General features: G+C 37.0%; 2 protein-coding genes and 1 pseudogene across 3 annotated transcripts; 1 reads left to right on the forward strand and 2 right to left on the reverse strand.

Annotated features, from left to right (window-relative positions):
- The first annotated feature begins 24,121 nt into the window (after positions 1-24,121).
- On the forward strand, positions 24,122-24,222 carry LOC116157017 (U6 spliceosomal RNA; annotated as a pseudogene).
- A 4,542-nt stretch (positions 24,223-28,764) lies between these two features.
- IFI44 (interferon induced protein 44) lies at positions 28,765-42,460 on the reverse strand. 2 transcript variants are annotated; one of them, XM_010989071.3, is made up of 8 exons: positions 42,304-42,460; positions 41,615-42,051; positions 37,621-37,657; positions 36,701-36,896; positions 36,395-36,544; positions 32,931-33,102; positions 31,734-31,834; positions 28,765-30,017 (listed from the first exon to the last, which is right to left on the reverse strand). In XM_010989071.3, the coding sequence occupies exons 2-8, from the start codon at positions 42,039-42,041 to the stop codon at positions 29,826-29,828; spliced, it is 1,275 nt and encodes a 424-aa protein (XP_010987373.1). In that variant the 5' UTR covers positions 42,042-42,051; positions 42,304-42,460; the 3' UTR covers positions 28,765-29,825. The 2 variants fall into 2 exon arrangements, with proteins under 2 accessions (XP_010987373.1, XP_031321312.1); XM_031465452.2 differs by having other exon boundaries at positions 29,909-30,046.
- A 6,945-nt stretch (positions 42,461-49,405) lies between these two features.
- IFI44L (interferon induced protein 44 like) lies at positions 49,406-70,296 on the reverse strand. Its single transcript, XM_010989070.3, has 9 exons — positions 70,165-70,296; positions 62,005-62,492; positions 61,439-61,487; positions 60,516-60,711; positions 57,121-57,273; positions 55,411-55,582; positions 50,825-50,925; positions 50,298-50,472; positions 49,406-50,134 (listed from the first exon to the last, which is right to left on the reverse strand). The coding sequence occupies exons 2-8, from the start codon at positions 62,480-62,482 to the stop codon at positions 50,302-50,304; spliced, it is 1,320 nt and encodes a 439-aa protein (XP_010987372.1). The 5' UTR covers positions 62,483-62,492; positions 70,165-70,296; the 3' UTR covers positions 49,406-50,134; positions 50,298-50,301.
- Positions 70,297-72,089: the final 1,793 nt, after the last annotated feature.

Below are 72,089 nucleotides of genomic sequence, written 5' to 3' on the forward strand. Positions count from 1 at the left end.
ATCTTATCATTAACAGAGCTATTTTTCTTCCCTGCCCCACCTCAGGAAAAGCCACACAGCCTGCTTTGACCAACAGGATATTAGCAGCTGTGACAGAAGAGGAGGCTGGGCAGGCAGTCAGGAAATTGGTTTCACTCTGTCGTGCCTCTGACACCAGCATGAGAAGAGCTTCCCCAGAGCAGCTGCTGCCCCTTCAGCCTGGGCCCAGAGTAAACACACAGGGAGCAGATCTGGTCTCTCCAAGAGGAGCCAGCTCCAGCGGGGTCCACAGTTTGAAGCAGAGTCGCCCTGTTACAGTCACCCTAGATCCGTCCACCCCAAGCTGCCCAAGGGCACGTGGGCAGGAATAAATCGGTTGTCGCCTTGGCACCCACATTTCGGATTGGTTTGTTGAGCAGCAAGAACTAATGACATGAGACCTTAATGTTACTGGATTCTCAACCCTTAACTTGTACTAATAGTAACTTTGCCCAGAGTGGTTGGGGAACTTGTCCACATTCACCTGTCACGATAGTGGCAGAGCTAAATTCTTTGCACACACAGACCGATGTGTGCTCACGAAGTCACATTTCCCTGAACTGCTTGGACATGTTTTGCTTTAGAAAATCATAAGCAATGGAGAATCATGTTTCATTTCCCCCCAACACTGTGCATGGGCCTGGAGCCAGCGCCCCTCCTAAAGATGGAATCCACAGCCAACCACAATCCCTAGGGTCTTCTTATATGATGCTCAGCAACTGCCAGAGATGGGATGCTTTCTCCTACAATGAAGACTATTCATGCCTTTGCTTTAACTAACAAGATGAGAGTGTCCAATCCTCTCAATAGTGAGCACTGAGCCCTTACCAGGGGAATAAGGAAAGAGAGAAAGAGAAAGAGAAAGGAAGGAGGGAAAGAAAAGGGAAGGGGAAAAAAGAAAGGAAAAGAAAAGAAAAAAAGAAAGGAAAGGAAAGGAAGGAGGGAAGACACATAAGGGATGCTGACAAGACATCTGGTAAGTTACCATTCTCCAGCTCTACTGCTTTGATGGCAAATGAAATAGACCAAACCCAGGATGGTCATTATGGTATCTTGGCACCGTGCATGTGGTTGTGCCCATGTAACAGGAGCCATCTAGTTGCAAGGGTTTGTTAAGAGGAGTCAGGAGGTGGGGATGTGGAAGGACGGGTGGCTGGAACAGTGAGTGGGTAGCTGGGAGGAGAAGGGAATTCACCTCCTTTCTAACATGTCTCATATCCCAGAGCCAAATGTGTCATGAAATGTGGGGAAAGAAATCTGTACATTCTGTGAAGATTATTCCCTTGAACTTAAATCTATCTTCAAACAGGCACAACTTATAATTCTCTTGGGAATATGATTCTACACTGACCTTTTTTCAAAAATAATAAACGTTCTAAGCAGAGCTGTAGTAACTTTACGTATGCTTTCTAACAGGAAATAGAATATTAAGAATAGGAAGAAAATGTGTGTGATGCAGCATCCAGTCACGCTATAAAGGATGGAAATTTTAGAAACATTCAAGAAAATAGCAATTTTCCCTTTGCTATAGATAAGGAATTCCCATGGGTATCAGTGGAATTTTACATAAAAATCGATGGCAAATTACAGTCCTTAATGAAAGAGGAAATTATAATTACAGCGCTGCTGGTAGCATCACCAGAGTTAAGGCTGAGCGGTCTTCTCCATTATCACTTATCAGGATTTAATAGCTCAGCTGTTCCGAGTTTTACTTGGCTAAAATGTGATATACAACTCACCAGGCTGGGTGGTGTAATTAGTTATTATTATTGTTACTAAACAAATATTTTAGTTAGTAAAGCATTTTTTTTAAATTATGAAGCTTAAAGAGAGTATTTTTTCCTAGTGACAGGTGCAGGGGTGGGGAAGGAGAGAGAAAAGAGGAAACATGCTTAAGAGGAGGTAAATCGAACGTTGGCAGGTCCCTCACCTGGAATAACTCACTTTCTGTGGCCTGTGGCATCCGTGGGACCTGCTATGAAACTGAATCCCTGGGGGAAGCAGCTCTATAGAAAACTCGGGGAAGGCCATTCCCTGGCTCCTCTCAACCCATCTTTCTACCGTGGGGATAAGCCCCTGTGCAATGCAGTTAAATAGCGACATACTACGGGCTTCTCAGATTCCCACTGGCCGATGCCAGTCTTACACTTCTGGGTCAAAGGGCATCATCTTTGGCTTGTACATGCTCTCTTGTCACTCATTGTGGGAATGTGCATCTTAGATATGCATAAACCTTAGATCAGAACATTTTGATAGGTCCCAAGGAGTGTATTCAGGATATGATGCAAATATCCTCCCATTTAGGTGGGTGGCCCCCGGAGATCAATAAAGAAACCTTTGTGCTTATTGCCCATCACGCGCAGGTGAGGAAACTAGAGCAGCAAAGTCCTTTATTTTTTTATTTTTTTATTTTTTTATTTTCTGCAGTTTCTGTACTCACAGCCCCAGAGGTTCCTGGAACTTGCAAAGGCCACATGTGGTTCTTTACATCAGAAACTTTCATTCCCTGAGGAAGGGGTGGATCAAGGGAACAGAATGTGAGAGGGAAAAGTAAATGACACTTGTGTCTATTACATACGTAATGCACTCTGCATACATTGCTTCGTTCAATCCTCATAACTACCCTCATGTGCAGCATTTTATCCCCGATTTACAGGAAAAAAAAATGAAATTCACAGAAATGATTTCTCCCAGGTGGTTCAGTGGTACATGGCAGGGATCAACTTCAGTCTCAGGCCTTCTGAGGCAAGTGCAGTGCTCATCCTATGTTCCATACCTTCATTCTCTTCTCAATACTGTCCTTGGGGACTTCCAGCCTCTTCTGTTAGACAAACTGCTCTTGGCAGGCCCATGGACCACCCCTGTTGCCAAATCCAGTGACCATCGTCTATCTTCATTCTGCACGTCTTCTTGTCAGCATCCAAAGCAATCAGCCTCATTCCTTCTGGACATCGTCTCCGACCTCCACTTCCAAAATGACTGCTATCCTGAGCCAAGTGTTCTTCCTACCTCCCTAGAAACTTCTTCTTGGTGCACTTTGATGGATCCTCATCCTCTGCTCAGCCTCTAAATGTCCCAAGGCTGAATCCTGGGCCCTCTTCTCTCTTCTCTTGCTCACTCTTACCCTAATAGCTTCTATTCAGCCCCATGGTTTTTGTTCCACCTCTATGCTGACGAAAGCACACCAACCTACATTCTCTACTGAGATGTGGGCTTGTGTCTATAACCACTTACTCAGTAATCCCATGCATTTCTAATAAGCATCTTGAATGCCTCAGTCCCAAAACAAACTCTTGCATCCCTGCCCTCAGACAAAGACTCCATGCTTTCTCTATTTTTCCCACCTAAGTGAATCACACCACGCCCTTGTTTTTATTGAAATGGAAAAATTATGTGTCATCCTGTCTTTCTCTTGCCATGTATTTATAATCTATCTACAAATCCTGATGATTCTGTGCCTAAATCACGTCTGAAATCTACTCACACTTTCCAGCATCGATATTCCTGCTCTGCAATTGCCTACTGACTAGGTTTCCAGCTTCCACTCCATTTAGTAGCAATGTGATTGTTTTAAAACATAAATCAGATCAAGTTACTTTCAGGCTTTAAGGTGTTCCAAAGAAATACAAAGTTACACACACACACACACAAACACACACACACACACTCCAAAATCTTCCCACAACCCTTAGGATAAAATCCAAGTTCCTTTCCATATTCTCGCCATGACCTTACCTGCCTCATTATCCTTCCTGATTTCCTACATCTCACACTCCCACACCAGATTCTGAACCAAACACACTGGGCTGTTGTTGTCCTGGGCGCCCCCCGTCCCCCGCAAGCTGGATCCCACCTCCACCACCTTGAGGACTTTGCACTTACTGTTTACTCTGCCAGGAACACCTTGAGTTTTGCATAATTGGATCTTGCTCATGATTGATTTCTCCGCCAACTGTCACCTTAGAAAGGCATTCCAGAATAAGCCTTGTAATGCTGGCCTGGCACACAAGCCTAAAATATTTATTATCTGCGTCTTTGCATTAGTCAGCTTGGGCTGCCATAACGAAGTATCGTGGACTGAATGCCTTAAACAACAGCAATTTGTTTTCTCACAGTTCTGAAGGCTGGCAGTCTGAGATCAGGGTGCCAGGAGGTCAGGCTCCGGTGGGGGCCCTCCTCCTGGCTTGCAGAAGGCTGCCTTCCTGCTGGGTCCTCACCTGCTGGAGAGTGCCCTCAGCTGTCTCCTCCTCTTCCAATAAGATCACCAGTTCTAAAGCATCAGGATTCCACCTTTATGCTCTCTTTTAACTTTAACTATCTCCTTAAATCTCCTGTGTCCATCACAGCCATGTGGAGGGCTAGGGCTTCAACACAAATCTGGAGGAGACACAATTCAGTTCATAGCAGCCTTTATACCGAAGAATACAGTCTTTCCCCTCCACCATATTGCCCATCTGTCTGGCAAAGCTACTTCACCAGTGTTTAATGCCGCAGAGCGCATACGCATTTCCACTAAAAATTGTTATATATTTAGAGCGGAGTAAGATTAGGCATAGCCGTAATGTTGGTTATAAAACACCACCCAGTTATGTTAATTCTGTAACATTTTCATTTTTGTTCTGTCTTCAAAATACATTGTTAGAACAAGAGAAAATAAATCTGAGTGGAATGAATGTAAATATCTCCTTGGTTTTTATACCTACACTTGGTAAAAATAGAAAAATTAGTCATCGTGAGAATCAGAAAGCCCTTCTCGAAGCCTTAAAGAAACAGAGCTGATCTGCAGCGGAGGACCGAGAATGCTTTTCCCAACACCTTGTTGCCTCAGTTTTATTCACTGCTTATCCCATTTTTAGAAGCTATTGTACAAAAATGTATGTTTTCTAAAGTCTGACCATGTCCTAAGGAAAAGAAAGAGAAAGTAGATTCCCCCCAGATAAGCAAGGTTTAGCTTTGTCCATCACTAGAGGAATAGCCTGTCAAAATACAGCAGGTGCATGCCAAGGAATAATGACAGATAGCAGTTAGAAGTAACAGCAACTTGCACGTTTCTTAGGAACATGGTATTGAGTGGAAAAAAATAAGAGACAAAAATCAACAGTGTAATACTATGCATAAAAATTAAAAATATGCACATGCACAAAACATACATATTTTACAAGTGTACATACACTGTCAAGGTAGACATCAAATACACGGGCCTGAGTACCTATGGAGAGACTGACTTGGAAGTCCAGGAAAAGAGGAAAGCATTCCGAAAAAAAGAACAAGAGAGGAGTTTGCAACCTGTGATGATGGTGAGCGGAGTGTGAGTGGCTCAGATACTCGTACTTGAGGTGCGGAAGGAGGGAGGAGGGGAGGGAAGGAGGGAGGGAGGAAAGAATAAAGATGGGGGAAAGGAGGGAGGGAGAGGGGGAAATGAGCATGGGGTGGAAGCAGGAAAAAAATAATGGTGAATAGAACTCTCTTCGGATCACGTCCGTTCATTGCGTTTTTGGTCCCAAGCCCCTCGGGGTGTACTCATGGACCGTTGCTGATTGTGGACCAAAGTTGAAGTCGTAGTTCAGAGTGTCAAAGAGCATCAGAGAAGCAAATAATGCAAGCTCGGATAGAAGGGTTAGATGTGAAAGGCACTGCCAAATGGCCCTTTTTCTTTCCTTGAGCCTCCGAGTCTATCCTGACTTATGGATGCCATCTACTGGTCCTTTCAATTAATCGCCTCTCCAAAACTCACTGCTTGACTTGGACTTTACAGTTATTTGGAAGCCAGTACTGAGAGCCTTTTTCACTCAGATACTCCATTTCTTGCTACAGGTGTCATCTCTGAGGCAACCTCTTCCCCCCATACTGGTAGGTTCCATCTTAAGCTTTTTCTTTGTTAGCAAACCTCTGCAGAATTAATTCCTCTGTTAAAAGTACTTTTTCAGGGGGAAAACAGAATGTAGCTTCTGACAGAGGCAAGGAAACTATTTCCCAGTTTTCTCTAAACATCAGCTTTGATTTTCCTTTTCCAAAGCCAGAAACATGCCTTGGACCTGAGGTCCTTACATACACCTAAACTGCACTTGTAACACTTTCCCATTTGAATTAAAAAGATTTCCATAAACTGATTTGCATACAATCCTGGAGAGAGATTTCTAAGGTTTTTTTTTTTAACTTTAGTGTAGATTTCCCAACTATCTTACTCACCGTTGGACGTGTATTATCAAATGCCCTTATTATCTTACTGTCATTTCCCATCTTTCTGTTTTAATTTTCTCATTTATCAGACTCTGGCTCGATTCAGAAACAGGATAAATGTCAGCATGTGTAATGCTGTTCCAGCCACACAGCCGGTCACTCACTTCATTACTGATGGTCTCTCTGAACATGTGGACGAACCTAGTCAAGTCTTGTACTTGCTCATAAGCAGAAGTCGTTCGTTAACAATTGCAACATTTCGACAACAACCCCCCAAAATCCTGTCTCATTCCACATTCCCTTCTTGACAGAACAGTGCATCATGTTGAATCACTTCTCATTCATGTTTAGTCTTTGTTACTTGAAAAAGGAGGAAAAAACTCAAGCAAGTTATTTCTGGAGCAAACACCGAGAACAACCATGAAACTGACACGCCATCTTCCCTCCCTTGATGGTGTGGCTATTAAGCAGCAGAAGTTGATTCTAGGAACAGATTGTCCTCAGACTATTTCCCCCAAATCCCATATGACTATAATGCTGTTGTTATGGGGAAAGAAGAGGGAATCTCCTGAGGATCTTGAACACCAGGGAGGACATGAGGCCCTGAGACAGGTATCAGGACACAACAGCCATGGGCCAAACCCACCCACCACTGTGCTCATACGGCCTGTAAGTGAAGAACGTTCTTCACATTTTACATGGTGGAAGAAAATGTCAAAAGAAGAATGATATTTCATGATGCATGAAAACTGTATGAAATTTAAATTTCAGTATCCATAAATAAAATGCTATTGGAGCACAGCCATTCTCATTTATGTACTTCTTTTGTGCTGCTTTTGTAATACAACAGTAGAGTTCTGTAGTTGAAACAGAGACCACATGATCCATTAAGCTGAGCATATTTACTAACTAGTCTCTCCAGGAAAAGGTCACCAATTCTGCCTTAAGGTCAAAATTGGTGAATGAGAGTTGAGGGCTACAATGTCCTCTGTAGAGTCTCCAGCCAGAGACCCCAGTGAATGGGTTTCCAGGGAAAACATGGGAGCCAGTGCAGCCAGCCCCTTACTCGCAGAATCTATTTCTCTTCTTTCCTCATCCATTTAGTCCTTTTATCGTCCGACACTGGTCTCAAGAATCTTGAGGTTACCCTGCCAAATTCAAAAGGTTCTAAACTCATTTGGCAAAAAGGGGTCCTTTTTTTTTTTTTTTTTTTTTTTTCCTAGAGCCACTCCATTCCCATCCCCAGGGTTAGTCAAAATTCTCAAGTCTTTGTATATCCAACCAGAAGTGTCCCATGCATCTAAAAGCAAGTGTGCACTTTTTCAGAAATGCACTGAAGATCGCTAACTACAAAAAAAAAAAAAAAAAGAGAGAGAGAGAGAATATTGAGGCTCCCTGATCGCTGTGTCCAAGGTGTGCTAGTTCACCTTGGACTACACACACACACAAAGGAAGGGCTTGTACTGGGCAATTCCCTTAGAAACCTCAATTTCTGGTGGCCTGTGGAGACTAGGTATAAATAAAGAGTTAAAAAGCTCCAGGTATCTACACCAAAAACAGGTTCAGTTTCTCCAGAGTAGGGTCCTTCTCCATTTTATACTATAAAATGAGGGCAGAAGCCGAGCAGACAGATGGTCCACTTCCTTGTGGTTTGTTTCTTTCAGGACCATGCCCGTGAAATGATGAGTTCTTCCGTATCGCTGAATTCCTATTTTATATCACTAGCCCAGTGAGACTAAAGCAAGTTTTAAGCCTCCGCTTTTGTTAGCTTTCAACCTTCAAGGCTGTGCCTTAAAGGGTAAAAGTTTCAAAGAAGAGCTCACCTTGGTATATATATTTTTTTCTTGTTTATGGTTATCTTGGTTTCTCTCTAGTGCCCTTAAGTAGCTGTTATTACTGACTTACTCTTTTTTTTTTCAATTGAATCCTGTTTTTATTGTTTGTTCCAAGATAGGAAGTTTGTTCTGATGCAAGATACTCTCTTAAAACCAGAGATAGAACTATTTTTTTCCCTCTCTTCTTATAGTAAATAGGGATCGCAAATCTTTTTCTACTAGGATTGTCAGATGATAAAGTTGTCTGCTTCCTTCCAACAAAGAGTGACTTTAGGCTGGAAATCCTGGGAGATGCCTTTAGAGAATAAAGTATATTTTCACTGAGTGTCCAAGGGATGCACTTTACAACAGGAGAGATAATGTAACTGTGCGTCACGGAAGAGTCCACACGATGACCTACAGAACAGAATTTTGTCCCGAGGACATCTTCAGAAGGTGAGATGCCATTGAGAGACTATAACTGTGCGATGACTACTCATGTCTGTGCTGCCATTGGAAACCCGCAGTTGTCCCTTCCATCACGGTTTCATGCAGGTACTGAGCCCAAGACAAAGTACTCAGAACTGAATTACCTCTGTCTTTCTCTCTTCACTATTGCCTTGTCTCTCAGTAAACTTAAGTATTTATTTCTCCAAATTGTAGAAGTGGAGAATGACAATATGTGGTTAGTTGATTTCTTAAAAGCAGGCCTTGCTGTAAGCTAGTCATGAGCAGTGCAGTATTTTTCATTCATGGAAATTCTGGAAATGCTTTAATTAACCTTATAGAAAGGTTGTTAACTTAAAACAGATTCTACAACAAGTAATACTTCCTAGATACACATTTTAAATGATGAAAGAAAATATCAAAAGAAGAATAGAGCATGAATCAATCAAACAGAAAACAGGAAAGCAATAGAGAAAATCAGTGGAACCAAAGTTTATTCTTTATAATGATCAAGTAAGTTGATAAAATTGAAAAAATTGATTAAACCTAGTTAGACTGATCAAAAAGAAAAGGAAAAATTTAAAAAGAGACATCACTGTAGATCTTACTTTCATTTAAAAAATAATAAGGAAATATTATGAACAGCTTTATGCTAATAAATTTGGCACATGGACAATATGCTTGAAAGATATGAATTATGAAAAGATATCCAAAATAAAATAGAAAACATAGATAGTCCTACAGCAATTACTGAATTATAATTTCTAATCAAAATCTTTACCACAAAGAAACTTCCAGGCTCAGAAAGATTCAATGGTAAATTCTATCAAACATCTAAGGAAAGATAATATGAATCCTACACAAACTATTTCAGAAATTAAAAGAGAACACTTCCAATTCATGTAACCAAAATCAGACAAAGACATCTCCAGAAAAAAAAAAAAAAGACTACACCAAATTCCTGTAAACACAGACACAACTTCATAAATATATAGACACAGAAACACATGAAGGCCAAGAATGGCTTATACTGATGATAAATGATCAGTTCAACATTCAAAAATAAATCAATCCCCATATAAATAAAACAGAGGAAAAACCCGTATGATCATCACAATAGATGCAGAAGAAAAGTGAACAAAATTAAATTCCCATTTATGATAAAATCTTTGAAAACTAGGAATAAAAAGGAACTCTAACATGGTGAAAGGCATCTGGAAAAACCTACAGCTAGATTGAAAAAGACAAATTTATTTTGTATAGCACAGGGAACTATATTCAATATCTTGTAATAACCTTTAATGAGAAAGAATATGAAAACTTATATGGATGAGTGGGACATTACGGGGTACACCAGAAATGATACATTGTAACTGACCGTATTTCAATTAAAAAAAAATTTTTTAAAGAAAACCCTACAGCTAATATCACTCTTGAAAGTGAAAGGCTCAAAACTTTCTAACTAAGATCACAAATAAGAAAAGAATGTCTGTCTAGCTCCTTCTGTTCAACCTTGGGATGGAGGTCTTAACTAGCTAGTTTAACAAGGCAAATATAAATAGATAGATAGATAGATAGATAGATAGATAGATAGATAGATAGACAGACAGACAGATAGATAGATGACTGATAAAGTCAAGGAATAAATATTGGAAAGAGAAACTAAAACTGTCTTTGTCTTCCCAGGACATTATCATGTGCACAGAAAATCCTAATGAATTTATGCAAAAGCTACTAGAACTAATAAAAAAATTCAGCAAGTTCACAGGATACAGTCAATAATACAAAAATCAATTCTATTGCTGTACAATTACAAGTAAAAATTTAAAAATAAGTTTAGAAACTAACACCATTTATGAGAAAATCAAGATATGAAATATTTAGGCATAAATTTAGCAAAGAGGGGCCAAATTTGTGCAATGAAGACTCTAACACATTGCAAAGGAGAATTAAAGAAGATATAAATAGATACACTGTGACAGTGGCAAAATACTGCTCTTTAATTTTATTGTTTACCTTTGACATTTTGAAATTAATTTTGTGATGACCTCATAAAATAAGTTTGGAGGTGTTCTGGGTTCCCATTTTTTCCATTCTGTGTATAAAGTATGTAAGATATTTTGAAGAATTTATCTGGGAATAAGCTTTTCTTTGTGGATGGGTTTATTTTTTCATTTGAATATTCCATAGCTTAATCAAGGATTCAGTTAGGCAGAGGCCCTCAACAGATTGGGTGATGTCCACCCATACTGGGGAGGGCAATGCACTTTATTCAATCTGTTGATTCAAATGCTGGAAACATCCTCACAGACATAGCCGGAAATAATTCCTAACCAGACATCTGGACGTTCCATGATCCAATCAGATCCTAAAATTAACTCTTAGATATGGCTATGCTACGAATACCACAATTTGTTTATTCATTCATCAGCTGGTGGGCATCTGGGTTATTTATAGGTTTTGCTATTATAAGGAATGCTGCAATAAGCATGAATGCACAAGTCTTTGAATGGATATATTTTGTCATTTCCATTAGATAAATACTTAGAGTGGGATTGCTGGATCAGATAATCTTAAGTTTGTAAGATACTGTCAAACTGTCTTCCTAAATTAATGTGCTATTTTGAATTTCCACAGCAAGGTATGAGAGTTTCAATTGCTTTACATCTTGGTCAGAAGTATTGTCCATCTTCTTGACTTGAGCCATTCAGGTGAGTGCGTACTGGTATCTCTTGGAAGTTATCGTTTGCATCTTCCTGATGACTACTGATGTCTAGCATCCTTTGTGATTATTGGCCACTTTTGTGAAGTGCCGGTCAAACTGTTGCCCATTAAAATTTTTTTTTCTTATCTTTGAGTAAGAGTCCTTTTTATGCTCTGGATAAGGTCTTTGTTTACTTTTCTGCATACCAGCTTTTTGTTGATCCAGTTTCAATTTTTTTCTCCCAGTCTGTGGCATTCTTGACTATGTGTTTCAAAATGAAAATGTTTTAAATTTTGATCTAATCCATTTTCAATTTTTTTCTCTTAGGTAGTTTTTAATATTAAGAAATCTACCTAACTCAATGTCAAAAAAAAAAACTTTGTCTTAAGTTTTCTTCTAGAAATTTAATAATTTTAGCTCTTATATTTAACTTTATGACATGTTTTGAGTTAATGTTTGTCTATGGGGTGAGGTAAGGGTTAGAGGTTTTTTTACCCTATGCATTTGTTTATCTATTTGTTCCAGCACTCTTTAAAAGGTTATCTTTTCCCATTAAATGATTTTGTCACTTTGACTAGAAATCAATCGAACATTTAAGCATGAATGTCCCTTCTGATGCATTTTCACAGCCCCTGTAAGAAAACACCACATTAGAACAGTGAGTCATTTATTTGAGCCCCGGTGGGACCCCTCCTAATGAGTCATTTTTGGGAAAGACTCTCAAAGATGGAGTTAGTTTCTGTTAGTGACTTGTACAGCCGAGATGCTACCTGGTTCTCCACCTGCTTGCATATCCAGGTAATTTTTGGTAGGCGCCTGAGAAGAGTGAAATAAATAATGTTTTTCTTTAGATATTTTAAACTTAGTTTTACTGTGCACTGAAGGCTTTCCTTCTCTTTGATTTTGGTGAGGGGATTTGATTATCCCTGAGGTGTCATACAAATTAATAAATAATGATGTAAAAGAGTGGATGGGTGACAATTAGCCCTCATGAGTCTTTGTCTCATAATCCTGTATAATATTCTAAATTTCTGCAATATATTTGCAACAATTGGCATTAAGGGAAAACAACAATAATAAATGTGCAGGGAAAATAGTGCAGTTAATGTTTTGTGGTTTGGTGATTTACACTGGTTCAAATGCAAGCAATTCACTTTGTGATGAATGGCAAAGAAGAGAAAACATGAAATTGGTAGGTGGACAGAGCCACCTCGCCATCATCCCGGCAAATGATTACTGCTGAAGCTCCCAGTGAGCTCCAAGATCATTCTTTCTCAGTGCAGTCATATTCCCAGTTTATCCAGTCCTCTCTCCCACTGCGCTTCCTTCTTCTCACTATCTGCATGGACCGTCACTCTCCTCTCCTCCCCCTGCCCAGGTCTCATCGCCAGTTATGAACTTGTCTCTTCTTGGTCCCGGACTCAACCTGGTTGAAGTAATGAAGTGATATTCTCGCTTCTCTGGGCATACAGGGTCGTCATTTGAGCTCACAAATGGCAAACTGGGACCAATTACAGATATTTGGTGCATCATTTGGTAATTTTAAATGAAGTATGAAAACAGAATAAACATAGATTGATTTTTATATCTTACTTTGATTCTACTTGGCGGCGGATTGTGAAAAAACTTGTTATGAATAGAAAACTACGAAAAGGTGAGATAAAAGTCACAGAAAGAAAGTTTGTAACTTAAGGGCACCAGTGTCTTAAGGATTTCTCCCACCACTTGCACAGCAAAGATACCTTTCAAAACTTAGTTCTATCATTGGAATCTCATGTGTTAGAAGGATTTACTTCATAGAGTTTTTACTGCCTGTCCCATACATGCAAATATTTACATCGGGACTTTTATAGTTATAATACCCTAGAATTTCAGACCTGGAAATCAGCTAAATTAATCTTGTGAAGTCCAAGCTCCTAACTTGACAAATAAAACCCCTAAATCTTACGGAAGGAAAGAAATTAACCTCCAATCATAGTGCTACTTAGCAATAGAGCAAAATGTGGAATCTTTGCTGCCAGAGTCTCATTTAATGCTATATCCCTCAGACTCTAGAATCTAGAATAATACCCTCCCTACACAGTGGACATTCCCATGAATAATAATCATAAAGGTTGGAAGGAATGCTTTTTCTTGAATGCAAAGAGGAGTCCATTCTTATAACTTAGGATTCACGTGATTTTCAGGATATGCATTCTTTCCGTGCATATGGAATGCATAGAAAATGTAGCCCAGATGAATGCTAAATGTTTAACAAAATATACTTGGAAAAGGAGCAAAATTAGCACAGTAAAGGAGTGAGTCTCAAAAACCCATAGGCTGAGACTCTTGAAAATCTCAAGTTTGTAGAGATTACAGAATAATTGCAAGCTTCTAGATATTGAGCTCTTGGAATGACTGAGGACTGTATGTTGAAATGCATGCCCTTGGCCCTGCAATGATGCAGTTAGATTGTTTCATTGTAAACCAAGCTGGGCCCTCAACAGCCCCCATCCACATGCCTGAATGGAACTACCTAACCATCCAGCTCTCACTGTGACCAAACTTTGTGCAGAATGACCTTCCTAAGACACTTACATAGTTTGTGGCTTAATAAAGAATGTTGCTAAACAGGTGAATTTTCTCCCCCCAGGATGCTGGGAAGTTTGTAGCTTGATGCACCACTGGGGAGTATGTTGTTTGAAGCTATAGGTACTGCACACACACTGACCAACCCCAACATTTGTGTTAATAAATCATAACCACTGGTAAAGGAAAAGCATGCTGGCCACAACTCTCAACCTCTGTAGCCTTGTCTTGCAAAAGAGATAGAAACCTTTTCTGTATTTAGAAGAACAAAACTATCTTTTAAAAAATTCAATACCTTTTCTTTTTTCTAAATGAATTAGACTCATGCCAATGATGGTGAATGCTCCAAAGAGTGAGGGGAAAATGTTGACATCTATTTAGCTTCACCCTCCCCATGCCTCAGGGAGACAGTTCTTTCCTTACTATCTCTGAGCTAAAAGAAGTCCTCCCTGGTGTCCATAGAGAGATACTGTGCTCCACAGTCCCTGGGCTGTGAGTGGAGACTGACCATTCAGGTAATGACCTCACAGTGCACAGTCCACACTAATTATGGCACTAAAGAAATCGTTGAATCTGTGGGGATTTTTAGTCAAGTGATAGCCAAATGTGTTTTCAATATTAGCAGAAAAGGGCATATACATAAATCACTACACTGTAAAGCAGAAATTACTGCTACAGGAGACGCATGATCAAAGTACTGTAAGTACCGATGGAATACTTCACTTCACTGATGGTGTGGGGAAAGTTATAAACTGGTGTGGCTTTCAAATTGGGCTTTGAACAACTGGTCAAATTCTAATAGGGAAAAAACGTAGAGACTGTGTTCTGTGCCGCAGGAGTAGTGAAGGCGTGAACATTTATCCTGTGTTTAGGAATGGACAGAAAACCGGAGGTTGTAATGTAAGTTGTGGGGAAGAGAAGAAGTTATGGGATGGTCGACCGCACTTTTGCCTTCAGACGTGTTTCTCAGGCTTGCATCCAATTCCATTCTATACCATAGCAAAGCCTGCCCCTACAGATTGCTTTTTCCAGGCTCCCACCTCAGCCAGTTGGCGGCTGGGTTTGGCCAGTGGGAGATACCAGCTAGAGACTAAAGGGCAGTGGTGCGGCGATCCAGGGGCTGTCTGCTCCTCTCTCACTCTTGGGTGTGACTCCCAGCAGCAACTCTTGTCTTCTTCATGGCTCCACCGTCCACGGGCCACTCCCACCCTGTACGGTGTCACTGCTCACCAGGAAACCTCACCCCCCATACTTGGAGTTTCAGCCAAAGATCTCTGGCTTCTTGGTTCTGGTAACACCATCTCATCACCTTTCTCTCTGCCTCAAGGGTGGTAGCAGCTTTCTCTTTCAGCTGAAGGAAATCAGAATGTGTCACCCCAAAATACGCCTCTCTGGTATAAAAATTATTTTGAACTGAAGACAACTAAGAAGAAGGACAAGCTCTCTCTACCTTCCCCTTTTCTGCCTAAAGGCTGGGTATAAATTCTCCCTGCACTGAAAATTCTTATCAGCCCATAAATAGTGCCAGAACAACCTGCAAAAAACCTCATTCCATTAGTTCCTGCCCAAATATTTACTGTCCCACAGTTTGTCATCCTGGGAAGCCTAAAGCTGCTTTCCTTTGCCTGTCATTTCTCTACAGATGCATTGTTCCTTGTTGAAGATGCTATATAACTGGAGTTCTAAGCCACAGCTTTGAGTTACTATTTGTTGAGGTTTCTCCTCCATGATGCACACTCCAAGTGTAAATAAATGATTTTTCTCTTGTTAAACGTTTTGTTAAAGAACCCCAGTTGACAGCTTAAGATTGGCAGAGATAACGTGTTGGCTCCCCTACATAGCTAAACTATGACTTGTTTCTCTAGCTTTCATTTGACTTCTCAGTTTTTCCACCACTTTGTTTAAAAGACCTGGAGTTGCTTCCCCGTTTTCTACCAGGAGCCTGTGAGTACAGATGGCCATAAAGACTGACCAGTAAAAGAAATAATGGCTTCAGAACCACCTCTCTTTGCCTTTTCCTACCTTAGTCCTCTATATATGAAAATATAATTGACCCTTGAACAATGCAGGGGTTAGGGGTTCCTATCCTTTACGCACAATCGAAAATCAAGTACAATTTTTGACTACCCCAAAACTTAACTACTAACAGCTTACTGTTAGTGAGAAGTCTTACCAATAACATAAACAGCAAATAACACATATTTTGTATGTTATAGGTATTATATACTGTATTTGTACAATAAAGTAAGCCAGAGAGAAGCAAATTTTATGAAGAAAATCATAAGGAAGAAAAAATACACTTGCAGTACTGTTATTGTATTTATCAATACTGTAAGTTTACATCATGTGTTTACAAGTTGAATCATCTGTCTGTTAGTACCTACATCAGTATTGCCTTACATAATACAAAACACTGTAGATGTTCTACATAGTACTAACACTAGACCAAAATGAAAAGAAAATGTGAAAAGTAAATTCATATGTATTTCCAGGTATGATGACTCATGCACTGATAATGGGAGGCAGCAATACAATTGATTCAGGGTAGCCTAGCCTATACACTAGTGAATGAATCAGTATAACATTTTAGGGCATACAGTGAGTATGACAGTCATATTAATAATATAGTATTAGAAACACTGCTGAATTTTTTAGAAACCACTTACCCATAATGATAGGCTGATACACAGTTTCTCCAGTTATGAAAGAGATATACTGTACGGTAATGCAATTCTTTGAAAGCAAAGTTATAAAACAGTAAGGAAACTAACACATTATTAATTTTGTATTAAATATCACTCACCTTATGCCTATATAAGATAGGCTGTCCATTTCAATACAAGCCTTGTGCACAATGTCCTACAAGATAAGCACCTGGGTGATGATGATGATGATGGCACAAGAATGTCTCCTATGGTTCTTGCCACACAGTTACTAGATTTTCACACGAAGACACACATGCACAAAAGATAAGTTTATCAACTGTGGAGCACGATGGTCATTTACTGTTTATTAAGTGGAAGTGGATCATCACAAAGGTCTTCGTCTTCATCTTCACATTGAGTAGGCTGCGGAGGAGGTGGAAGAGGATGGGTTGGTCTCACTGTCTCAGGGGTGGCAGAGGTGGACGAGGTGGAGGAGGCAGAAGGAAAGACAGGAGAGGCAGGCACACTCGGTGTGACTTTACAAAAACACATCATAATTTCTGTCTGACATTTCTGCTTTTCCTTTCTCTAAAAACATTTCCATATGGAATCAATTCTTCTACCGTTCACTTTAGTTTCAATGCTCCTATCATAGAAGGGTCCATCCCTGTCACAAAAACAGTCTGGAAACTTTGGAACCTTTCTGTCGGATTGTCTAATGTCAGTTTGTTTTCTGGCACTGTTTCTCTACATCTTCTTCCTCACCCTCTGGCACTGGTTCGGAAGAACTCAGTCGTCTTCTGTTAGTTCCTCTGGCGTAGTGTCTGTTAGCTCTTGGATTTCTCCAAGATCCATAGTTTGAAGCCCCTCACCCCCTACCTTTTTTGCCATACTCACAGTCTCTCTCATGATGTCCTTGATTGGCTCTGTGGTAAATCCTGTGAAGTCACGCACAACATCTGGACATAGTTTTCTCCAGGAGGAATTTCTTGTTTTAGGCTTGATGACTTTCACAGGTTTTTCTATAATAATAATGGCATCTTCAGTGGTGTAACCCTTCCAGACTTTCATGATGTTCTCTCTATCAGAGTTCTCTTCCATAGCACTGACAATCATTTTTATAGAGTACCATGTGTGATGAGCCTTAAAGCTCTTTATGACCCCCTGATCTAGAGGCTGAATTAGAAGCATTATGTTTGGGGGCAAGGAGAGCATTTCAGTGCCTTTGGTGTTGAGCTCATGGAGTTCTATGTGCCCAGAGAAATTGTCCAATATCAAAAGAACCTTAAAAGTTTATCCGTTACTGGTGAGGTATTTCCTGACTTCAGGGACAAAGCAGCAATGGAACCAATCTAGAAAAAGAATTCTCATTGTCCAGGCCTCCTTGCTGTACAACCAGAAGACTGGCAGTTGGAGTTTATCTTTTCCCTTCAAGGCTCAGAGGTTAGCAGTTTTACAGATCATAAACCCAACTGCATTTGCACAAAACAGTACAGTCAGCCTATCCCTTCCTGCTTTAAATCCTGGTGCTTGTTTCTCTTCCTTGCTAATGAATGTCCTTTGTGGCTTTTTATTCCCCCCAGAATAGGGCACTTTTATCTGCATTAAAAACCTGTTCAAGGGCTATCCTTTCTCCTCAATGATTTTCTTAATGGCATCTGGGAATTCATCTCCTGCCTCTTGGTGGGCAGAAGCTGCTTCTCCTGTTACCTTGACATTTTTTTAAGCCAAACCTCTTTGTAAAAGTATCAAACCATCCTTTGCTGGTGTTAAATTCTCCAGCTTTAGATCCTTCACCTTGCTTTTGCTTTAAGTTGACATATAATGACTTTGTTTTATTTTCTTCAAATCATATTAAACTCTGAAGACATGCCCACACTCACATAAAAGCTGCATTTTCAATACAAGATAATAAAAGGATTTCACAAAAAGTGCAGTTTTCCTGCCTGCTGATGTAGCTGCAGCAATGGCTTCATGAATTTCCTTTTCTACTTTTCAGTGGTCCTTACGCTGGATCCATTTATCTTGAAATGGCAGGCAATAGCACTGCAAACCTCAATCTAGGGGACATACCAAGCAATTCAACTTCTCCTTGTAATGCCATGACTTTTCTCTGCTTCTTGGGAGCACTTCCAGCCCCACTAGTGGCACTCTGTGTGGGTCCCATGGTGTTATTCAAGGTTTACAGTATTGCTCTAGGCATGACAAAGACCACACAAGACCTGGGAGAGTTTGCTTTTTACTGTGATACTCAGTTTACTGGAGAGAGGAACTGCTCACGCAGAGCTGATAAGCATCACTTGGCATTTTAAACAGATACTCACAACACTTGAGCTCACCACAACAGCAGCAGGAGGCAGCCGTGGCGTTATTGCAGTTAGAACAGTATGTACTAAAGTTAATTTTATGCAGCTATGATTTAATATTGCATCTTTACATTTGTTTACATTTCTCTCAGCTGTGCATGGCGCCAAGTACGGTCTTTAAGTGTTTGCATGCATAAGTTTTGATAAATTTTAACTTTTTATAATAAATTTGTGCATATTTTATAGTTATAAATGATCAGACTAGTATTTACATATGTTTTATGCATTCACCTAATTTTTATTCATTTTTTTGGATATTTTTAGACTATATGGTTTGTCTCCAAGCTTTTTCAAATTGTTGCAAATCTCCAATCTATTTTTCCAACATATTTACTGAAAAAGATCTGCATATAAGTGAACTCATGCAGTTCAAACCCGTGTCATTAAAGGATCAACTGTAGTTGTTATGTTCTTGTCACAATTGACTTTTCATGAATTGTGTTCACATCCTGTCAACCTTCATATGTTTTCTTTTTTCTTTTTTTTTTTTTTTTTGCAAGTTCATGTTTTATTTCCAATACATGTGGAGATTTTTTTTAATTGAAGTACAGTCAGTTACAATGTGTCAATTTCTGGTGTACAGCACAGTGTCCCAGTCATGCATGTACATACACATATTCATTTTCACATTCTTTTTCATTATAGGTTATTACAAGATATTGAATATAGTTCCCTGTGCTATACAGAAGAAACGTTTTTTTAATCTATTTCTCATATGTTTTCTAATCACTTCGTTTAATCTCCCAAAACATTATTGAACATCTATTATATGCGGAAACTTTACTAACTGAACTGCCCACGAAAAGCGATATGCCAGGTACACAGCCATGCAGCCAAGTCGGTAACATACAGTGTGCTAATGCTGAAAGATCATCTACGAAGAGTCAGCAGAATGCAACTGATGGAGAAATCAACCCTTGATTGGCAGGTGGTAGAGAGGTGCAGTGGAAAGAATGTTACCGAAGGAAGGTCAGGGAAAGACAAACAATAATAGGCATTTATTTACTGCCTACTGTGTTTCTGACACTTTTCAAAATGTACTTTATATATACTCTCTCATTTAATCCTCAAAACAGCTCTCAGTTGTTTCTGTACTATAATCATTCCCATTTACCAGATGAGAAAACAAGGTAAACAGAAATTTAGTAACTGCCCCAAAGTGTGAACTAAGGCACAGAGACAGGACAATGCATAAAACAGTCAGAAAGAGGAAGTCATTCTGTGGCGCTCTTGTTTTAGCATTTTAGATCAAATATGTCCAGATTAGGAAAACTGTCCCAAGAAGTTTGAACATAATACTATGTGGCTGAAAGGAATTCATTGTCAGTCTTTGTGAAGGAAGCATCAGCAGAGAATCAGGACACAGTGTCATGTTTCTATAGCAATGTACTATAGTAACTAATTTGCAAACTCTTGGTTCATTTAGAATAATTCTAATTCAAATATAAATTAAAATTGAAGGAACATGGCACTTTGAAGCATAATGTTTCTTCTGTTCTCCAGGAGTGTAATTTGTCTGCACAAATTAGCTCATGTGTAAGTGAGGTTCAAACTTCATTATCCAAAAGTAATGTAATTGGGGATAACATTTATGAAAAGCAAAAAGCAAAAGGACCATTTTACATGTTCTTTGATCACCATAAACCTTGAGTACTATATATTAAAATTTCTATTCTGTGGGTTGACAAACACACTAAAATAGATTCATTAATGACAGCTTAAAATATAAATATGTATGAGCTTAAAATGTAAATATGTACGAATACTGGGTCTGAGATGATGCCAGGAATAACAAAATGTAACACAGAACACAGCATTTCCAAATACTATCACATATTCAACATCAAAAGAGAATTATCTTTCAGTTAAATATTGCAGACCTTTAGTAAAATTACACTTTTTAAATGTTTTCTGTTGTGATCTTTTTTTTAAGAATTAGAAGCCTGAATTTTCAACCTTCAGCATCCTCTTCATTTAGTAGAGCATTGACCACAAGGGGGCAGACATCACCAAGCCATTTAATATATTTCTATTTGCTAGTTTAGATTTTGAATCTGAGATAAAGTATGCTCTTGAAGCCAAAGGTTTATTTTCTTTAAAACTGTATATTCAAACAAGCAAAAAAAAAAGGAAAAAATCTTATAATTGAATTTTAAGTTTCTTTCATTTTCTGATGAGCTTCCAAGTCCAAGTCTTACCTTTGTTTTCAACTACAAAAAATTAAATTTATAATAGAGAGACTGATAATTATCAGTTTGTTGTTATCTAAGATTGACAATGTCCTTCAGAACCTGGGTTTGTGTTTCCAAGTGCCCACACTAATAATTTAGTTATGTATATAATCTAATTTAATTTTTACAACGTGTCTATGAATAAACTATTCTCACCCTCATCTGTAAGCTGGGGGAATTAAAGATTTTTTAAAAATCACCAATTATGTGGCATAATGGGGATTTAGACCCAGTTCTGTCTAACTCTGTTTATGTATGATATTACTTCTTTTGTTCTGTATGAGATATACAGTACATGTGAAAAAGTACGTAAAATAAATGTATACAACTTAAAGATAATTATAAAGCAAATATCTAAACTTAAAAAGGAAAAATAAATAACTTAAATAAAGCAAATACCCTTCTCACTACCATCCTGACTGAAACAAAGGACATTTTGAGCTCCTGCAGTTGCAACAAGTGAGCTGCTCACTCTTCACAAAGCCCCTCCACCTTGGAAGCTAATCACCATCTTCATTTTTATGGTCATCATTCCATAAAAAAATTTCTTTTATTTAGAACTTTTGTGAGTTTTATATAAGTCCATTCATAGTGTATAGATTCATTCATGTCCTTGTCCTTTTGGTCAATATCCTATTTGTAGTATTTATCTATACTGTCATATATAGTTATTTTTCTTTAATTTTCATTGCTACATGAAATGAAATGCTCTATGCAATATACCACAATTTATTATCTGTTCTTCTATTTATAGGCATGGGGGTTGTTCCCAATTTGTTACTATTATAAACAATGCTACTCCAAAAATTCTCACACATTTATTTTGATGCACATATAAAAATTGTCCCTAAGATATATAGCTGAGAGTCAAATTGCTAGCTCTGTGCATCTGTCTGCATATTTTCAACTTTATTGGAAACCATCCAGAAGTCTACTGACAGATGAATAAATAAAGAAATGTGGTACATCCATACAATGGAATACTACTCAGCAATAAAAAGAAGGAACTGTTGATACATGCGACAATATGGATGCACCAGGTGGACTATTTTATTCCTTCTTTAGCCACTATTACTTGTAATACCATATTATTAGGTATTGATAGATATTGCATGTATAACTTTCCCAAAATGAAATTTGCTTCTTCCTCTGGCCAGTTAGTTTCCATGGGTAATACACCACATTGGGGTGGGGGGATCATTTCATTTTGGAGGTTTATTATTTTCATAAATTTTATTTTCATTTACATCTATAAATGAGCCTGTAAATCCTTTATGACACCAAACAGTTATGGTAGAGTTTTAAATGGTGCATAGCACACAACACCTCAGTAATACTACTGTGCCATTTTACCACCTTTTCTAGTAAAAATGCCATTTTCTGTATGCCATATATTTTCCTGCATCTGGGGTAGTCACCAGAGGTTATTGCTCTGTAAATTTTGGGTGCCTTCCAGTCTGGATAAAAAAAAAAAATACATGGTCAGCCATCAAAAACTAAGTTTTGGCTGATAGGGATTCCTAGGGACACAATGCTCCCCATAATGAGGGAGGGTTGATCCCAGACCTGCCCAATCTCAACCAGTTTTACTCAGGGCAATGTGATCTTGTTTTTAAGCTGGGCACTCTGGTTATGACGAAGCAGCGATAAAAGACTGCATTCTCAGGGACGGCCTGCCATATTAGGTTGACCTTAGAGTTTCCAGAGCCTAAGCCTCCATTTCACCCAGCACCTGCTTTCTCTCTCCCCCACCCTTTTTCTTTCTCTTTCAATTTCAGGTAGCTTTCAGATAGCTGGAAAGATATAGTCTTTCCAGATGACCTACCAGCAAGACAAGCTTCCTGAGAGAGAACTCCAGTGTCCCTAACTGGGTTGAAATTCCTCTTAGCATGGTGGTGAGCCCCCTGAAAAGCCATCTGCCCTTAACTGAACACACCAAGTCCAATCCCCAAGGCTCTCAGTCTCTCTTGTCATGCTGGGGCCAGTTTTAGTTAATTCACCACAAGCATTGTTGCCACGAACTGCTGGGGCTATGAATGTTATTCACACAGGTAGTGGGCACCTAAAATATTGGTATTCCAGGAGGTGGTCAGTTGAACATGTTGACCCCTCGATGCTGTTCGATTTAATAGGAATAGGCTTTTCATAATCATCCTTTTCAAAGTTTCAGAGGCAAACCCCATCAGTGATATTTGTTCACCGTATCAGGCATAATTCACTCTCTTGGACACCATTTTGATTTCCTGAATGCCCTGCTGACTTACTGTCCCTTCCACATGCATATCTGATTTAGTCCAAAGAGAAAAGGAGACTCCAGGACCTACTGGAAATGCCATAGTGGCACCTCTCCCTTCATACTCATGCCCCGTTCAGAGGCAAGCACATCCCACTCAGTTCAAAGGAAGGCTCTCTCTCTCCAGGTACAACAAAATCAGTATGATACATGTAATCAACAAAATGTGGCTCCAATGGAAATTCCAACCAGCTAATATTGAGGTGGTTCATCAAGGGCAATTGACGTCTTTTCGGTAACTAAGTCAGAGTTCTTAGGTCAGTCTTGCAGTTTGGCTTCAGTGTCATTCTCTTTCCCAGAAGAAAAAAAAAAAAAAAAGTCCAGGATCTTCTCTCTGAGTTAGCAATTATTTGGCATTATATCTGAGAGAAACAGTTAAGAGTGTTTTTCTCTGGCTCTGAAATACTCTCTCAGGAAAAGAGTGATGCATCATTACACATTGTCTGTGCTTTGTTTCCATCTGCCACAATCCCCCTTTTGCTCGCCATTTGTTCCTTGCTTATTACCAGATTATATTCCCTGAGTGTGTCTCCTTACTGTTTAGCTGATTGGCAGGTAGCTGGAATAATGGCCAAGGCTTCCCCTTCTGTTCACTCCCGGGAAGAAGGGAAGGCAAGTAGTGATGGGACCATCCTACCTGTAGTCAACAGGGCAGCACTTAACAGTCCTAGGTAAGGGAACATGAGGGGAGTCACTATCAAGTCCATTGTTTTCTTACCAGTATGCAAGTCAAATTCAGAGAAACTGAAATTGTTTCCCGAGTTGCAAATCCTCCCTCTGCTGGGAGAAGCTGTTGTAGTCTTGAACACAGCACAGTTGAATCTAGCAAGATAAAACAAATGTTCTTTTGGATGCTTGCTTTAGCAGCACATATACCAAAATTGGAACAAGACAGAGATTAATATGGCCCCTGTGCAAAGACTAATAGGCAAACTGGTGAAGCGTTCCATATTAAATAAAATCAAAGGAAAGAAATCTTCAGAGAGTTGTGTGATCGCACCATCACTCATCTTTACCCTTACATCCACATACCAACCCTGCCAAATGATTTTTCTACTTTATGTTTCTACTTTATAGACCCAGTCAAGCCAGCCAGTCCTTGATGATCAATAGATATTTTAATTACCCATCTCAGGTCTTTATCAAACTGCTGCTACATGAGTGATATGGAATTTGGTAAGTCCACATGATGTTAAGTCTCTTAGCTCATTTTTGTACATAGGCAACAGTGAAATGTTTGATTTGATAAAATATAACCTAGGAGACTGAGTTACTTCACATTCTGCTATTCCAAATCTTTAATGTTATCTTCAGCCACTGCTACAGCCAAAGGGTAAACAAAGTCAAAGTCTAACTTGAGTTTGTTCTAGTCAGGACCCAGTTGAAGCCACATGGGGCTATCAGTAAGGGTCCTACATTGTCGACCTGTCATTCCTTGCCCTTGAGGAACCTGACCCAAAGTCATCTTTTGGAAATTATTTTCCCATTCACAATCCATATACCATATTATCACATAATCAATTTCCATAGCAGAGTATGTCATGGTTTCCACCCAATATTTGAAGCTTAAGTAATAATATCCCCATTTATTTTATGTATCCAAGTAGATAGATCCAAGAAATAGACGAAAGCATAAGCCTTTGTCTTCTAATCCCAGGTTTTATCTGATGATTATTGATATGGCCCATTTTAATTCTTCTACAGAATTTCCACACATTTCCATAATTTACTTCTCCTCACACTAGTATTCTTAACTGTCCACTATAAAGTGTTATTTTATTAGGATGAAAATCATAGGTTCACACTTCACAATAGCAGAAACTAACCATTCTTCTGGTGGGTCTTTCATCTGTCCCAAGGGCAGGGCTGCAACCTGCTCATGGATACAATGTACTTTCCCAGAGTCACATCTGGTTACTATTCCGTTTCTATGTTATCCATCATTGGATCTGATCTGTCATCACTAGAATAGCTCTCTGACATTACCTAATAATATAATACATATTTTGGATCTTAGACTTACTTGATGTCTTTCTACAATGGGAGCTATCTCCACCAAAGCCCAGTTTCAGGGCAACAGCGGTCTCTTGGAATGACTACATGTAGCTACTGCCATCAGGTTACTCGCAAATCTAAGTCTCCCAGTGGTCACCAAGTGGAAACAGTTGTAGACTTCTTCCAGGGAATTTAGCCTGCTTATGTCCAGATAGTAAATACTTCCAAAATAATTTATGTAACAGCATCACATCGTCTTGATTTTGCTGCTTGAGCTATAGTGCTTCCTTTAAAATTCTAAGTCTCTTTTGTTCCAGATCCCATTCAAACTCACATTTCTCTTTGGTCACTTGATGTATAAAAGATAATAATACATTGGGTGCAATATATTTACCCTCCAAGATTCAAATAGCCCTAGAACCTACTGAGCCTCATTCTAATTAGTATGGTCTGGCAAATATTATGTACTGTCTCTGGAAAGTCTCCTATACTTCCAGCCCATGTTTTTCACTCAAAATTGACACGAATGAGTTATCACAATTCTCATTTTTCCCTGGCTTTGTTTTCTAATAAATTATCATAATGGTATCATTGTTATGAGTCAGCTGACTTTTGATAATGATCAAGTATAAATCTGTCTTATTAGGTTATGACAGTGTACCAGAGAATGTAAGTACTTTTGAGGGAGGATGGAGAATGTATACTGTTGCTCCCATGAGAAAGTAAGTTAAACCTGGCTTTCTTTTGATATGGGAATGGAAAACAAAGCATAAGAAGGAAATTGTATAATTTGTTACTCTCTATATATAGTGTATTATAATATATACGTATATAATAGATAGACATATACATACATTATTATTGGTCTCAATTCTTCACTCCTTTCTGCAGTCACTAACCCACCATGACCTCATTGTTGCAGGGCTGAATTTTTCAGCCCCTTGGTTTTGGTTTACCCATACGACTTGCTTTGGCCAATGGCAGATGGGCAGAAGTGATGATGTGCTAGTTGCACATCTAGGCTTTAAGGTACATTGCATGGCTCCCCCACCTTCCTGCAATTCTGCTGCACAAGAGGAACTTCCCCCAGGAGGCTCCTGTCTCAGCAGTTTCAGAATGCACACACCTGGAGTAGAGCAGCCCTGTCAGCCTACCCCAATAGCCACAGCTTAGCCCTTCAGCTGAGCCCAAGCTGGGATAACGAAACTTCAGCCAACCCTCAGATGCAGGGGATAATAAATGATTCCTCTTCAAGGCACTAAATTTTGAAGTAGTTTCTCAGGCAGCAAGAGTTAACCAAACATAAAGTACTAATGGGTCAAATTTCTTGTGTCTCTCATTTTAAATGTCCTAATCAAGTGCTTAATTTGAACTTGTGGATTTAAGTTGAAATCTTAGTAAATGTTTGTCATATATTAGGAAATTTAGAATAACTTTAGATTTACTATGATTTTAAGGTCAAGATATTAGATCTGTAAGAATCTTTTAGTACTCAGGAAGGTCTAGTCAAACAACTGAACTGCTAAAATAAGAAATTAAATATATTAAATTTTGAGATGGAGTTTTAAAATTTTGGAAGGTTTGAGTCATTGAATTTTTAAATAAAACCAAAATATATTTAAGTGCCTTTAAAAAGGGATTAGTATTATCTATTAAAGCTAAGCATGTACATACATAGTAATTCTGTCCTAACTATATACACCCAATGGAAATATTTCCCTTTGTTCTCCAAAAGGCACGTACTGGAATGCTTATACTAGCACTGTTTGTAATAGTCCCAAACTGAGAACTGCCCAACTGCCCATCAAACAGATGAGAATAAATGATCTTTATCTTAGTGCTATAATATGAATCAAACAAACAAATGCAATATCACATGAAAGAAGTCAGACCCAAAAGAGTAAATAGTGCATAAGACTAGTTATGTAAGGGATAAAAAAGACCACTCTATGCAATTAAAAGTCAGAACAGTGGCTATCCTAGATAACTAGCCTGGGCATAACGAGGACTTAGAGGATACTGATGATGTTCTGTTTCTTCTCTGAGTTCGAATTTCATGGGTTTGTAATGTTTGTCAAAATGTATCTCGCTATGTATTATACTTAAGAACCATGCACTTTTTAGGTGCATATGATACTTTAGCTTAAAAAGCTTTTTATTAAAGTTTAAAACCTTTTTTAAAGGTGAGCCAGTTTAAACTAATTAATAAGAATTTTAGCAAACTTTTTCATCTGAATGAGGAACTAGATATGAAACTTCCCAAATCTATAAGGGAACATATTATAGTGCCCCTCCAGCTCAGTTAATCCAATAGTAGTAGCCCTTCAAATAATAAATCACTCTTCCTGAGCAGATATGACCTACAATGTGCTGATCACATTTCCTTGCTCTTCTAGATAAAGTAATTATTCCTGGGAGGTAGGGGTATGACTTGAGCTAGATCAGTTGAGGTCCTTTTTTGTATTATTTCACAATGAAACTGGGAAATAAAAATCCTGTTTCACTTCAGGTCACAAGACTGAATTAATGTCAGCCTGAAGCTTGGACTCAGAAGATGTAGATTTATCATGATTGCTATCCTGAAAATACAATATGATATCACTCATATGTGGAATCTGAAAAAAAAAAAAAAAGACAAATGAACAAATAAATAAAACAGAAACAGACTCTCAGACATAGAATATAGACCTGTGACTGCCAGGACAGAGTGGGATGGGAAGGGATAAACTGGGAGTTTGAGATTTGCAGATACTGACTGGTATATATAAAATAGGTAAACAAGTTTATGCTGTATAGTGCAGGGAAGTATATTCAATATCTTGTAGTAGCTCATGGTGAAAAAGAATATGAAGATGAATATATGTATATTCATGTATGACTGAAGCATTGTGCTGTGCACCGGAAATTGACACAACATTGTAAGCTGACTATACCTCAATAAAAAGAAAAGGATTGCTAGCCTGAGAGAATGACAACAATATACAGAAAGAAGGGATCAAAAGGCTGTGTGTGTGTGTGTGTGTGTGTGTGTGTTTAAGGGAGAGAGAAAGAAACAGAATAGTTCTGGAACCCCTGAATTCAACCACTTATGAGGACAATCCAGTCCAATCCCAGCCTTTCCCATGGTATGATTACTTGGCCCATTACTACAGTCTTCTTTTCTACTCACGCAGTTCAGGTTGAGTTTTGTCACTTGTAACTAAAATAGTTGTAACTTACAGAGTAATCATACTACAGTCCCTTTCAGTTTTGGTCTTCTGGAACTCACTAACTGCCACATCCTGGAAGAAGTGTTCAGATATTAAAGTAAAAATGGCTTTAGGTTAAAGAATACAACATTAACTGGGACCCAAAGAGAGCAAAATCAAGCACTTTAGAAATAAAATAAGAAGGCAAATTAAAATGACTTGCGTGTAGATCAGAAGATGCTGGCAAATCATATTAAAATAAGCTTTGCCAAAATCACACACACGCACAAACACACACACGCACCCATGTTAGACTCAGGTTTTATAAAAAGAAACTTTAATTTTTCACAGATACAAAACATAAATTCAAAAGGAATTATGATTGTTTTTACAATTAATGACTTTAAATTGTGCTGTTCCTATTTATAGGTGATATGATTTTGTATATGTAACTTCATTCCAGATAAAAATAAAATAGGTTCAGTTTCCACTACTTCTCTCCTTCCTGTGTTTTCTCATGTCTTAATTTTCATTCCTCCATGATGAGATAAAAATATACATATATTAATGTAAAACATTCACTTACTCATTTTCTTTACTCATACACTTAATAATCCTTTCCTCTCATCTCTGAATAAAGAGAAAAAAATATTCTTGATGGACTCTTTAGGGAAAAGCAACTAGCAGGAGGAAAACCACTGGGCTCCTGGAGGTGTAAGCCAATCCTGGCTTTGAGAGTGCCTGCACCATGAGGAAGAGAAAGAATGGAGAAACCAAGACTGCAGAGTCAGGACAGCAAAGGCAGTAGAATGAGGGTTTCCCAGTAGTCTGCAGTGAGAGAGAACTAGAGATGTTATGATACCCTAATTTGATTTCCCACAAACTAAAATAAGATTTGAGTTTAGACTGAAACGTGTTTGATCTCTGGTTGGAATGGTAAAGCGAGTACTGCGCACACGTTGACAACAGAAAATACATGGAACCCTAAAATCTGAGGCTGTCAACAGGAAGGGCACCCACCACTACCCAGAACTGATCACACTGCGTTCAGAGTGACTCTGACGAGGAGAGGCGTCGAAAAGCCAAGCCAAAAAGGGCAAAGAAGCATCAGGTCCCAGAAAAGGACCAACAGTCAAAGACCATATCGGATCAGGAACAACGGCGAGCCAAGCCCTTTCTGGGTCTCACGCAATGAAGCCCATTTTGACAGAAGAGGGCAAAGATACAGCTTGGAATGTTCAGTGGGAATGGCAGGGGTGGGTCATTTCAAAAATTTCATTTTGAAAAGAGACGAAGGGTTAGAGAAGTAGTGCAGATCCTCTAGGAGGGACACAAAACGGAAGTCCCCGCGGAGCTGACACGTTCGCGCTTCTGCGTCACCAAACACATCTGTCTGTTTCTTCAAAGGGCAAATCCTCTAAGAAGTCGTCTGCAGCCCACAGCATGTGTCTCAGCGCAGAGAGGATCAGAACGTCCATGACAGGCTCCAGCTCCCACTCTGAGGTGTAATTTCTAACCACGAAGATGTTAGAAGGAGGAAATCCAAGTTCTCGGTGAACTGCCTCCAGCTGCAACACCGACATTAAAACCCAGAAATCTTAAGACAGTGAAAAATACAGTTTTATGTCAACATGAATCATGAACGCAGTAACAAAACGTAGGAGCTTGGCAGTACTTTCCCTGTTGGAGGACGGGGGGGATAGAGATCTAGCCCCATAAAGTTCTTTTCTTCGAGACCTTGACAAGTCAAGATCTATTATCACTGCTCATTTTCAACTTAGAATACATGTAGTAGATTCAATATGAATTAGAAATAAAAAAACAACTAATAGTTCCATATGAACTGCTTTGAAATTGAAGCATTTTTAATGCCCTTACACTAGAGTCCATAATTTGCCTGTTTCCTTTTAAAGATTATTCTCAGGATAAGCCATTTTACTAGACTAGTTTAATGTTAATGCTTCATTCATGCTTAGACTAGTTTATTCGTGGAGCCGCACTGCCTGGATTCAAAACAGGGATCTGTCACTTCTTAGCACTATCAATAAACTGGCAAATGCTTTTACTCTGTCTCCTTTTGTTTCTGTATCTATCAAATGTGGTCGTAACAGTACCTGTCTCACAGGGTTGTCGTAAGTATTGAGTAGGAAAATTTCTCACATACATAGTGTTCAACAAATATTAGTTATCATTATGTCTTCCCAACTGGTGTTCCCACCTCCAGGTTCCTTTTGACTCCAATCTGTTCTGCATGTGGGTGGCAGATTAATTTTTCTGAAGCTCAACTTTGGTCTCGTCAATATTCTTTCCAAAAATTGCTATGATTCCCCATATGCACCTAATGAATTAAATCATCTGATGCAAATGAAACTTTCTCACTTCCTCTCCCCCTCCAAGGATCCAACCCTCCACTAAATTAACGGCTCCATGCTTCCCTCATATGCTGCCTTTTCCTTCACTGATGTATTATTGACTTATGCTGTCCCTAGAGCTTGAAGTTGGTTCCCCCCCCATTTTTGTCCCTTCATATCCTGAAATACTTTCTTCTCCTTGAAAGCCATCTCCCAGTGCCACCTCAGTAATAAAATCTTCCCCCATCCCTGTAATACAATTTTATCTTCTCTAAACGTTAAATACTTTTCATTTTTAATCATTTCATGATACTTATCATACTCGATCACATCACATTCTTTTGTCAATTTCCTCTTACCCTACTTCCCCAACCTCTCACCTCTATTGATTAAAATTATAAGCTTTTAGTGCAGGGAACTTGTTTTCATCACTGATAAATACTGGTTGAATTGAACCTAATTAAATTAAATTGTAATGAACGGAATTAACCTAATTAAATTAAATTGTAATGAACGGAATTATCTGTATCAGCATAATGATGAACATATATTTAATTTTTAAAACTTGGGAAATGAGTCTGAATTATCCCAAGCAATGGTTTTAACTCTTCTTTTTTTAACATTTTTTATTGAGTTATAGTCATTTTACAATGTTGTGTCAAATTCCAGTGTAGAGCACAACTTTTCAGTTATACATGAACATACGTATATTCATTGTCACATTTTTTTTTTGCTGTGAGCTACCACAAGATCTTGTATATATTTCCCTGTGCTATACAGTACAATCTTGTTTATTTATTCTACATTTTGAAATCCCAGTGGTTTTAATTCTTAAACTCAGGAGATGTTTATTTTATGTTCATACACAGTAATATCATGTGAACATAGTGACGTACCCCAGAAAATGTGTTTATAAATGGCATCGCCCATTACCTTGAGTTTCACAGGCAGACAGCTGTATATGTCCATAAGGTCACCTTTCATAATCATATCCAAGGTATCCACATGAGTGAGCAAAACCACATGTACCACACCTATGCCAGATAGATTTTTTTTTAACGTTTTTTCATTACATTTTTATGATGTATTTATCAGTCTAGACAACCTCAGGATTTCTCAGTTAATCAGCTAGCTTCAGCTATGCAATAGGTTATCTATGGAGCAACTTCAGAGATTTGGGAAGGTTCCCTACTCCCTGACAGTAAATCCCCCTTAACTACTCACTGGTGCCTGGAATTCCTCTGACACAGGAAATTCCTTCATTGCCTTCCATGGTAAAAGAGGACGCTTCAAGTGAACCACCTCTTGGAAGAGGGAAGTCAAATTTATGCTACAATTTTACTTAATGATTTCATATCCTGTCCAAACAGCTGTGTTTTTATGGAGACGAAAGAAAAGATCAAAAGGACTCTAACAAACAAGACGGGAGAGAAGAGGCCTCAGGAAGGAGATGGAATTTATCGAGGCATCACAAATACAGTGCTCCCATGTCGCAGTGTTAACAAGCACCTCCCGGCACACCACCCTTGCAAGCGTTTAAATTTCAGCGAGCTGGTCGGTAATCCCTCCCTGCTTCTAACTTAACCAAAGCGTGACAAACCGGCTCATTCCCAAACACCATGTGGATAACGAAGCCAAGAAAAGCCAGCGTGAGGCCCCCCGGTTCCCAATCCTATTTACCTTCGCCAAAGTCTTTATGCGACCTCTTCAACCCAAAGTCTTACTTTCCTGCCTCTTTTTCTTACTGAAATGTTCTTTCCCACTTTCTAATCCTTTAAGACTCAAGGGGAAATGTAAGAATCTTGATAAAAAATGCATGCCAGGATGCCGTGGTAGCAGGTAGTGAGGACTGTATTAAGTTCTTCATCTGTATTAATTTGTTTCATCCTTACAATAAATCTCTGAGGTACATGCTGTTATGATGCTAATTTTATAAGAAATTGAGGCTCAGAGAGTTTGAGTCACTTGCACAAAGTCACACAGCTAGTGAGTGCTCCGTTTGATTGAATAACATTAAGATGCCAGGGAATAGTCACAAATGCAATTTCCTAAGTTCTTCGTCCTGTCCCAAAGCCACCAACAATACAGTCAAGTCAATTGCCCTTAGCACTTAAGTGGAATGAGACTCACCACACTTTATCAACTCCCTTTGAATTCTTTTGATCTTTGACACCATTTCTTTAGAGAGATGTTCAACAGAGTTGGCATCGAACACGAATGCCACACAGTGGATTCTGTCCTTCAGCAACGGGGAGCCTATATAGTTATCATGGCCTGGTGTGATTGGTTTCGTGCAATCAAACTGTAAGGTAAACATCAAGCAACATGTTAATTCGATGAATATTTATGAGTGCGCACATATGAGCACAGACCCTGTGCAGGTGACTGAAACGGTGAACAAAACAGGCAGGTCTCTAACATTAAGGGGATAGCAATCTGGTGGAGAAGACAGTCGTTATGCATGTAGCTAGCTGTCCCTTCACGTAGTCAGGTAAAGCTCCTGTAAGGAAGGGGCATATACTCTGAAAGCTGAAAAATAGGAGTTCATCTGATACAGGGAATAAGGAAATAGCAGAAAGTGTTCTAGATAAAAGAAGCAAGGTTAGCAAAGATGGAGGTGAGAGCATCCGGAAGGAAATCTGGTTATCATCAGGCAGAATGCAAAGGGCGAAAGTGGTTCTCAGTAGGATGCACTTACTCTTTTTTTTTTTTTTTTAATTGAAGTCTAGTCAGTTTACAATGTTGCGTCAGTTTCTGGTGTACAGCAGAGTGCATCAGTCATACATGAACATACATATGTTCGTTTTCATACTCTTTTCCACCATAGGCTACTACAAGATATTGAATATAGTTCCTTGTGCTATACCCTTAACTAGCAATCCTGCTGGGAACCTGTCCCACTGAAGCACTAGCAAAAATACAAAATGGTGTATGGACAAGGCTATTAACTTCAGCACTACTTGCAGTGGCAAAAGTCCAATTTATCCATAACATATAGTATGCTATCATTTCTCTAAGAAAATGAAGCACATATCTTGCCTTTCCTATATAAACTGTACCACTAAGTAATCAAGTAGGCAATAAGGGGAAGTTTCTCTTTCATATGTGAAATGAAGAAGGAATGATAGAAATAGAATATTGCTGCTTTTACACTCTAATAAATAAATCGATCTAGGCATTGAACGTTAATGAATACTTACATTAGAAAAATGAGAAAACCCAAAGTTGTGTGGCTCTTCATGAAAGAACACGACACCATCTAGGAAGCAAAAGCTGAATCTGAAGGTGACTCTAGGTTCAACTACCAATTTTTAGGGTACACAGAAAACAGAGGACCGTGGAAAACCACATCGAGTGATGACAACAGCAAAGCTCAGACTGTGGGGAAGTCTACAGGCCAAACAACCAGATTTCTGAAAGAAACGAATTTCAAGGAAAAATACCAGATGACACAGAGGCAGAACATGCAAATTAAAAGAAGCTGGATAGATTTCTGGGTTCTCTATTCTGTTGTATTTGATCCATGTGTCTGTTTTTGTGCTAATATCACCTTGTTTTGATTACTGTAGCTCTGTAATGTTGTTTGAAGCCCAGGAGGGTTATTCCTCCAGCTGTATATGTATGACTGACGCATTATGCTGTACACCCCAAATTGGCACAACATTGTAAACTGACTATACTTCAACAAAGGAATGGAAAAAAATAAAATAAATTTTTTAAAAGTTACCACCAAAAAAAGAGGCTGAATATATTTATTTACTAATAAATAGATCTATTTATTAATGTTATAAAATATTATTTTATAATGTTTCAAACAGACTGTTAAAAAAAAAGATGCATGATACCTAAAAGACAATTAGAAAGGGGTGATATTTAATAAATTAAGAGCAGCTATTAATTTTAAATGTGATAAGCATATTATGGTTACATTTAATAAAAGACGTATATGCCCCTGTGTGTGTGTGTGTATATATATATATATTTAAATGCATATTCATTTATGGATGAAATGTTATGACTTCTTAGATTTTCTTCCAAATAATACAAGACAGGAGAAAGTGGGTAGTCATAGATGAAACTGTCAAAATTTGTCAAAGCTATGTAAATACAAATTGATTAAATAGTTTTGTGTGCTTTTGCATAGATTTAACATGCTCTATAGTAAATGTTTCTTTTAAAGAATATTTTAAAATAAGCTTAATTACCTCTGCAAGATAACTTTATACTAAAGAATGAAAGAACCTTGCATGAATAGAAAAATAAAACATGCTCTGTTTCTAAATAAAAACACTGGATATGTAAAGATGTATATCAACTTTTGATACAAAATTTTAATGTAATTTCCATCAAAGGACTAACAAATCAAACACAAACACAAGCAATCAAATAAAACACAAACAAGCTCATTTGAAAACGTGTATGTGTGAAATGGTCAAGAAAAAAAAATGTGAGAAATGAATAACGGATATGACTTGTCCAGTGGGTTATCAGGACATAATTGATTGCTATGGTAATAAAAACATTAAACAACATAGTAATGCAAACAATATCATAAAGGAGTTAATAAATACATTAATAGAATGAGTTATAGAATATAAAAATAAATCCCATACTTAGAAGGAAAAAGATGCAAAAGGCATTCAATGAAAGATATTGGCACATGGACTATTTATTAGGAACAAGGTAAATTAACAATTAATTTAAGATCTAAATGTTTATAAAAAGGAATAGCAAAGTTAAAAAAAAAAAAGGCAGACTAATCTGCCTTCTCTGAAATCTCTTCCTTCCTCTGACAGTGCTTAGCATGAACATCTTAAGACATAAAGATGAAAGACACATATCCTAGTCAGCTTGGGCTGTTACAATGCATTACCCTATTCGGTGATTTAAACAACAAACTTTTATTTATCACAGTTCTAGAAGCTAGGAAGTTCAAGATCAGGGTGCTGGTAGATTTTGTGTATGGTGAGAGCCTTAGTCCTGGTTTGTAGATAGCACCTTCTTGTTGTGTCCTCATAGAGCTGAGAGAGAGGTCAGCTCTCTTGTGTCTTTTCTTACAAGGGCACTGATTGCATTCACGAGGGCTTCACCATCATGATCTAATCACCTCCCGCAGGCTCTACCTCCAAATATCACCTTGTGCACTGGGACTTCAACATCTGAATATGGAGGGGTGGGTGAGATTTCATCATAGCACCCCAGGCTGAGGGTCTCAGAACAGAAAGCCAGAAGGATCCTTGAAAATTGATAACCTGTCACACTGGCCCAAAGCTGCCTATCTTCAGACTTTCTGTTACATAAGAAAAATTACCCATGTGAGTAAATAAACATAGTTGGATTTCTGTTTCACAGAGCCAAAAGCAATTGAATGTATAACAACATTCAGAGTTGCTATGACAGCTATGACAGAAGAATCCTTCAGGTGTTTTAATTCTCTGTAAAATAAAATATCAAAAAGCAACAAAGGATTTTGAACAAGTGTAATTTTAAAAAAAATCAATGTCAATGCACTAGAGTCTGATATTGTTGAGAGTGGGCAAAAATAAACATTTTAAATATCAATTATACTTTCTCAATGAGTAACTAAATCATACCTTGTATCTGTCAGCAATGTGGCCTTTTAAGATGTAGGGTATGTCACCCATGCAGAGCCCTTCTTCTGTCTCACTCAGCCCCAGTGAGTCACACAGAATAAATGGCAAGGTGTCAGCATTCTTTCCATCGTTTATAAAATATGTTCTGTACTGTATAGGGGAAAAAAAAACTTGAAGAGTTCATTTTTTTAAAAACTGTAAATTGAAATAGAGTTTATCTGTAATGAAGTTGATCAGCAAAAGCCTTTTCAAATCTAAGTGACTTGAGCAAAGACGCAAAGGCTGAGTGACCTAGAATGGACTCACCTTATCAGAGGTCCCACATGTATAAGAACCCACCAAAGCCTGGTTTGTTACATGGCCTCGGAAAATAGACTTTACTGAGTTGAGAAAGCTGGACTTGCCAGCTCCAATTGGACCCAGAAGCAGAATTCGTGTTTGGTGAACCAGGTCTCCATATGGTTTGTAAGTTCTTATGGCAGACAACAACTTCTCCTTGAGCCTGTTTAGACAAGACAATTTTAAAAGTTGATTAAGGATAGGTCACAAGGCCTTACCATAAACTTTCCTAGAATTCAGTTTCTTTTCTTATAGGTTATTATTTATTTTTGATTAGCAACTCCTATAAAAAGACATGAAACTATCCTATCTTCAAATCCTATTGTAAAAGAAGTAAAAGCAAACATAACACTTTTAACTAAAGCAAATCAGACATGAAACTTTTCAGATTTAAGCAACCAGGTCATATACACCCCTGAATAAATATCAACTATGTTAAACATGAAGATAAGTTATCAGCAATAAACTTCAAAAACCACAACATAATATGTGACTTCTGAAGTATATGAAAGTAGACAATTTCTAGCATGTTCTTGGAGTTCATGATGGGTGTTCCCTACCTGCCAACCACCCCTTCCCTAAAGTAGCTGGAACTGGAACTGGAACTGTAAGAATTCTAAGTAAAAAATGCAGACAGATGTATTCAGCCAAATAATCATTTCGCTTCAACTACATAAAAACATTAGAAATATCTTCCATCTACTCAGTGTTCTTTTTGTTTTAACACTGCTATTACCAAATATTTTATGATTATAGATACAGTTTGTTCTGGGTGATCCACAAGTTTTCTATGATAATTTGTACTACCAATTTTCTTGACAGAACCTGTAACAGAATAAGCCTACGATAATGAACAGAATAATAGAACATTAAAAACATTGACTTACTCTATGACCCCTTCCATCCTCCTTTTGTCCAATAAATCTAGAGAAATAATCAAAGAACAATGACGATTACAAGCTGTTGAATGATGGACACTGAATGAATGTCAATGAATTCACTAAGGAAAAAATGAAGAAATAGCCTTTCGGTAGGAATAGTGCAGGATAGTGAAAAGCAAATGTAGAAAGTTATGGGAAATCTTCTTAACATCATCACATTTGAAGAGTCTAGAGCTAGAGTCAAGGTGGGCACTGAAAGACTATAGTGTCAGCAGATTTTTCCCCCCCAAATTACCTAGCAGTAGTGTGTGACTCACTCCAACATGGGAGATGAGGGTGGGGTCCTCTGTAAATCACAGAAGCAAGGTCTAGAAACATGGACAGACTAGGGAAAGACAGGAAATACTCTAAAATATTTTCTCCTCCATAATCCAACAGATCTGAAAGGGATAATGTGCAAAGACACACAAACAAACAAAAAAAATTCACAGGCACTGGATTTTCTCCAAAATCTACTATTAATAATTGGGCCTCCTGGAACTTCCAATCCAATTGATATTCTTCTTGCTGCTTTCAAGAGAATGTAGAACTTCTGCCTAGCCAATCAAAGAGCAGTGAGCGGTTCAGGGGTGGGCTTAGGTCTTCATTTGAACCAATGAGACTCAGGCCCAGAATTCTTTTCTTTCTTGAAAAGAGACACTCTTTTATGATGCATTTAAAACTGAAAGGATTAGGTGTAGTAATGCTGGTAATTCTCTAAACAAAAGAATAATAACTGTGTGTAACATTTACAACTATAGCTATATGTATGATTACAAAGAAAGCCTCTTTAAATGACCAAAAGTAGAAACAGTCAAGACTACGTTCAATGACTACAATAAAACTAGAAAAGAAGTGTAAACAAAGGGAAAGGCAACCCCTTAAATAGCTTTAACACCCAAAAGGAAATTAAAAAATCACAATTGTAAATATATAGAAAATAACAATAATACAAATACTTAATATAAACCTTGTGATAAAAGTACATTTCATGAAAAACAATAAAGAAGGAAATAGAAAATCGAAACAGAAAAGAATAAAAGGGAACAAACCTTAGAAATATCAGAATATAACAGAAATACAAATCCATAAATCAAAAAAAGGATAAATTAACATAGTAATTAATTAATTAAAAATGTGAAATAAATAAATTGCTAACTAGTCTAATGAAAGAAAGCCAAATTCATGAAAGGTCACACCATAGCTCACATACCAGAATGGTTACATATTGTAAAACTAGTAATAAAAAATGTGGGGAAAGATTCGGAGTGGCAGGAAGTCTCGTACACTGCTTGTGGTAGTGGAAATGGGTATGACAGTGTTGGAAAACTTTGTCAGTATCCACTGAAGCTGAACATACACATACTCAATGACTCAGAAATTTCATACTTATATTCTTCAAAAAATATGAATATACATGAACCAAAAGACATGCACAAGAATATTTATAGCAATATTATTTGTGATAGCCCCAAACTGGAAGACCCAAATGTTCATCAAAAGTGATTTGATTTTTGATTTTTTTTAATATGATAGAATCATTGCAATGGAATAATATATGAAAATGAAAAGGAAAAAATACTACTACAGGTAGTACTATGGCTGAATCACTAAGGAGGTAGAAATTGAAACAACTGGTCTGTGATACATTCGCTCGCTTTACCAGGTAACACTCTCAGGGGAAAAAATGTGACTGGGCTCCATTTTCTTATAAATATGCTAATAATCTTATCTCCTGGTAAATAGACTAACGATATTTGCTACAAGGAAAGTGCTTATCTCTTGAATGTCCTTGACAGGAGGTCCCTAGCTAAGTATTATTTATAGTAAATAAATCTAGATTATCTGTGTTTATGGGCCATCGATTTTTGAAATGTCACATAAGCTAATTGTGTCAGTCTGCTCAGGCTGCTGTGCAGATAAACAGCAGAAATTTACTTCCCACAGTTCTGGAGGCGAAGTCCCACACCAAGATCAAGGTGTGGGCAAGGTGGGTTTCCTTCTGAGGCCTCTTCTCTTGGCTTGCAGGTGGCCACCATCTTGCTGTCTGCTCACAAGGCCTCTTCTTCTGGATTCGAGGAGAGGGAAAAAGTTCCCTGGTGTCCCTTCTTATATGGAAATGTATCCTATCCCTATCAGATTACAGCGCCACTATTATGACCTCACTTAACCTTAATTACTTCTTTTGGGGCCCCATCTCCATGTATAGTCACATTGGGTGTTAGGACTTTAACATATGAATTTGGGGGAGACACAATCCGGTCCATAGCACCAGCATGTAAATGTTCCATAACCTAACCACTCTGATATCTAAGGCGGCCCACAAACTTAATTTTGAATCCCTGCATGTTGTTCTTAGCCAGAAAGCATGTCAAATATGGAAAGGAAGAACCTAGGAGCCACGCAGAATATCCTAGTACTTTTTCTGCCTTCTCTGAGATTTTTGATTGGCTTTATTCTTGAAATTATTAGTAAAACTTGATCCTGGGTACGACATTTGATTAGTAGAGCTCTGGTTTTACAATCCAGTCCCCTGTATTAGCCCAATCTTTCATACACGGTATTGAAGGAAAGAAGTCAGACAGAAAAGAGCATATACTTTGCTGTGGTTCCATCCATATAAAATTCAAAAATAATAAGTATTAATTAATGTTAATATGAGCCAGAAAGATGGTTACCTTTGGTTAGTAATAACTGAGAAGAGTCTTAAAGGAGTCTTCTGAAATGATGGTAATAATCTATTTCTTCATCCAGGCAGTGGTTATGTGAGTGTATCCAATTTATAAAAGTTTGTCATTTGATACACTGATCAATTATGCATTTCCTTTAATGTATTATACTTCAATAAACAGTTTACTTAACTGGTTGAGGATGGTCAACATCATGACATATCCAAGTAAATTTACCAGACTTCAACAATAAGAAGTTTTTAGTTGTTTGGGACAGTGAGGAAGAAAGATTAAATCACTCAAGGAGAAACAGTTAAAAATACTACAAATAAATACGCCTAACCTGAGTTTTTCGACAATTGTAATGTTTCCAACAGTGCTGTTGAAATATTACAATATTCCCCCAAATAAAGTGTGCTCCATGAAATATGTATTCTGATAGTCGTTTATGTATAAAAAACACAATTAGTTTGGAACATGCAAATGCTCAAGGAATACTATTCCCAGGAGCCCTGCTTTTAAATGGATAGTTATAAGAAACTATTTCACAGAAGAAATATAAATGGCCAATACACAGAGACCTGTTAGTGATCAGGGATACACAAATAAAATGAGAAACCATCTTTTGACCATGAAGTTGGTAAATATTCTAAATATTAATAATAGTAAAGATTGGCAAGGATACAGGGAAAGAGGTATTTCTGTAACAGCCCTGGGGATAACAAAGACCACTGAAGCTTTGTTGTCTAATGAAATGCAAAAGCACATAATTCTTAAAACAGCGATTCCACCACTGGGAAGTTACCAAAAAGAAGTAATTTTGTGCACAGATATATGCATGCATGTATCACAGAAGCATGGATTATAACAGCAAATATAGGAAACAATTGAAATGTCCTTTAATAGAAAAATAAGGAAATTAATTTTGGCCTTTTGACATAATGGATAGAATGGGAAACTGCAGTAGAAAGGGTCCAGTGCTAATCAAGAGAAGTTCAAACTCTGATTTCTTTCTGAGAATCTCACAATCTTCAAGTTGCTGCTTTCTCTCTCTCTTCCTTCCACCTTACCTCCTAATCTCCCACCCCTTCCCCAACAAACTCCAGAAAACCCTATATGCTACTTTCAACTGTAGTTGTGTCATAGAAAACAGATTGTGGCCAGATTTCAGTCTGGGCTGGCTGGAGATGAGGACAAGTGAAAAAGTCACTGTTTCTTACGGGGATGAGCCAGCTAGAACGATCCACACATAAAGACAAAAACTCTGTGTAGGATGATCTGGGTAAACCTACCTTCACATCGAAAAACTTCACATTCCTGGAAGGAAATATATCCAGATAGTCCAAGTTTTTCCTTTGTTTCTGGGCTAATATACATCCTTTTTCTCTCTAGATTTACATAAAATTCAAAATTATCTTGAAACACCATAGGTAGCTGGAATGGTCCTATTTTGCATTCTGAAATTTCAGTCTCTTGAAAAACAAAAAGGGTGATGAAAACATATTCCTCTTTGTCATTGTTCTGCGCATACACCCCAACAATGTAATCTCCAACATAAATCACTGTTATAGTAGGTCCTTGATTAGAGCATCTCTCAAGCAAACCTTTACTGGAGAACTCATGGACACTGGCCTTATAGAGAAGGCTAAACTGCTTTTCTCCAAAATAATTTTGCAGCACTTTTTCTTGCATCCACGTTAAACAAGTTGTCACTGCCATACTTCTCAATCTAGCAGAAAAGCAAACACACTTTCCATTAAATATTGAAAAACAGATTACATGTACTGTCACAAAGCTTGCATTTATGCCCCTTATTTACCTCTCAATTATACATGAAATGAGTAAACAGAGGGTGAATAGATAGCAAGAAAAATCATTAGCTAGTTTTTCATTCTAAGTGATTACTTTCTGATTTAAAAAAAGGAAGAAAAACCATTATTTGCAAGTGGCTAGGAAGAGGGGAAAGTAGCAAGTCATTTACCTGTTTGTAGAATCTCTACAAAGGCTGAAGCTGAGAGTAGCTGCTCCGTCTGGACAGCGAGGCAGGCACAAAGTGAAAGCTGAAAATTTCTCAGCAATGAGGCTTCCAAGACTCAGGGAAGAGGAAACTGAAACTCAGTGTGACCCAGCCCAGCTGGCTCTGTGCCAGCTTCCCTCCAGTGAGCAAGCAAAAACTGCTCCAGCTAATTTTAGATAGTCAAGTCCCGTAAAAATAAGACGGCGAGAATCAAGGAATGGAAGTCCGAAGGAATCAAACTGATAGAAGAAATTTTCCTGTATTGAGCTATAGGGAAGTTATTCTGGCTTATACATGAGTTAACTGGAATTTTATGCTAACTGAAACAGCCTGTTTGCGGCCTATCAAACATGCATTGTACATCTGCTTTAATTATTAAAGAAAAGAGCACACTGACCAGAATTAAAGAATGTTCATGTTAAAAATAAAGATTAAACGCCTCCATTCCTGGGGCACCAATGCTGGTCCTCCCTAGAGGATAAGGCTCCCTTTCCAGGGCCAAGGCCGAGCTGACTCGCTCTGTACATGCTGATCTGTGTTTTTGTGTTTTTTTATGTTTTTTGAGACCTTGAAGAAATGTTTTCCTGACTTACTTAATGTTCTGTGTTCTGACAAGATACAAAACTGTGCTGGAATCCATGCTTCTCCAGAGCAGTGCCTCAGAGTCATGTGGGACGTGGGTTTCCGCGCTAGTCCTCAGTTTGGCTCAAATAAAACTCTTTTCTATTCTTATTATTGATTATTGATTATTTTTGTTGACCAAAGCTTAGAGCTCACTACTGTCTTTAAGTGACTTTTAAAAAAAATTTTTAAGAAAAATTCAGTTTCTGTGTATGTACAGTAAATTACAGTCCATTCTAATCCAGAATGTGTCTCAGATTCATTCACTGCTCTTGATCTCGGCTATCGGTAAGTCCTAAACCAACGTATGTCCTTATGGAGATTGTTGACATAGTCTCCTAGTTGGTTCCTCTGCTTTTCTGCTTTCCTCTCTCCAATTCTTTCTCTTCAACACAGCCAGAATCAACTTGATTTGTAAAACGTTTACTAAATCACATCAATTTCACACAAAAACACATTTCTCTGACTTTATGTTGCTGGGAGCAAGGAGCACAAACTTGTGACCTACAGGCTGAACACAACCTGCAGACTTGTAGGGCCAACACGATTCCTTTTCTTCTTTCTTTTTCTTTCTTTCTTTCTTTTCCTTTCTTTCTTTTCCTTTCTTTCTTTCTTTCTTTCTTTCTTTCTTTCTTTCTTTCTTTCTTTCTTTCTTTCTTCCTTCCTTCCTTCCTTCCTTCCTTCCTTCCTTCCTTTCTTCCTTCTTTCTTCTTTCTTTCTTTCTTTTCTTCATTTCTTCCTTTCTACCTTTCTTTCTTTCCTTCTTTCTTTCTTCCTTTCTTTCTCTTTCTTTCTTCATTTCTTTCTTTCTTTCTTTCTTCTTTTTCTTTCTTTTCTTCATTTCTTCCTTTCTACCTTTCTTTCTTCTTTCTTTCCTTCTTTCTTTTTTCTTCCTTTCTTTCTTCTTTCTTCCTTTCTTTCTTCTTTCTTCCTTTCTTTCTCTTTCTTTCTTTCTTCCTTTCTTTTCTTCCTTTCTTCCTTTCTACCTTTCTTTCTTTCTTTTTTTTTTCTTTCCATCTTTCTTTTATTTTTTCAGTGGGGAGTGTGGGGATTTTAAATTTCAATGCTTTTATATCATTCCAGTTCCCAATTATCCTAACAAATCCCCTATTCTTGGTTCTGCAAATTTAAATTAGCTGCCTGGACCAGAATGGAATTCAAGTTTTTGATGCTATTAAAAAACAAAAGCAATATCGAATAAAAATATTTTAAGCAGTTTTAGGTATTATTTACTTAGTTAAAAAAGTGCCAGAACTTATTACATGCTTATTATTTGCCAACCTGTTTCCATGTATCTCATTTATTCATTTCAATAACCTTATGAGAAAGATACTAATATTTCCTCCAGTTTTCAGATCAATAAACAAAATACTGGAATTAAATAATTTGCTAAACTTCATTCTGCTACTGAATTTAAGGCCAAGATTTGAGCTATAATCTAAGTGAAAATAGCATGATAATGGTTTCATAAGTACATACATTTACCCAAACTGGTCTAATTATATACTTTCAATAATTTAATGATCTCAGTTATACCTCATTATAGTTATTTTTAAAAGTCCAAAATTTCCAAACAGTATATTACCTTGGTTTTCCCTGTTTTGTAAGAAAGTTTGTAGTACCATTAAACTGCCTGGCCACAGTTTAAGGGCAATGACATACATAAATATACTTAGATAATGCATTTCATTAATATGAAAATAAAAGTAAAAAAATAACATCTAAGAGATCACTGATCTTCCACTGAATTGATGCTCTTTTCAAAAGTCATTAATTGTCTGCTTACTCTAATGTCTCTAGCTGTGCAAGGTAAGCTTCCTATTTGTGTTGTGAACTAAGAGTCTTTCCTTCATTCTTTCCTCCAGAAAATATTTACCACATACCTACTATGTGCCCCCACTGTTCTGAAGCCTAAGGATGCAGTAGACAAGACAGATGAAGTTCCTTCCCCCGTAAAGCTACATTCTTCCCTGGAAGGCAGACAATCAACACAAGCGTCATCCAGAGAAAAGCACTGTGAGGAGAACAAATGAGAATAAGAAGAAAAGGAATGACGTGAGAAGGTGTCTGCCCTGTACACCACGTGACCAGGAAAGGTCTGAGGAGATGACCTTGAAAAATAAGACCTGAATGAAGGGGCCAGAGTGCCATGGACATGTCTAGGGGAAGGGCACTGTAGGCAGAGAAGGGCAAGCACAGACAAACCTGGATGGCAGTAAGGCCAGTATGGCTGGAGTCAGGTAGATATGGAAGAGAAGGAAGTCAGTGACCACTCTGGTAAGAGAACGAGCATAGGGCACCTCGGAGGCTATTGCAGTAGCAGGTGAAAGATCAAGGTCACGTAGACTGGTGGCAGTGGGGGAAGCAACGCAAAGTGGTCAGAATCTGGATGCCTTTAAGGATTAAAAAAAAAAACAAAACAAGGGAACTTGTTGTTGGACTGGACATGGGGAGTAGGGAGTAGGAATGAAGGATAAAGGAGCATTTAGTCGACCCCAAGGATTTTGGCTTGAGCACTGAGTAGATGGTGGAAGCATTGACTGAGATGAATATACTAGAAGACTTCTTGAGGGGAAACCACGTAGTCTGTCTTCCACTGAAATCTAGAATTGCATATGTAGTATAGGGAGTTGGGCGTATGAGATCAGAGACCAGGAACGTGGTCAAGGTTAGACTTTGAATTTGAGAATCATCAGCGTATAGATATATTTAAAGCTAAGAGTGAGTTTAAATGAATAAGGGCAGCCCTATGGACCGAGACCTGCCCCTCTCCCCAACATCTACAGGTCATAATGATTAGAAGGGTCTATCCAAGAAAAGTAAAGAAAAGTAAAGAAAATCTAGAAGAGTAAGTTATCCCAGGACCCACGTGAAGGAGAAAGTGATCAGCTGCATCAAATGGTGGAGCTCTTTCCTTCAAAGCCTCTTCCACTTATACATCAAGAAAGACTCACTCTCTTCCTGAGGAGCTGGGAGCTTGAGGGATGGTCTTGTCTCACTGTGGGGAGAGGGCATTTGGGTAGTGGTGACTATCTCCAGCTAGGGAAATCCTGGGCAGTGCTAGACATGAGAATGTGACTCGACTGTGAAAAAGAGAGTGAAGCTGCAGAGAAGCTGTCTCCACAGAGCTGAGCGACGCGCTGTGGTCCAATCTAGCAACTGGGAGGGAGGTGTCCTGCCCTGGCCACCGTGAATGGATCTTTAGGGGTGAGTGTTTCCATTTCCCTGTTTTCATGCTCAGTGAAGAGGGTCTCTTGCCAAATGGGCCAATCCGCTGAGGGTCTTAATGTATTGGAGTCCACTGCTTCATGTGCTGCTGTTGACAAAAGACTTTAAAGCTGATTCTAGCAAGGAAACATAGTAAGGTTTCTGAAAAGCTGTGATGGGAGGAGCAGCCTCAGGCAGAGAACATTGAGTAATACAAAAGGGTTTGTTGGTGGGGATGGTATATCTTAGAGGCAGAGCCCGTGCTTAGCATGCACGAGGTCATGGGTTCAATCCCCACTTTCTACAGTCAGATTCCACTGCTCCCTGGAAGGCTCAAAAGAGCAAGAGGTCTTTTTCCATTTTGAGGACAGCCTCAAGAACTCAGACTGGAGGCAGAGGGCCTAACATCACCTGAGAAACAGCTGTCAGTTCAATTAGAAAGTGGGAATCTTAGGGTAATATTTGACACAGTCTCTGTAGTACCATCAACAGAATGGAAATAAATAAGGAGTAGCTCCTTAATAATAAAGAAACAAGACATGCAGATGGGAAGAGAGATCATTTAGTAGTCTGGACTTACCTCAAATTCTTTTAAGAGATACTGTACAATCAGCATTTATCAAGATGTAGTTTCAAACCTGCTCCCCACCTCCCCTCCAACATACATACAAATAACCCAAGACTTAGGTAGCTCTTGCTCATAAATTATGTCATTTGAATGGACCAGCTCCTTCAAGAAATTGATATTCCCAGTTTTTCTATCCCAGAGTCTTTGGAAAACATAGATGCTCTCTAGGAGATCAGAGGTGTGATAAGCCTTATCTAAAATCCTGTGTTGGGGTTCCCTCTTACACATCTCCACTGGACCTTTTAGTGTCAAGGATCCACCATATATGTTGGGAGCATTCCGAGTGTCACAAGCCTTTATAAAGGGAATGCACTCCAACTGTTCAGACAGCCTCAGCTAAATTTCAGGACAGAGGTGTGTCCTTCTGTTATATAATCTATAGATGACAGTCATGCCATTATTCTTGAAAGGCCCACAGGCCACATTGATAAGACTGACAGATAACATTTCTTCTTTATCATGTGAAGTATGGGGCTTTGTCAGATGGGAATGAAGACTTTGGACATGTTGCTTCCAGTCAGTGTCCTTGACCCTCACATGGTACTGAGAAGCTCCCCTTTGCTGACCACACCCTTCCTCTTGGTCCCTCCAATTCTGTCCCTCTTTCATACTTCCCCCAGAGTTATGGCCAGTTTCTCTTCCCTCTTTCCTCTGGATGGGTGACCAATTTGTAGTTTCTACAGAACTGGGTTCCTCTATTACTTTTTTAATCCATAACGATTTCCTAAATTCTGTGTTCAGATTCTTTCATGGCCTGGACTCCCAAGGGTCCACTATGGATGTTAAAATATCTGAACATGGTTTTAGGATTTTTTTTCCCCTCTCCAGATTAAAAAATCTGAATTCTCAGGAGGACAATGTGAGTAACTCTGGGAAATGGGGAAAGAACCATATACAGGGAAGTAAAGAAAAAATTACAAAAGTTGCTATTTTAAGAGGTTATTTAGCTACACGTGGTGCCCATTTGAAATCTCTGAAGTCCTATCATGTAGATGAATCACTTTTTTTTTCCTCCCTGGACTCTTCAGTCTTAGGGACTTGACAACTCCCCTCTCTAAGTCTACACTGAGAACAGAACCACCAATTGCCAACCAGGCAGAACAGGTCTGACACACTCAGAATGCCACGAAGGTATTTGTTTTAGTGCACTTATTTAAATTGTAGTAGTCCATTCACATGTGAATGACTTCCACAGCATCTCACCAAATGGGAGACAAATGAACTCAAAGGCTTAAATATATTTCCTTGCATTTTTTTTATTAATGTCAGACATGCATTGTGATGGAATATGCCAAAGAAATCAATTGTTCAAAAAACTATTAAAAGTTACAATGATTTACCCCCCACTGCTGAGCACAGCTTGTCAGTCTTCTTCCCCACCCCCTCTCCAACTCCTGCAATCTGCCCTTGCAGTTTTGCTTACACTGACATTCCTGTCCTGGAGCCTGGAACAGCTTGCATCTACCTGTGTAAGGGACGTGACACACAGCTGGATTTTGGCTCTCTGTCCTGCTGACCCCAGTGGCCTACATCTTCTCCAACATCAGAAAAAAATTGTGCAAGGGTTTGCAACTGGTAGGCAAGATTCCTGATTGTTTAGGTTGATGGCAAAAATAAGATGTACTTAATCTACTGTCCTCCATAAACTGGCCCAAAGACTCATCACATTAGGGATGGAATTTAGGGGCCTCCAAATTCCCACAGTTTGGGGAATACCTGAAGACTTTGATCAGCCTTGTTATCAAGTGGCTACTTTAACATCCGATGGGGTTTTGTCCCTACAAGATGATTACTTATCTGCTGGTCTCTGAGAGTCCCCCAGTCGATTTTATCAAACTAGTTATGAGCCTGCTTTTTTAATGAAGAAGCAACATGATAATCTTTAAAATTAGTTTTCTAGAGAAGACAAGGGCTTACACATCACCCACCATAACTATTCCTCTTTGGTATTTTATTAAGGTGGATTCTGGGTGAATTTGGACAATGCTACAAATTTCTCTCAGAAAGAGTCACTTTTGATTTTACTTTTTATCAAGCTTTATTAAGATATAATTAATATATAACATTATGTAATTTTAAGGTATTCAACATGATGACTTAATACACATATATATTGTGAACTGATTACCACAATAAAGTAAGTTAACATTTCCATTCCCTCAAGCCATTACCTTTTTTGTATGTGAGGTGAGAACATTTCAGAGCTACTCTCTTAGCAATTTTCAGGTATACAATACTGGACTGTTAACTATAGTCACCATGCTGTACATTAGATTCCCAGAGCTCATTCACCTTACAACTGGAAATTTGTACTCTTTAGCCAGCATCCCCTGTTTTTTCCCCACCCCTCAGCCCCTGGCAACCACCATTCCACCATCTGTTCCTATGAGTTTGGCTTTTCTAGATCCCACGTATAAATGATGTCATACAGTATTTGTCTTTCCTGTTTGACCCACTCCACTTAGCATAATGTCCTAGTCCATCCTTTTTTGTCTAAAATGACAGGATTTCCTTCCTTTTAGGGCTGAATAATATTCCATTTTCTTTGACTTGCACTAGTAATCTTATTTGATCACTCTACTTTGGAAACATGGCTAGGATGGTTTGGAATTCAATTAATGAAAATCAGGCCTGAGTTCATTAAAGGAAAAACTATTTTTTTTTTTTTTGGAGAAACAAAATGTAAGTCCTTGAGAAATACTTGTTCTTTTCAATTAACTTCAATTCATATTTTCATCCAGAGATAAGTGAAACATTCTCCCTCCTTTATTTCTCTCCAGCATTTCATTCTGTCCAAGTCTTCTCTCCTATAAGGAGAAAACTTTAAATACATGTTATCGCTCTGGGAAGGTTGGGAGGGATGCTTAATAACAGGTGTGCTTGCTCCCTGACAGGCACTGTGCTAATTTCTGTGAATACAAAGATAAGCCAAATCCAAACCCTGCTTCTCAAAAACACAATTTATTTAGAGCAACAGATATGTATGTTAATCGTTTTGTAGTCAATGTGATTAGTACTCACACAGATTTTTCATTGTAAGGGAATAGTTAATTTTGCTGAGGAGATTTAGAAAGGCGTCATAGGGATTAAACTGTAAATAGTGAAGAAATACAGAGAGTGGTTTGCAGTAGGGTCCACCACTGCTCAGGGTTGGCCTCTGCACCTGAGGTATGACTGATTTTAGAAGGAACCATCAGGAAGATATTGTCGGGGACAGAGGCAAAACTGTAAATGAAAGCAGAGCCTCAAGAAGATTGTCAGCAACCCCAGTTTGGGCCAAGTGTCTGAATCAAGGCAACTGATACTGCTTGCAGAGCTGGACCATTCCCACAACTGCATCTGAAAACAAAACATAAAAAGGGTAAAAACAAAGCACATATAGAAACATGGCTGACAGAACTGGAACAGGCAGATGGGCGCCAGCCCTCCAACTGAGAAATAGTTTAGAGTTTGTCAAAAAGCACCAGTGCTTTTGGAGAGGAGCAGAAAGGGGCCAGAGCACCTGTTTATTCAAGAGGCAGATCCTCTAAGAAGTCATCTGCAGCCCTCAACATCTGCTTCAGTGCAGAGAGGATCAGAATGTCCTTTACGGGGTCCATCTCCCGCTCTGAAGCATAATTTTCAACCACGAAGATTTTAGAAATAGGAACGCCTAGCAGCTCGCTGGCAATTATTATCTGTGGAAAAAATGAGTTTAATAAGCATAAGTCTTATATCTAAAATTTGACTGAATTGAAATATAATTCAAGGAACAGAAAAAGTAATAGCTTAATAAATTATTTTCTGAATATAATTATAATTCACATAATTCTTATTTTAAAGTGGGGTATAAACTTGAATCAACCAGGCAGTTGATCTGTGTCTTCATTTACCTGTGAGTATACAGTGTGAGCACACATACACACACACACACATATATGCGCACACACACACATATACACACACACACAGACACACACACACACACACACACACACACACACACACACACTATTTCAATATTGTCTAGTTGCAAAAAGTATTCTTTACCTGGCTTTGAGAAATCATAGATTTACTCATCTTTGAGAAGTTGTTTTCAAGAACTTCATTGCTGTTTTTCACTTTAGTAAGCAAGGCTACCTGTGCGACACCTAAATCAAGTAGATAAATCAGTTATTTTATGTCATGAAAATGATGTGTCATTTTAATATCTCTATAACTATTTTCAGATTGAATTTGTGGTTTTAAAAACTCCTGAAAAAGAAATCTGCAGGCCCAGATGCTTTTATTGGAAAATTCTACCAGATATTCAAAGAGAAATTAATACCAATTCTACATAATTTCTTCCAGAAATGAAAGAAGAAGGAACATTTCCCAACTCATTTTACAAAACAAGTTCCTTCCTCTTTAACTGACAGCAGTGCAAGAGAAATTCAATGGACAAATGATAACCTTTTCAGCAAATGGTGCTGGAGCAATTGGATATTCACGGGCTAAAATAAAATAAAATAAATGAACATTGACCTATAACTCACATCTCATATCAAAAGTGATTCAAAATGAGTCATATATTTAAATATAAAATGTAAAACTATAAAACTTTTTGAAGAAAACACAGAAAAAAATCTGGGGACCTAAAGCTTGGTGAAGAGTTTTAGACACAAAATGAAAAGCATGACTCCTAAAAGAAAAAACTGACAAATTGGAGTTCACCAAAATTTAAAAAATTTTTTTCTGTGAAAGGTTGTTAAGATAACGAGAAGACAACTGAGCACTTGGAGAAACTATTTGCAAATCATGTATCTGAAAATTGTCTCCTATCTAGAATGTATAGATCTCTTAAAACTCAGCAGCAAAAAGCCAAAGAGTCAAAATAGAAAACAGGCCAATGACAGAAGAGATATTTCACTGAAGAAGACATACACAAACAAATAAGTACATTAAAAGACGTTCAGTGTATTTAGTCATCAGGGTAAAGCAAATAAAGGCCAGGATTAGCTATCACTATATAACTATTAGAAAAGTTAAATTTTTAAAAAATATCAATAATGCCAAACAGTAGCAAGAATGCAGAGAAACTGGTAATCTCATATATTGCTGGCAAAAATATTAAATGTGTAGTAATGTTGAAGAATGGTTTGGTGATTCTTAAAAAATTAAACACATCTAGCATAGGACCCAGCAATCACACTCTTGGGGAATTATCCCAGAAGAATAAAAACTTATGTCCACATAGAAACCTATTCATTAATATTTAAATGAACTTTATTTGCAATACCCAAAAACAAGAAGTAATCAAAAAGTCCTTTGATGAAGAATGATTAAAGAAAACTGTAGAGTATCTATACCATGGATATCACTGAGTATCATTTACTCAATAAGGAGTGGACAATGCCAAAACCAGGCAAAGACACTACCAAAAAAGAGATTATAGGCCAATATCACTGATGAACATAGACGCCAAAATCCTCACCAAAATATTAGCAAATCCTCACCAAAATATTAGCAAAATATTAGCAAATAGAATCCAACAACATATAAAAAAAGCAAATAGAATCCAACAACACATAAAAAAGATTATACATCATGACCAAGTGGGGTTCATCCCAGGGACACAAGGGTGGTTCAACATACACAAATCAATCAATGTAATACATCACATCAACAAGAGAAAGGACAAAAACCACATGATCATCTCAATAGATGCAGAAAAAGCATTTGATAAAATTCAACACCCATTTATGATAAAAACTCTCACCAAAGTGGGTACAGAGGGAACGTATCTCAACATAATAAAAGCTATATATGACAAACCTACAGCCAGCATAGTACTCAATGGTGAAAAACTCAAAAGCTTCCCTCTAAAATCTGGGACAAGGATGCTGACTATCACCACTCCTATTCAACATAGTCCTGGAAGTCCTAGCCACAGCAATCAGGCAAGAGAGAGTAATAAAAGGGATCCAAATTGGAAAAGAAGAGGTAAAAGTGTCACTATATGCCGACGACATGTTACTATATATATAGAAGACCCTAAAAGGTCCACACAAAAACTACTAGAGCTGATTGAAGAATTCAGCAAGGTAGCAGGTTACAAAATTAACGTTCAAAAATCAGTGGCATTTCTTTACACTAACGATGAATCAACAGAAAAAGAAAGTAAAGAAACAATCCCCTTTAAAATAGCACCCAAAGTAATAAAATATCTGGGAATAAATCTAACCAAGGAGGTGAAAGAATTATACACAGAAAACTATAAACTATTGATGAAGGAAATTAAAGAAGACTTTAAAAGATGGAAAGATATTCCATGCTCCTGGATTGGAAGAATCAATATTGTTCAAATGGCCACACTGCCCAAGGCAATCTACAGATTTAATGCAATCCCTATCCAATTACCCAGGACATATTTCACAGAACTAGAACAAATCATAATAAAATTTATATGGAACCATCAAAGACCAAGAATTGCCAAAGCATTACTGAAGAGAAAGAAAGAGGCTGGAGGAATCACTCTCCCAGACTTCAGGCAATACTATAGAGCTACAGTCATCAAGACAGCATGGTATTGGTACCAAAACAGACATATAGACCAATGGAACAGAATAGAGAGCCCAGAAATGAACCCACAAACTTTTGGTCAACTCATCTTCAACAAAGGAGGCAAGAATATACAATGGAATAAAGACAGTCTCTTCAGCAAATGGTGTTGGGAAAACTGGACAGCAGCATGTAAAACAATGAAGCTAGAACACTCCCTTACACCATACACAAAAATCAACTCAAAATGGATCAAAGACTTAAACATAAGACAAGATACAATAAACCTCCTAGAGGAAAATATAGGCAAAACATTATCTGACATACATCTCAAAAATTTTCTCCTAGAAGAAATAAAACCAAGAATAAACAAATGGGACCTAATGAAACTTACAAGCTTCTGCACAGCAAAGGAAACCAGAAGTAAAACAAAAAGACAACCTATGGAATGGGAAAAAATTTTTGCAAATGAAACCGACAAAGGCTTGATCTCCAGAATATTCAAGCAGCTCATACGACTCAATAAGAAAAAAATAAACAACCCAATCCAAAAATGGGCAGAAGACCTAAACAAGCAATTCTCCAAGGAAGACATACAAATGATCAATAGGCACATGAAAAAATGCTCAATATCACTAATTATCAGAGAAATGCAAATCAAAAGTACAATGAGGTATCACCCCACACCAGTCAGAATGGCCATCATTCAAAAATCCACAAATGACAAACGCTGGTGAGGCTGTGGAGAAAAGGGAACCCTCCTTCACTGCTGGTAGGAATGCAGTTTGGTGCAGCCACTGTGGAAAACAGTATGGAGATTCCTCAAAAGACTAGGAATAGACTTACTATATGACCCAGGAATCCCGCTCCTGGGCCTATATCCAGAAGGAACCCTACTTCAGGATGATACTTGCACCCCAATGTTCATAGCAGCATTATTTACAATAGCCAAGACATGGAAACAGCCTAAATGTCCATCAACAGATGACTGGATAAAGAAGAAGTGGTATATTTATACAATGGAATACTACTCAGCCATAAAAACTGACAACTAACGCCATTTGCAGCAACATGGATGCTCCTGGAGAATGTCATTCTAAGTGAAGTAAGCCAGAAAGAGAAAGAAAAATACCATATGAGATTGCTCATATGTGGAATCTAAAACAAACAAACAAACAAACAAACAAAGCATAAATACAAAACAGAAATAGACTCACAGACATAGAATATAAACTTGTGGTTGCCAAGAGGGTGGGGGGTGGGAAGAGATAGAATGGGATTTCAAAATTGTAGAACAGATAAACAAGATTATACTGTATAGCACAGGGAAATGTGTACAAGATCTTATGGTAGCTCACAGAGAAAGGAATGTGACAATGAATATATATATATGTTCATGTATAACTGAAAAATTGTGCTCTACACTGGAATTTGACACACATTGTAAAATGATTATAGATCAATAAAAAATGTTAAAAAAAAAATAGGAGTGGACAACTGATACCCAAAACAACTTTGATGGAACTCAAAGGATATTAGACTGAAGGAAAAAAAGCCAGTCTCAAATCAGACATACTGTTTGACTCCATTTGTGTAACATTCTCAAAATAACAAAGTTATGGAGATGCAGAAGAGGCTAGTTGCTGGCAAAAATTAAGGATTGTGAAGGCACCATGAGAAAAACTTTTGTGATGATGGAGTAGTTCTGTGTCTTGCTTGTAGTGGTTGTTACATGAATCTACACATGTGGCAAAATGACAGAGCAAGACCCAACTTATAAGAGTATTAGTCTCCTGGTTTTAATTTTTATGGTCTACTCACATAATAAGAGGTGGTGACTCCCTATCAAGCCACAGGAAAATCACACATGATGAAAATCTATGGCCACTCTAGTCTCTGAGGACCAAAGACTAAGCTCTAGGGCCTTTCTTTGCGTAAAGCTTGTAGATGATCTCCGACTGCCGCTGCCAGCAACCAACCCAGGGCTCAGGAACTGGATGAAGAGGACATGAGACCTGTACTCTTTCTGCAATGTCCTGGAAATATATTATCCTCTCAAAATGAATTTTTTTTTTGATAAGTACAGTAAGACTTACCGTGGTTCAATACTTCTTTCTGAACTTGTATGAGCTTTGCCCGCATTGCAAAGGAGAGACTGTCCATAGAGTTGATGTCAAAGACATAAGCCACACAGTGAATTCCGTCTTTTAGTGATGGAGAGGTGATGAATGCAGGATGCTTGGGTGTAATTGGTTTATGAGGACTAAACTGTTACAGAAACAAAAGGTAGCATTTAGAGAGTCTACTGAATTCTTTCAGATACAATTCATGATTCAAACATGACCACCACTAACCTCCAAGCCAAAACTTTCCCTTCTCTCAGATACTCCTTCCTCAGGTTAGTTAGCAGTATCTCTCTTGCATACTTCCTCTCCACTGTCAGCATAATGCCATTGTATCTTTTTAGAAAACCCCCACTTCATTGCTTTAGCAAAAATGACAACTATCCATAATTTACATTATCCATAATGAAAATATTTCAGAAAAGTATAAACAATGATTTTTGTAAAAAAGCTAATTTCCAATCCCAGTCTCCAGTACAAACTACTATTACTGTTTGTCACATACCATTTAAGACTCCTCCCCAAGCATTTTGTATACTTAGATGGACTAGTGGATAGAGATAAAAGGAGAGAGAAAAACATATTGAAATTGTTATTTTAACTAAAATACTATAATTTAATTTTACAGAAGAAAAAAACTAAAATGAAACAGAAGGAATACTAAATTTCAAGTTAACATCTCCTTACTACAAGACAGTAATCTTTCCAGGATTAATAAAATAATTACAAAACATAATACAAGGATGGATTCATTATTTTTTTTAACTGTATGTTTCAGTGTTGGACTGAACTGATTGACTTTCTGCTGTGAAAAATGAATGTGATCATATGTTCATGATTTTTCTTATTTTTCTGCCCAGCTCCTCCTCCCTGTATCTATGTCTTTTTTTTTAGATTGTGAGCTCCTTGAGGATAAAGATTATGTTTTTATTCAACTGTATGTTTCCAGTAACTAGAATAGTATCTGGCTCAAATTAGGTTTTAAATAAATGAGTGCATAGTTAAGGTTGCTAATCAAGCACAATTGAGAGGCAAAGGAAGACACTCTTTAAAAATTGAGGCTGATTTTATCATACTCACTACCTAAGAGAAGGTTGATAATGATGGCTAAGTTTTTGAGACCTTCAAGTATACTATCTTGTTTAATCTTCTTAGCCATCCTATGAGATGAGCATTATTATTAGCTACATTTCACACATGAAAAAACTAAGATTTACAGAGACAAGATGTAACTTGCTTATGGATACACATCTAATTAGTGGCAGAGCCAACTTTGAATCTGGGTATTTAAGTAGTTAGTATTTAAGCAGTGAAGTCTACGCACTTTCAGTATAACCTCACACTTCCACAAAAAGTGGTTGTTTCAATGGTTTGTCTAAGGGATCAAAAAAGGGCAAGAGATTAAACTACTACTTTCCTAAGATTTTTACATCATTACAAAGAGTGATATAAATATCTCCTCTTGACATTTTCCTGGAATCTACATGAGTAGAATCCTACCTTTAGGCTACATTTCTTAATGTATATACTTTCCTTACACGAATACGTATTCATCTAAAGTAAAAGTGTTGGCTGGTGTTGAAGCCACTCTTCCACAGTTAAAAATGCCTCAAGGGGTCAAGATTCAACAAAAGGCATTGATGAAAATGATTTGAAATATTTTAAAGATTGGAGAATTCTTACCTGATATCTGTCGGGCATGCAGCCTTTTAAGATGTGGGGTATGTCATCCACACACAATCCTACTCCCTCTTTCTCACCCAGCCCCATGGAGTCACACAACTTAAATGGCAGAGATTCACCATCTATTCCATATTTAATAGAATATATCCTGTACTGTGAAACAAAACACATCAAGTTTAAAAATTCACTCTTCAAGGAACCTTTAAGACATGACGATAGGAAAAACAGAGACTGGTTAATATTTTAAAACTGTGGTCCTCAAACATTTTGGTCTCAGGTCAACCTACACTCTTAAAAATTATTGAGGATTCCAAAGATATTTTATTTATGTGGGTTATGTCCACGGATATCTAACATAGTAGAAAGTAAAGCAAAAAGTTTGAATATTCCTTAAATCATTTAAAAATACAATCATGAATCTGTTACATGTTAACCTAACTAACAACTTGATGAAAAAAGGATTTTCCAAAACAACTATAGGAAAGGGTGGGATTGATTTACTTTTTGTAATTCTCTTTAATGTCTAAATTAATAGAAAACAGCTGGATTCTTATATTTGCCTCTGCACTCAGTCGGTTGTGATGTTTTGGTTGAAGTATGAAGAAAATCTGGCCTCACACATACACATATAGTGGAATAGGAAGGAGTATTTAACATAACAACTTTCACAGGATTGTGGACTTTCATCATTAGTAATACATCAAAGCTGAACAAGTGATAATTTCTCAAAAGCTAGTGGCAATGTGAAATCTGTGACATTTTCATACTCTGTTGCATTAAACTCATTGATCTATCTTACAATTTGAAGATATCTTTTATCCATCCATGGTTTTGTAACCTGATGCAATGGTCATTTGAAAATATTGGTTCACTGGCTTATCTAGATCTTCCAGATACTGGCACATTTTATTATACAACATTAAAACATTATATTTGTTAAGATCATCATTCATCACATCAGATAAGTCTTTAGGTACTGGAATGTTATCAAGCTCAAAGTGATGGCAACAAGTTTCCCAAAGTTCTCATTTTTCTCAAAAAATCAGTGTTATCATTGGCAACAAGCATTGTTGATTATTTCCCTTGGAGTAATAAGCTCACTTTGTGCATTTTCTGAAAAAAAGGTCTACCAAATAGCCAAGAATGAAAAACTAAGTCTGTCCATTGTTTTCTCAATTAAAAATGATTCGACGTGAGTAAAGTTCAGCTCATGACTCAACCACACCGGAGGCTTTGCTGGACAACCACCATATTTGGATCTGCAGGAGGAGCACTTTATGTGCACTTCCCATTTCATCGCACAAAACTTCAAAATCGCATGTATTCAAAAGTTGAGTCTAAATAAAACCAATAATTGTTCTTAATTCATCAAGGACATTCTGAAGTGAAAATGGCATTTTTTTGTTTTGTTTTCACTGCGAGCTCAGTGGCAAGGAACATTACAGTGAATATAGTAATATTTGGTGTCACTGCCTAATTCACGCTAAGGTGTCAACAGAGAAAAGTATGTTTGTCTGACCAGTCCAAATGCTAACACACGAGGAAGGGCAAAAAAGCATCTTAGTATTATTATAAAAATAGTTCTAAACTCACAGATCCCCTAGCAGAGTCTCAGGGATTCTCGGGGTCCACAAATCTCACTTAAGGTACACTACTTTAACAAATCTTTTTTCTTCTAGACACACTCAATCTGATCCCAAGAACATTTTTCAGGACAACTTTGGAAAACATGTATTCATTGGTCAAATACACTTCCAACACAGGTACAACTATGGAAGATTTAGGAAACTCACAAAAAAAATCAGGTTCTCAGAGACACTAGACAATACTTTCATCACAATTTTCCCACTCCAAACCAGGAAGTGGAGGATCCATCTATAACCTGTTGTAATTTGTCATGGAGTCAAAAGCTCCCATCACTCCATAAAATGTCTTGGAGCAATGCTACTGGAGGTTTTGATTTAAGTGAATGAGGTTTACTGCTACCTCAATATAGAATGAATTACCTGAAATATTAGAGTTATATACTTAATTAAGTATATAATAATAAAATATAAAATAATAAAATTTTAAGATCAATAGGCACATTCATAGTTCCATTAATCATTAACCTGTTTCCTTTACAACTTCATTTCCTCAAAGAGAGGGGGCTCTGAGCAATAAGGTATTCCATTTCCTTAAACAAATATTCTGTCTTGTTTTCCTTCAGTGTGTATAGTATTTACATTCCATTTGGAGTTCAAGATCTACATCTTCTCTTAAAACAATGCCTTTGGCATTTTCAACATGAAACAAAGGCAGAGAAAAACCTGTCCTGATCAGTACTTCTGGTATAGCGTCTTTCACACTGAATAGTACTTATTTGTTTATTGGTTTGTTTGTTGCAACACAATATTTAGCAAAGATAAACATTTCAATCAATTCTTAACGTAGTGAATTGCTGTAGTATTTTGCCTTGGCTCCTAAGGCTAGGCTGATATATCATAATAAAGTCACTGAAGTGGAAAACTCCAGCCAACATCAAGAAATAAGATGTGACTCTTGAAAGTCCTAGAAAATACTTTCAGTTATTGAATGTGAACACAAAACTAAAATGAGCCATTACTGTCTTATGCTAAATTTTGCATTGATAATATACAGAATATTCCCAACCAGAAGATGACAGTATTAGATTGGGGCAATCATAGAAAAACATAGCTTGATTATGAAATTTTCTATTCATCCCCTTTTTTGGCTTTGTATAATAACATTGACAGGCGGAGAATGAAAGAACATTTCTAGATAAATATTGCACTGTAATTTGTAGATCTTTATAGTAACAGTTTTAAAAATGGTATTAGTACTTATTTCCTTAAATATATTTGTTTACAAATAAGATACTCTTTATAGGAGCATTAATGGATTCACTTACACTTTGAAGGTTAACCCACCAAAGTGAATTGCTGCTTCACTTTTCATGGTCATTTCTCATAAAATGGTTTGTATGATGTAAAAGTATTGCAATACATAATTCTCATTATTTAATTACAAAAAAGAGTAAAGACTATCAATCCAGGCAAAACCATGTGGGACATGAGTAAAAATATATATCAAATAAAATAGACAAAGATTTCCACAAAGCTTTTAAAAATGTATTTTTTTTTACAAATACCAAAAAACATTCTTCTTATAACTGTTTTTTGCATCCATAAAAACTGAAAGCCTCTCTGTATAATATAACTTAATGAAGACAATTCTGATTCAATTTTTATTCCTGTTTTACATTTATTTTGGCACTTAATTGTTCATAGATTAGGTGGCAGTTAATTTATTGAGAAAATAGCAAAGAAATGAACAAACCTAATAATTTTGTAATCCAGAAGACAAAATCCTCAGGAAATCCTGAAATAACTTACCTGTTCAGTAATGCTAGTGATGTCAGAACCCACGATGGCTTGGCGAGTCAAACGGCCTTGGAAAATAGACTTCACTGAATTGAAAAAACTAGACTTTCCAGACCCAACTGGACCCAACAAAAGAATACGGATTTCTGATACCAGGTCTGCATAGGGCTTGTAGTCTCTGAGGTCTTCTAGGAGACTATTTCTGTGCCTGTTAAAATGCAGTAGTTAAAATACAACAGCCAGACCATCCGTAAGGAACAATACCATTTGATTCACCTGGAGCCTCTTGTCTTTCCTCTAAAAAGTATAGTTCAATTACTTACTTATCATTTGATATTAATGTCTTCTATCATATGACTTGAAAAGGTCTAAAGTTACACATTTTGTGCTTGAGAAAATGCACTTATCTATATGAGACTAATTCAACATTAACCAGCAACCAAATCATTGTTAAACTATTAGCCTTAGACCATATAAATCTAATGAGAAGTAACAATAATAATGAAGATGAATTTTCAGAAATAATATATTAAGGAGAAATAAAAATAAAATATATGCAATGCAAGTATTTATCTATAAACTTGGGGAAAAGTGACTTTGTTTTTAAAATTTTCTGAAGTTCCCCCAAAATTTTCTTCTCAAGAAAAAGATTCAGAGAAATTATCTGAAATGGTCATCTCAACTCTATCTGGAAAACTTTGAATCTAACGGGGCCAAAGTCAAATTGTCATTAGGTGGATCTTAAAAATTTCAGTTGGTAGTGGTTTTGTTTTTGTTGTTATTCTAACTTGTCGTGAACACATTATTTCAAGAACATTATAACTGATTTTTAACATTCCAAGTGGTATGATTTTTTAATCTTAATATTTGTCAGTGCCATTTATATGGTTAGTCTAAATGAAATGAGTAGCAAATAGTCCAAGAAACTAACTTACTGTGTGGCTTCTGTTATCCTGCTTATGTAGCCTGCATCATCCTTAATTCCTAAAGGAAATAAACATAGCATCATAATTTTTAAACTTGCCTGGTGAAGCGTAGCCAAGTCTACCTTCTAAACAGGGCATTGAGTCCGCTTGCATAACCCAGCTGAGCTACTCAGTAAGAGTTAGAGTTGGCAGCATAATGAGATGAAGGGGCGTGAGACATATCTTCTTTGCACAGTAACTCACTCTGGAAACTCTCACATAACTGTGCCCAAAGGTCCTAGGGCTAACGAAAGACGTGTCACGTGTCAAAGTAGGTCTGCTCTGATAGTGAGGCCTCTCTCTCTGTCTCTCTCTCTCTTCCTCTCTCTTTCCATCACTTCACTTACACTTCTCAACTTACTTTGATCAAAGCTGCCTATTCTTTCTGGGTAATAACCTCATAACCTCTACGCCTCCCAGGTTTCACTCTGGAGTTTATGAAAGAGAAATTTGGTGGCATGAACCTCAATTGTTTGTCTCATTTTCCCAAACACAAAGACTAGAACCAGAATGTAGGATTATCTCATTTAACATACCTTCAACTCGAAAAACTTCACATTCCGAATATCTGCAGGAAAGGTCAGATGTAAGTCCTAATTCTTCCTCTAAAAACTCAGGTATACAAATTTTTTCACTTCTTGGTAATATATACAAACTCTGAAATTTAGCGAAATCAAATCTCAGATCTTCACTAGTAATTTCTAATGTTGAGTTTAAAAATGCAGTTGTCATTTTCATTGTTTCATTCTTTTGAAATGAAAAAAAGAAGGAATTATTTGGCTCTTTAAAGTTTTTACCCATTTCAGGATAATGCCCAAGAATAAAGATCCCAAAAGTATATTCAGGAAGATAAATCATTGTTATAGTGGGTCCTTGACCAATGCACTTATTATTCATATTTTGAATGTTATTTCCATGGACACTAGACTTATAAAGAAGTCTCAAGGAAACATTTCCAAGTAGCTTTTGCAGACTCCTTTCCTCGTTCCATGTCAGTGTGGTTGTCACTGCCATTGTTCTGTATCTAGGGGGAGGAAAAATAATCGTTTGAGAGAGTAGTATCACATCACAGTTTAAAGCACGGATTTCTTCTTCTAGTTCCAGGGAGTTATTTTTATCTCTGGCCCATTTAAAACATGTTACTTGGATTACAATGCTATATATATATACATACACACACACACATACACACATATATACATATATATGCACATATATACACATATATAAATGTGGCAATAATAAAGATGCTTAATGATCTCAAGAAAATTGTGCATGAACAAAATGAAAATTTCCACAAACAGAAATTATTCTTTTTTAAAATATAAATTTTAGAGCTAAAGAATATAATAACTGAACAGTAAATTTACTACGTTTCAACAGCAGACTTGATTAAGCAGAAGAATAAGTGAATTGAAGACAGTTCACTTGAAATTATCCAGTCAGAGGAACAAAAAGAAAAACAAATAATGAAAAGGAGGAAAGAAAGCCTGAGGGGGTTAAGAAACATCATAACATAAATCAATATATGCATTATGAGTGGCCCAGGAGCAGTGAAACGGGGTCACAAAAAGCTTATTTAGAGAAATAGTTGGCTTAAAACTTCACAAATATGGGGAAGGAAACAGATACCCAGATTCAAAAAGGCCAATAGTACCCATATAGGATTTAAAAAATCCACACAAAGATGTAATATTATTTAATTATCAAAAGTTAAAAACAAAAAGAGAATTTTGAAAGCAGCAATAAAGAAGTAATTCATCACATACAGGGAATCTCCCTAAGACAACTAATGGATTTCCTAGCAGAAACCTTGCAGGTCAGAAGGGAGTGGAATAACATACTCAACATGTTAAAAGAAAATAATGCCAATGAAGAATACTATTTCTGGCAAGATATTCCTTCAAAAATGAAGGAGGGATAAAGACTTTCCCAGATAAACAAAAGCTGAAAAAGTTTATCACTTCTAGACCTGGCAAAATAAATTATAATGAGAGTTCTTCAAGTTGAATGAAATGATACTAATAAAAAACAGGAAAGCTAAGAAAAGCATGAAGATCTCTGGTAAAAGTAAATATATATAAACAAATACATAATATTTTAATATTGTAGTGGTGATGTATAAGTCACTTCTAATTCAGGTACAGAAGTTAAAACAAACAAAAGTATAAAAATAACTATGCAAAAATATTACTGGATACACAATATAAAAAGTTACGACAGAAATACTGTAAGTCAAGAAAGTAAAAGTATAGAGTTTTTGTATGTGATTGATGTTAAAATAGATCATTATAATTATAAGATGTGTAAGGTAACCACAAAGAAAATATCTGTAGAAGGTACACCAAAAAAATAAAAATAAAAAGGAATGAAAGCATGTGACTATAAAAAAAGCTAAAAAATCACAAAAGGAAACTGAAAGATATTAATTGAGGGACAAAAGAGCTAAAAGACAGACAGAAAAAAATTAACAAATGGTAGTAGTCAATCTTACCCTATCAACAATTACTTTAAATGTAAATGGACTAAACTTCCCAATTAAAACACTGAGAGGCTAAATGGATAAAAAGATCAACTATATACTGTCTACAGGAGACTCATTTTAGATTTAAGGACATACATAGAATGAAAGTAGAAAGATAGTAAAAAAAAATTCCACTCAAATGTAAAACAAAAGGCAGCCTGATATTTATATCAGGCAAAACAGACTTTAAATCAAAATCTGTCCCAAGAGTCAAAGAAAGACATTATATTAACAATAAAAGGATCAACTCACCAAGAATATAACAATTACAAATATATATGTATTCAAAATCAGAGCAGCTGAATAAATGAAACATTGACAGCAACACAATAATAATAGATTTAAACTTTCATTAGGAGAGTCAGTACTTTCAAAACATGGATAGCAACTTTGATATGCACTGAGAAACCAAAAAAATCCATGTGGTTCACTTTATTGTGAATAGTCACTTTATTGTATTGCTCTGGAACAAAACCTGCCATATCTCCAAGGTATGCCTGTATAAATGTAATCTACCATATTAATTGATTCAAGGAAAAGAAAAACTTATGCTTCTCTCGGTAGAGAGGTTTTCACATGATAGTACATGGATAACTTCCTGACAATTAATTTGATCTCCACAGAGGTGGAAACAATGAATTTTATGGCTCAGGAAAAAAAATGTATAGCATATCTAAAGAATAACAAGGAAACAGAGTACTTCAGCAACATTACAGATCAAATGAACCTGACAGAGATATACATAAGAGTCCATCCAACAACAACAGAAGACACATTTTTCTCAAGCACACAGGGAACATTCTCTATGACAGACCACAAGTCAGGTCACAAAACAAATATTAACAAATTTAAGAAGATTCAAATCATACTAAGTATCTTTTCTAAACACAATGATATGAAACTAGAAATCAATAGCAGAAGGAAATCCAGAAAACTCACAAATATGTGAGAATTAAACAAAACACTCTTGAATAACTAATAGGGCAAAGAAATAATCAAAAAGGGAAATTAGATAATATTTTGAAACAAATGAAAATTTAGAACACAACATACCAAAAATAATAGGATGCAGCAAAAGCAGTAACAAGAGGGAATTTTATCATAAGTGACTACATTAAAAAGAACACCTTAAGTAAATAATCTAGCTTTAAAGCTCAAGCAGCCAGACAAAGAAGGGGGGGAAACATACAAAGTTAGTGGAAGGCAGAAAATTTAAAAAGATTAGAAAAGAAATAAATGAAATAAAGGATAGACAAAAATGAATAAAACTGAGGGTCTTTTTAATTAACAAAATGACAAATGTCTAGCTAGACAAAAGACTAAAAGGAATAAAATCAGAAATGAAAGAAGAGATATTACAACTTATGCCACAGAAATAAAAAGGATTGAGACTATCATGAATAATTATACATCAACAAATTGTACAACCTAGAAGAAATGAATACATTCCTCAAAACATAGAACCTACCAAAACTGAATCATGAAGACAGAGAAAATCTAAAAAAAAATTAATAACCAATAAAGAGATTAAATCAGCCATCAAAACCTTCCAATAAACAAAAGCCCAGAATAAGATAGCTTCACTGGTAAATTCTATCAAATATTTAAAGAAGAATCAATCCCAATTGTTTAATTCTTCCAAAAACTTGAAATAGAGGTGGGAACACTTCCAAACTTACTTTATGAAGCCCATATTTCCCTTATACCAAAGACAGACAAAGATACTACAAGAAAAAAAAGAAAAAGATAGATCGATTTCCTTGATGATTATAAAGGCAAAAATCCTCAGCAAAATACCATCAATCCAAATTCAGCATCACATTAAAAGGATAATACACCGTGACCAAGTGGGATTTATCCCTGGGATGCAAAGATGGTTCAACATACAAAAATCAATAAATGTAATACAACAATAACAGAATGAAGGATAAATATCACATCATTATCTCAATAGATGCAGAGAAAGCATGTGACAAAATTCAACACCATTTTACCATAAAAATTCTCAACAAAGAACAGAAGGAAATTAGCTCAACATAGTAAGTTCATATATTAAAGCATATAACTCTTCCTCTCTTCCTCTAAGATCTGGAGCAAGGCAAGATTGTTCACTCTTACTACTTCCATTCAATGCAGTACTACAAGTCCTAACCAGAGCAATTAGGCATGAAAAATAATAATTAAAAGTATCCAAATCAGACAGGAAGAAATAAAACTATGTCTATTCACAGATGACATGATCTTCAATGTGAAAAGCCCTAAGGATTACACACACGCACACACAAACTTGTTGGAACTAATAAGTAGGTTCAATCAAGTTGCAAGATACAAATCAACAAACAAAAATCAGTTGCATTTCTGCACACTAAAAATATACTAACTGAAAATGTAATTAGGAAAACGATTCCCATTTACAATAGCACCAAAATTAATAAAACACTTAGAAACAATAAGGAGGCAAAAAGACTTGTACTGAAAACTATAAAACACTGTGGAAAGAAACTAACAAAGATAAAGGAAAGACATCATATGTTAATGGACTGGAAGACTTAAAATTGTTAAAATATCCATACTACCAAAAGTGATATACAGTTTCAATGTGAACTCTATCAAAATCCCAATAGCATAGAATAAACAATCTTAAAATTCATATGAGACCACAAAGGATCTCAAATAGACAAAACACACTTGAGAAAGAAGATAAAAGCCAGAATCCTCACATTTCTTATTTCTAAACATATTACAAAACTATAGCAATTTGAAAGGTATGATATTTGGCATAAAGACAAATATATAAATGAACAAAACTGAATAAAGATCCCCAAAGAAACCCATGCATATACAGTCAATACTGATCTTTAACAAGGGTGCCAGGAATACAAAATTGAGAAAGGACAGTCTCTTCAACAAATGGTGTTAGGAAAACTAGACAGCCAGATGAAAAAGAATAAAATTGAATTCTTATCTTAGACCACACACAAATAGCTCAAAATTGATTAACAGCTTAAATGTAAGACCTAAAACTATAAAAATCCTAGAAGAAAACAGAGGAAGAAAGCTTCATAACACTGTTCTAAGCAATGGTTTCACGGATATGACACCAAAGCACAGGTAACAAAACCAAAAATAGACAAGAGGAACTAGATCAAAGTAAAAAAATTTCTGCACAGCAAAGGAAACAATCAAGAGTGAAAAGTCAACCTAAGACATAGGAGAAAATATTTGCAAACCATGTATCCCATAAGGGCTTAATACCCAAAATATATAAAGAACTCATACAACTCAACAGCAAACAGAACAAAACCTGGTTTAAAAAAAAAAACAAGCAAAGGACTTGAATAGACATTTCTCCAAAGACATACAGGTGGCCCACAGGTATATAAAGAGATGGTAAACATCACTAATCATCAGAGAAATGTAAATCAAACCACAGTAAGATATCGCCTCACATCTGTTATGATGACTGTTAAAGGAAAGAAAGAAAGAGAGAGAAGAAAGAAAGAGAGAAGAAAGAGAGAAAGAGAGAAAGAGAGAAAGAAAGAGAGAAAGAAAGAAAGAAAAGAAAGAAAGAAAAGAAAGAAAGAAAGAAAGAAAGAAAGAAAGAAAGAAAGAAAGAAAGAAAGAAAGAAAGAAAGAAAGAAAGAAAGAAGGAAGGAAGGAAAGAAAGAAAGAAACGAAGAAAGGAAGGAAGGAAGGAAGGAAGGAAGGAAGGAAGGAAGGAAGGAAGGAAGAAAGAAAAGGAAAGAAAGAAGGAAGAAAGAAAAAGGAAGGAGGGAGGAAGGAAGGACATAAAATTTATTTGGGTTTTTTGTTTTTGTTTTTTGCAGTTGAGTTGTAGGAGTTCCTTATATATTTTGAGTATTAGCTCATTATCAGAAATATGCTTTGCAGTCAAGAGTGCACAAGTGTTCCAAGGATGTGGAGAAATCAGAACACTGGTTCCCTGTTGGAGGGAAGGTAAAATGTTCCAGTCACTTTGGAAATAGTATGGAAGTTCTGCAGAAAATTAAACTAACATATAATACAGCAACCCCACTTCTAGGTACTTATCCTTAAAAAATTAAGGTTTCCAAAGAGATATTTGCACTTCCATGTTCACTGAAGTGTTATTCACAACAACCAAGATGAGGAAACAATCTATGTCCACAAATAGATCGATGATTTTTTTCAATGTAAGAGAGACATAAAGATATATAGATATAAAGATCGATATATACTTACACAAAGGGATGTTAGTCATTAAAAATAAAAAGAAATTCTGCCATTTGCAATAATATCAATGGACTTTGAGGGCTTTATGATAAGTGAAATAAGTCATACAGAGAAAGACAAATACTACATGGTCTCATTCATATGTGGAATCTAGAAAAACCAAACTCACAGAAATAAAAAACAGGACAGAAATAGACTCATAGACAGAGAATACAGACTTGTGGTTGCCAGGGGGGTGGAGGGTGGGAAGGGATAGACTGGGATTTCAAAATTGTAGAATAGATAAACAAAATTACACTGTATAGCACAGGGAAATATACACAAAATGTTATGATAACTCATAGAGAAAAAAATGTGACAATGAGTGTGTATATGTCCATGAATGACTGAAAAATTGTGCTGAACACTGGAATTTGACACAACATTAAGTGATTATAAATCAATAAAAAATGTTACAAAAATACTTCAGTAATACCATTTAGAAAATAGTTTTGTATGTTAATAGGAATACCTACAGGATCTTAAAGAAAAATAAAATTTTTACAGAAGGAAAAAAAAAAAAAGAAATAAAAACAGATGGTTGTTGCCAGAAGTAGGGGGTGGGGTTGGTGAATGGTTGAAGGTGGTCAAAAGGTACAAACTTCCATTTGTAAGATAAATTAGTTCTGAGGCTGTAATGTACAGCCTGGTGACACAACTGATTATGCAGTCTTGAGGACAAGTGAATAGTGCTATAGAAAAATTTAATTAAATCATAGCATCTTCATAATCTCATAATAGCCTCAAAACTAAATTCCAGTTGATGTGAAGCCCTAAATGTGAAAAGTATTAGAAGGAAATACTGAAGAGTATCATTATGACCTTTGAATTGGGAAAGATTTCTAAAATAAGATACTAAAAGTACAAACTATAAAGGAAAGAAGGATAAATTTTACTACATTAAGAAATTTAAGAAAACTTAAATTTTTCTTACAATAGAAGATACAACAAATGCATACAAATACAAACAAATGCAGTTTAAAAATCCATATATCCTACAAAGATTATCCAACATATGTAAAGAGTTTCTATTAAAAAATAAGGAAACCACAAACAACCTAATAGAAAAGTAGTCGAAGTATGTGCTGAGGAAATTCACAGATGAAGTAACTCAAATGGGCTATAAACATATGAAAAAATGTTCAACCATTCTAGTGACAAGGAACTGTATGTGAAACAATACTGGGGTATCATTTCACAACAAACAAAAATCCAGTGATACTAACAGTTGACTAGGACATAGAGATTCAAGAACATTTCCATTGTCCTGGTAGGCATGCATCATTTCAGAGCAAATATATTCATAACAGCATTGTTTATGGTGACATTAGAAGATTCGATACACAAATTTTGGCATATTACAATTTGTATATCATATAATGAAATACTAAAGAGCATTGAAATGGCTAAACTAGGCTTATTTGTATCAATGTGAATACAACTCAAAGAATTAATCTTGACTGGAAAAAAGCAAGTTGAGAGTGAGACTCTTGGTGAAGTACCATTTATAAATAGTTAACACAGAAAGCAACACTAGAGTTCATATTTAGAGACATACATAGAGTAAAAGCATAAAATAAGCATTTTCTGGATAGTGTTTCCCTCCAGAAAAGAAGGAAGAAAAGAGAAAAGAAGGTAAGAGAGACTCAGATCATTTCAACATTATCCAAAATGCTTTTGTTCTTAAGGAAAGAAATCATTTCAAAAATCTGATAGAACTGCATAAGATTACCCACAGTTCATTTATTCTCCATAGTTCCCTGTGAAATATTGAAATCCTCATTAAAAAACAAAACCAATGAAAGAGAGAAGTATGATCATTAGCAGGAATTGCACACTGCAACTCTTTTTAAGAGAAAGAAAACCAGGCAAGTTTCTTCACATGCAGCTAGGAAACATTGGATGGCAGGAAGTCACTTACCAGTTTTTAAGATTTGGATGGGACTTAAGTGGAGTATTCAGCTGCTCTGTCTGATTTGTGAAACAGCCACAGTTTGGAGACAGAAAGTTCTGCTGAGATCAGTGGCTTCCCATCAGAAAGAAAGGAAAGTGAAACTGAAATCCAAAGCAGCAAACAATCAGGAAACAGCAATCTGATTGCTGTTAAGTTTCTTTTTCCTTACAGTCATTAAGTTTCTTTTTCCATAGGAAAAAAGAGAGAAAACAAGAAAAAAGAGATTCCTGCTGAGCACATGAAAATGATCTTTGGTCTCCTCAATATCCGACATCTAGACATGTGTGAAATGGCAATTATTAATTTAAAATTACAATAAAACTAACAGCTAACATTTCTTGTGCAGTTAACTATGTATTTGGCACTGTGCAACTACATGCATTTTCCTAGTTTCTGCTCAAAGCAATCTCATACAGTCAACACTATTAGTAGCCTTATTTCTCAAAGTGTGAAAATGAAACTTAAGGACATTAAGAGACTATGCCCAGAGCAATTCAGCTGATAGAGTGATGTAGTTAGCTGCTATTCAAAACCCAGTCTTTCCACACTGGAACAAACAGATGGTGATTTGACTTTTCCTGAAAGGGCAGTGCACAGCATCTTTCTCATTTATACACTCATTTATTCAACATTGGCTTAGACCCTGGGGAAGATAACACCGAGTAAGAGAAAATCACTGCCCTCAGGGACCATGCCTTGTACTCATGGAGACAGTACACAGACATGTTAGTGTGCTAAGCGCTACAAAAGGAAGAATAACAAAGATTCTCTGGGGACCAGGATAACTGTGACCTCACCCAAGCTTAGGGCACTAGTAGATAGCTTGCCAAAAGAATGAAATTTAGACTGAGACGTGAATTACAAGGAAGATGTGGAGCAGGAGAAAGTAGAGTGTTATCAGAGAACTTCCAAGAGTTTTAGTCTGACTGGAAGGGAGTGACAGTATCAGACCTGCAGGCAGTGAGGCTAGGGAGGTGACCAGGATTTTTTAAATCTTATTTAAGCTGGATTTGTATCAGGAAGACAATATTAACACTCTAAAAGCAGGGGAATGGCATGATCCAAACTGAATGTCTTAGAAAGAAAAGTGTATTTGTATTTTCTTGCTTTGTAACAAATACCATAAACTTAGAGACTTTAAAACAACCCACATTTATTATTGCATAGTTTCCAGAAATCAGAAGACCAAGGGAGGGGGCAGGTAGGTATAGCTCAGTGGTAGAGTATGTGTTAGCATGTGTGAGGTCCTGGGTTCAACCCCCCAGTACCTCCATTAAAAAAGAGAGAGAAAGGAGGCTAACATGGCTCAACTGGATTCTCTGCTCAGGGAATCTTACTCAAGGGGGTTGGCCTGCGATGGTCTCATCCTTCTCTGGGAGGGCTCTTTCAAGTCACGGCGAAACTCCGTTCCATGCAAGTATAACACTGAGGTCCCCACAGAATAGAGAGCCCAGGAATAAACCCACAAACTTTTGGTCAGCTCATCTTCGATAAAGGAGGCAAGAACATACAATGGAATAAAGACAGTCTATTTAGCAAATGGTGTTGGGAAAACCGGACAGCTGTATGTAAATCAATGAAGTTAGAATGCTCTCTCACACCATACACAAAAATAAACTCAAAAAGGCTTAAAGAGTTAAACATAAGACAAGACGCTATAAACCTCTTAGAAGAAAACATAGGCAAACATTATCTGACATAAATCTCAACAGTGTTCTCCTAGGGCAGTCTACCCAGGCAATAGAAATAAAAGCAACAATTAACAGATGGGACCTAATTAAACTTATAAGGGATAAAATGAGAGTTCAAGATTTGCAGATACGGACTGACATATATAAAATAGATAAACAACAAATTCATACTGTACAGCACAGGGAACTATATTCAATATC

This window comes from Camelus dromedarius, chromosome 14, assembly GCF_036321535.1.
Source record: "Camelus dromedarius isolate mCamDro1 chromosome 14, mCamDro1.pat, whole genome shotgun sequence".
NCBI classification, from domain to species: Eukaryota; Metazoa; Chordata; class Mammalia; order Artiodactyla; family Camelidae; genus Camelus; species Camelus dromedarius.

Bases quoted from the DNA above. Each gene is read 5' to 3' on its own strand.
- IFI44 (XM_010989071.3), bottom strand. From the start codon at position 42,041: ATGGCAGTGACAACTTGTTTAACGTGGATGCAAGAAAAAGTGCTGCAA. The intron at 36,545-36,700 runs GTGAGTCCATTC...TCCCCTATACAG, and splicing joins CATGTGGGACCTCTGATAAG to TACAGAACATATTTTATAAA. The intron at 33,103-36,394 runs GTATGATTTAGT...TTTACCTTACAG, and splicing joins ACATTGCTGACAGATACAAG to TTTGATTGCACGAAACCAAT.
- IFI44L (XM_010989070.3), bottom strand. From the start codon at position 62,482: ATGGCAGTGACAACCACACTGACATGGAACGAGGAAAGGAGTCTGCAA. The intron at 60,712-61,438 runs GTAAGTTAGTTT...GCATTTTAACAG, and splicing joins AGGATAACAGAAGCCACACA to GCACAGAAATAGTCTCCTAG. The intron at 50,926-55,410 runs GTAAGTCTTACT...TACTTGATTTAG, and splicing joins GAAAGAAGTATTGAACCACG to GTGTCGCACAGGTAGCCTTG.